This window comes from Aquarana catesbeiana, linkage group LG07 (genome assembly GCF_042186555.1).
Source record: "Aquarana catesbeiana isolate 2022-GZ linkage group LG07, ASM4218655v1, whole genome shotgun sequence".
Taxonomy (NCBI): Eukaryota; Metazoa; Chordata; class Amphibia; order Anura; family Ranidae; genus Aquarana; species Aquarana catesbeiana.
The window spans coordinates 15405529-15469332 of NC_133330.1; the positions used below are offsets into that span (position 1 = coordinate 15405529).

A 63804-nucleotide genomic window follows, 5' to 3' on the forward strand; every position below is an offset into this window, starting at 1 on the left:
AACAGTGCCCAAAATGGGGGAAGAGGAGAGGACACACCAGCCAGCCAGGGTGCCAGCCACCCATGGCCGTCTTTAAGGCAGGGCAAAAGGGGAAGCTGCCCTGGGCCCTGTCATTGTTGTGGGGCCCAAAGCAGCTGCCTCATACTTGCTAACTATCCTGGTTTAAATTCCTTTGTCCCTTGAAATTTTAGTCCCGTGCTGTGTCCCAATATCTCAGTGTGAATTGCTGCTACTAATGCTGTCCAACTCTGCCCTATTGTTGTGTACAGATGACTCACCTGCAGACCCTGTGTTTACCTGTAAATAACCGGCATTGATATGTAAATAGCCACAGACCAGCTGAATGCTGCCCACTGGGGAGATAAAGGATCATGCTTGAAAGTCCTGCCTGCAACTGTAGTCATTAAGCCTAATATCAGCCTGTTCTGCAAAGGTAAGCAAATTGGTGGTGGTGGTGGTGAGGGGGTAGTGCGGGGTGTGCAGAGGTAGGCAGAGAAGGAATTAAAGTTTGGGGTGCACAGGTGAGCAAGGAGGGGATGTATGGAGGTAAGGAAGGTGGGTGCAAAGATGAGCAGAGGAGGCAGGTAGAGTTAAAGGGGGGGGGGGGGATTGGAGTGGAGAGGATGGGGGAGGTTTGGGGTGCAGAGGTTAGCAGGGGTTTTAGGATGCAAAGGTGTACTGACAGGGAGGATAAAGATGTAGGTTACGTGTAGGGCAGCCCATTCATTTCAATGGGCTGCTCTATACACTAGAAATGCGCAAGAAAGTCCCCAACGCTTTTTCAAAATAACACGGTTCCACAGCACATGTCAGCAGATGGGTTAGAGTGTTATTAACAATTAATGGCACTGCATTGTATCTGCTAAAGGGCAGCATGTTTCTGTGATGTCAGGAAAGAGATTTTGTATGCATTCCCGAAACACAAATGTGAACGCAGGCTAAATGTCTCAGTCACATTGGTGGTCAGTGTGAATGTCTCCCTTACATTGGTGGTTACTGTGAAAGCTTCTATTACATTAGTGGTCAGTGTAAACCCCTATTACATTAGTGGTCAGTGTAAACCCCTATTACATTGGTTGTCAGTGCTGAAACTCTTCTTTATATTGGTAGTCAGTAAAAAAATCAGCATTGCCATTGATCACACCCTTCCCCTCCCTCCAACACTGCCACTGATCCCAAGAGTTCTAGGATCCCTAGGAGTTTTCTGTCTATTGATGGCCCCCTCACCACCGCAGTCCATGCTGTGCAGGCAGTGAGGAGATGATGTGCTGTAACCTCTAGCAACCAATCAGTGAGCAGTAATGATGTGCAGTAACCTCTAGGAACCAATCAGTGAGCAGTATTGATGATTAATCTCTAGCAACCAATCAACAAGTAGAAACCATGTGCTGTAACCTCTAGCAACTAACTAGTGAGCCGTAATGTGTGCTGTAACCTCTAGCAACCAGTCGGTAAGCAGTAATGATACACTGTAACCTCTGGCAACCAATCGCAATCGTTTATAAATGTATCAATAAACTGTATCAATAAACAAAGCAAGGTCCATAAAGACATGGTTGAGCGAGTTTGGGGTGGAGGAACTTGACTGGTCTGCACAGAGTCCTGACCTCAACCCGATAGAACACCTCTGGGATGAATTAGAGCGGAGACTGTGAGCCAGGCCTTCTCGTCCAACATCAGTGCCTGACCTCACAAATGCTCTTCTGGAAGAATGGTCAAACATTCCCATAGACACACTCCTAAACCTTGTGGACGGCCTTCCCAGAAGAGTTGAAGCTGTTATAGCTGCAAAGGGCGGAGCCAACTCAATATTGAACCCTCCAGACTAAGGCTTGATTCACACTAATGCATTTTTTGATGCATTTTGCAGAAATGCATGGAAATTTTTTAACATGGGTTTCTATGGAACATGTTCACATCAATGCATTTTTGTGCCTCTGCGTTTTTGGAAAGGGTCGGGAACTTTTTTTCATGCAAAATGCAGCGTTTTGCATGTAATAGAATTCAATGGACCCGCATCCAAAACGCAATTTTAATAGGTCGGGCACTGGGAACACTCCTCCCATTAAAAGGGCAGGCACAGGGAACACTCCTCCCACTGATAAGATGGGTACAGACAACTCACCTCCCATTAATAGGTCGGGCGCAGGGAACACTGCCACTGATAGGGCGGGCACAAAATACAATTCTCCCACTGATAGGTCGGGCACAGGGAACACTGCCACTGATAGGGCGGGCACAAAATACAATTCTCCCACTGATAGGTCGGGCACAGGGAACACTGCCACTGATAGGGCGGGCACAAAATACAATTCTCTCACTGATAGGTTGGGCACAGGGAACACTCCTCCCACTGATAGGGCGGGCACAAAAAAACAATCTTCCCACTGATAAGAGGGGTACAGACAACTCACCTCCCATTAATAGGGCGGGCACAGGGAACACTCCTCCCACTGATAAGAAGAGTACAGACAACTCACCTCCCATTAATAGGGCGGGCACAGGGAACACTCCTCCCACTGATAGGGCTTCACAGAAAACAATCCTCCCACTGATAGGGCGGGTACAAACAATTTCACCTCCCATTAATAGGGCGGGCACAGGGAACACTCCTCCCACCGATGGGGTTGGCACAGCTTCTTGGGATAACTTTTATCAGAAAGAAGCTCCCTGGCTGACAAAAACAATATTGGGGTCGTGGCTGAGAGCCAAAACCCTGGTTAACCACCTCAAAGCCATAACATAATGTACATTAGGGGGTCTTGAAGTGGTTGTTCACCTTTATGAGAGTGTTATATGTTACACCCATATTTAAGGTGTAACATGCCCCTTTACACCCACCTCCCGCTGCCAGCACTCTCTGCTCTCTGAGAGTGGACAGGGAATCTTCTCTGTCACTGTTTGAAAACCATGTGGCTGTGCGTTGCTCCGCCCACACAGCCTCAACATTCATTTACAGTTTCCTGTGAATGAATGAACTACAAGTACCATCGGCCACCGCGGTAGACAGCTTGTAGTTCTCAATGAACTGCGGGGGGCGCTGGTGAGCACTCTGGTAGTTCATTGATTCTTCCTGCAGTTCAGTAACCTCCCGTACAGGCAGATAGTTGACTGTGAGTCTGCAGGAGCCTGGAATTGTACCCGTGATCTGCTGATGCAATGTTTACAGCCTGCAGAGTGAATGTAAATGTTATTTGTTTTATCTGACCCTTATGGACCCTCTGAAACTCATCCATGGACCCCCAGGGTAAAAAAAACTCTACATTATAGGTTTTCTAAAGAGATGGCGGAGCATAAACTGCTTGCTTTCACACTGCCGCTGTGTGATTGAAATCTCAGAAGAAGGAGGAGAGAGGGGGAGGAGTCATTGCTTTAACTTAAAAAGCTATTAAACCCTTAAAAAAGAACTCAAGGTGTGGGTATTATTATATACAATATCTCACATAAGTAAGTACACCCCTCACGTCTTTGTAAATCTTTTCTTCTATCTTTTCATGTGACAACACTGAAGAAATGACACTTTGTCTACAATGTAAAGTAGTGAGTGTACAGCTTGTATAACAGTGTAAATTTGCTGTCCCCTCAAAATAACTCAACACACAGCCATTAATGTCTAAACCGCTGGCAACAAAAGTCAGTACACCCCTAAGTTGAACTTCCAGTGACCAGTATGAGAGAGTGAGAGCGATAACACCAAATTTAACACACCTGCTCCCCATTCACACCTGAGACCTTGTAACACATGACTCCGGGGAGGGAAAATGGCTGATTGGGCCCAATTTGGACATTTTCACTTAGGGGTGTACTGACTTTTGTTGCCAGCGGTTTAGACATTAATGGCTGTGTGTTGAGTTATTTTGAGGGGACAGCAAATTTACACTGTTATACAAGCTGTACACCAGGAGTGCCCAACCTTTTGAGGAGCGAGGGCCACTTTATCGACTTGGTAACCGGTTGCGGCCACAATGAGCGTAAAGGGGGGATGGCAGGTCTGTGTCCAATCTGCATATGTAGAGCAGACACGGATGTAACCGCTCTACCCTAAGGGCCCTCCGATCCACCCAGACAGAAGGGGACAGAACCCCTTCTGTTTTTTTTTAAGGAGATCGGATTGCAGATAGGCGGATGTAAACGGACTTGAGTCTCTATAGAGGTGAATGGAGAGTCCGTTTGAGTCCACCTGAAAAACAGACAGTCGGACCCGATCGGACCAATCATGTGAAAGGGGCCTACGGCTGCTTTCACACTGATGCACAGCGGTTTACCTGCTCCTCAACTGAGCTCAATCTTCACTTCTTCCTCAGGATTCCTGCAGCTGGCTGGTGGGTACTGCTGACAGGTGCTGGTACTGCTGTCGGGTACTGTTGGCTGGTACTAGTACTGCTGACTGGTTCTGCTGGCGGGTACTGTTAGCTGGTACTGCTGACTGGTACTGCTGGCTAGTACTGCTGGTGGGTACTGGTACTGCTGGCTGGTACTGGTACTGATGACTGGTACTGCTGGCTTGTACTGGTACTGATGACTGGTACTGCTGGCGGGTACTGGTACTGGTACTGCTGGCTTATACTGCTTGCTGGTACTGATGACTGATACAGATGGTGGGTACTGGTACTGCTGGCGGGTACTTCTGGCTGGTACTGGTACTTCTGCTTGGTACTGATACTGCTGGCTGGTACTGCCGGTGGGTACTGCTGACAGGTGCTGGTACTGCTGGCGGCTACTGCTGACTGGTACTGCTGGTGGGTACTGGTACTGCTGGCTGGTACTGATGACTGGTACTGCTGGTTTATACTGCTTGCTGGTACTGATGACTGGTACAGATGATGGGTACTGGTACTGATGACTAGTACTACTGGCTGGTACTGGTACTTCTGCTTGGTACTGGTACTGCTGGTTGGTACTGGTACTGTTGGTTGTTACTGATACTGGTGGCTGGTACTGATACTGGTGGTTGCTGTCCCAGATCGCGGGTTCCTGTGTCCCGACCCGCCATCCCCGACCATAAATGTGACAGAAGCATGCAGCTGCAGTAGAGAGCAGAGCCGATGCTTCCTGTCACAGGCGGAGTACATTTGGTATCACTCCGCCTGTGAAGGAGCAGGCGCTATACACGAAGCATCGGCTCTTCTTCCTCTAGCGGCGGCTCCGTTCTTCGCACTAATGCTCGGAGATGGCGGGTTGGGAACCCGCGATCTGGGCTTGCTGACCCGCCATCTCGGAGCAAGACATGGCGGGCCACATCGGAGAGTGCCACGAGCCCCATGTGTCCCACGGGCCAGCGCTTGGGCACCCCTGCTGTACACTCACTACATTACATTGAAGCAAAGTGTCATTTCTTCAGTGTTGTCACATGAAAAGATAGAAGAAAATATTTACAAAAATGTGAGGGGTGTACCTACTTTTGTAGGATAGGGTAGCTACATTGGACCAGCTTGTATTTACCATACCCTGTTTCCCCGAAAATAAGACCTAGCGTGATTGTCAGTGATGGCTGCAATATAAGTCCTACCCCCCAAATAAGCCCTACCCTGTTTCCCCGAAAATAAGCCCCTACAAGGACTTCAACTAGGGCTTATTTGGGGGGTAGGGCTTATATTGCAGCCATCGCCGACAATCACGCTAGGTCTTATTTTCGGGGAAACAGGGTACTTGTGGGATACCGCTGGAAGCTGAAAATCACTGTAGTAGACTTCAGTACTACACTGCTACTACAGTGATCTCCAGTAGCTTCAGGGTCCTGAGTGCTGAGTGGCTGGCTGAGTCTAAAGTTCCTTATTGCCCTGTTACCAACTCCTGTAGTATATCTGCAGTCTCTGACCATCTCCTGTAGTATGTCTGCAGTCTCTGACCATCTCCTGTACTATGTCTGCAGTCTCTGACCATCTCCTGTACTATGTCTGCAGTCTCTGACCATCTCCTGTACTATGTCTGCAGTCTCTGACCATCTCCTGTATCATGACTGCAGTCTCTGACCATCTCCTGTAATATGTCTGCAGTCTCTGACCATCTCCTGTAGGATGTCTGCAGTCTCTGACCATCTCCTGTACTATGTCTGCAGTCTCTGACCATCTCCTGTACTATGTCTGCAGTCTCTGATCATCTCCTGTATCATGACTTGCAGTCTCTGACCATCTCCTGTAATATGTCTGCAGTCTCTGACCATCTCCTGTAATATGTCTGCAGTCTCTGACCATCTCCTGTAGGATGTCTGCAGTCTCTGACCATCTCCTGTACTATGTCTGCAGTCTCTGATCATCTCCTGTTTTATGTCTGCAGTCTCTGATCATCTCCTGTTTTATGTCTGCAGTCTCTGACCATCTCCTGTATTATGTCTGCAGTCTCTGACCCTCTCCTGTATCATGTCCTCAGTCTCTGACCATCTCTTGTATCATGTCTGCAGTCTCTGATCATCTCCTGTATTATGTCTGCAGTCTCTGATCATCTCCTGTAATATGTCTGCAGTCTCTGACCATCCCATTAGTGGGAAGTGTGTTGTCTGTGCTAGCCCTGTCGATGGGAGGTGAGCTATCTGTATCCGCCCTATCAGTGGGAGGAGTGTTCTCTGTGCCCCGGCCCCATCAGTGGGAGGTGTGTCCTCTGTGCCCACCCTATTGGTGGGGTGTAGCGTTCCCTGTGCCCGCCCTATTAATGGGAGGCGAGTTGTCTGTGCCCCCCCCATCAGTGGGTGGAGTGTTTTCTGTGCCCCCCCCCATCGGTGGGAGGAATGTTCCCCTGTGCCCGCCATACAAATGGGAGGTGAGTTGTCTGTACCCCACCCTATCAGTGGGAGGAGTGTTCTCTGTGCCCATCCTATCAGTGATGAACATTTCTAGTGCTCCCCCCTGCTGCCCCTCATGTTTATTATGGATTGTCTCTGGATACTCTGACCTCATCATTTTTTATATAGGCAGAGAGGAGTTCATGGACCAGACAGAGATCTCATAGTTATATAATATATTAAAGGTCCGCGCTTAGGAGATAAAAGGTTGCAGCCTCCCCCTATTTAGTTCCCAATGGGACTAATGGAATGTATAGAGAGAAAAAAGGGGATATAGTGCTACCCTATTATGACACAATTAATGGCATAAATAATCAATGTATAACCCAGTGCATCTAAACACAATTTATTGTGCAAATCTATATAGGAATATTACATTCCTATAGAGGATATAAATTTGTGCGTAGGAGTGTTCAAACGTGAAGTACTAAACCAAATATGTAAAAATGTAAAATTATATCTAGCAGTGCACAACCCTAATTAAAAAAACACATATGTGTGAGGCATGTAAAAATTATATAAAAAAAGTGTAAAACTGTAAAAAAAAAATATATATCTATATATATATATATAGCAGTGCACAATCCTAATTATAAAACCACATAAGTGTGAGGCATAAGTAATCAATGTGTAACCCAATACATCTAGACATAACTAATGTGCAAATCTAAATGGGAATATCCAGATTTCTATGCAGGGAATATGAATAATTCGAGAGAATGATCTAAACATAAATACTAGACCAACTAAGTGAACGGTAATTAACAATACATGCCCCCCAATTGAAATACCACAGTATAAATAAGTGCATAAATGTCCAAAAAAAAAAATATATATGATGTCCTATCCCCTCTTATCCTGATAAGTTAGTGGTGGACAACCAGTATATCTTAGATCAAAAAGTCCATGCGACTAAGTGAAATAGTGTGCAAAAAACCATATCAATCATAAAAAATATATATTCATAATTCAGATCGGGATTTGAAGGGTGTCTTAATCCAGCATGTATGGTCCAGAGAGAGAGATTAAGGGATAAAACAGTGACTTCTGTGCTCATGGATACTGGTGACTTCAGGTGCTCCCCCCTGTGTGCCCCCACTCACCAGACGTAGTCACCCCTGCAGGGGTAATGAGCATAGAGTGTTTGGCTGTGGATGGATGGTCCGTTTGTCCCGGCTTGTGCTCCGCACCTCCGTGGACCCGCTCCACCACTTCAATTCAGGGCTCCCAGCCTACGTTCCAGCCCTGGGTACCTCCGTATCCTTAACCGCACCAGACACTGCTCTCATCCCAGGAAAAAGAGACAGGGGACTCCCGTAGTGTAATAAGCTCAGTTTATTTAAAACATAAATCCATAAAAACACCAACGAGCCCAGTACAGCACGGCCATGTACAAAATTAGGACCAGGAAGCCAATCCTTCGGCGTGCGTCCCAAGTTGCGTTCCAGGCCAGGCCTTCCGGGTGTGAAGTGTGAGCGTGACTCCGCCTTACGCGTTTCGTCATAGGGCAGTTTCAAAGACAGTTTTACACTTTTTTATATAATTTTTACATGCCTCACACATATGTGGTTTTTTAATTAGGGTTGTGCACTGCTATATATAATTTTACATTTTTACATATTTAGTTTAGTACTTCACGTTTGAACACTCCTACACACAAATTTATATCCTCTATAGGAATGTAATATTCCTATATAGATTTGCACAATAGATTGTGTTTAGATGCACTGGGTTATACATTGATTATTTATGCCATTAATTGTGTCATAATAGGGTAGCGCCATATCCCCTTTTTTCTCTCTAGAGATCTCATAGTACATCTGTCAGTGTGTCATGATCGATAACAATCCTCAATCTCTTTTTTTTTTTTTTTTTTATAAAAGAGATGATAAAAAAATGATAAAATGTCAGGAAGTGTTCATGTTATCAGGCTTCAGTTGTCGGATGACCTTCTGTACAATGAGGAGAATTTCTGACACCAAAACTGCCATCATTATGGATCTATGCAGCCAGAGGGCACCACCACGCACCACCCAGCAACACCGCCAGTTCCACGTACCGCAGTGCCACATACCGCAGTGCCACATACCGCAGTGCCACATACCGCAGTGCCACATACCGCAGTGCCACATACCGCAGTGCCACATACCGCAGTGCCATGTACCGCAGTGCCATGTACCGCAGTGCCACGTACCGCAGTGCCACGTACTGCAGAGCCACAGGCGATTCCACTAACCCACCATGCTGCTGCAAACTTCCTTCTCTTCGATTTGTCCTGAGAGATTTCCATGCCGGAGGAGACAAGAAAACCCTTCCACAGATTTCTGAATTGGGCCTTTTCTTTATATTCTTTTCCCAATATTTCACTAACAGGAATAATGTGGTGAAACCTGCATTCCCAGATAAATTCCACCAAACTTCTAAAATCTTTACATCCATTTTATTCACCAGTGATTTTGATCAGCCCCCTGCTAAGAGACGATTTAATTGTTATTCTTTTCTTTTATTACATAAACTTTCTATATGTACAATATCTGTGAGTTTTGTGTCATTGGCAGTTCAATCTCTGGTGAGATACTGCCACCTAGTGGCTGAGATTGATATTGCGCAGAATTAAAGTAGAACTAAAGGCAAAACTTTTTTTCATTTTGGATAATAGAGTAAAGGAGGGTTATAACCCTATCAGCAGTAGCGGCTGGTATGTTTTGTTTCTTATTTAGGGGGGGGGGTGGCCAACAACCACCCCAACCCACCCCAGAATCGATTGGTCAGCGCTAGGGATGCACCAAATGGGTTTTTTGGTGCCGAAACCGATACCGAAAATAAATCTTCCTTGATCCCGAAAACCAATACCGAAACAACACTGATACCGAAAGTGACTGTTTTAAAAAATATTTTTATACAGGAGATGGTCAGAGACTGGGGACATGGTACAGGAGATGGCCAGAGACTGCAGACATGATACAGGAGATGGTCAGAGACTGCAGACATAGTACAGGAGATGGTCAGAGACTGCAGACATAGTACAGGAGATGGTCAGAGACTGCAGACATAGTACAGGAGATGGTCAGAGACTGCAGACATAGTACAGGAGATGGTCAGAGACTGCAGACATAGTACAGGAGATGGTCAGAGACTGCAGAGATAGTACAGGAGATGGTCAGAGACTGCAGACATGATACAGGAGATGGTCAGAGACTGCAGACATAGTACAGGAGATGGTCAGAGACTGCAGAGATAGTACAGGAGATGGTCAGAGACTGCAGACATGATACAGGAGATGGTCAGAGACTGCAGACATGATACAGGAGATGGTCAGAGACTGCAGACATAATACAGGAGATGGTTAGAGACTGTGGACATAGTACAGGAGATGGTCAGAGACTGCAGAGATGGTACAGGAGATGGTCAGAGACTGCAGACATGATACAGGAGATGGTCAGAGACTGCAGACATAATACAGGAGATGGTCAGAGACTGTGGACATAATACAGGAGATGGTCAGAGACTGCAGACATAGTACAGGAGATGGTCAGAGACTGCAGACATAGTACAGGAAATGGTCAGAGACTGCAGAGATGGTACAGGAGATGGTCAGAGACTGCAGACATAGTACAGGAGATGGTCAGAGACTGCAGACATAGTACAGGAGATGGTCAGAGACTGCAGACATGATACAGGAGATGGTCAGAGACTGCAGACATAGTACAGGAGATGGTCAGAGACTGCAGACATAGTACAGGAGATGGTCAGAGACTGCAGAGATGGTACAGGAGATGGTCAGAGACTGCAGAGATGGTACAGGAGATGGTCAGAGACTGCAGACATAGTACAGGAGATGGTCAGAGACTGCAGACATAGTACAGGAGATGGTCAGAGACTGCAGACATGATACAGGAGATGGTCAGAGACTGCAGACATAGTACAGGAGATGGTCAGAGACTGCAGACATAGTACAGGAGATGGTCAGAGACTGCAGAGATGGTACAGGAGATGGTCAGAGACTGCAGACATAGTACAGGAGATGGTCAGAGACTGTGGACATGATACAAGAGATCAATGCAGCCTCACCAGTGCCTGTCAGATGCAGCCAGCCAGTGTCCCCAGTAGTGCAGCCTGTGTCCCCAGTAGTGCAGCCTGTGTCCCCAGTAGTGCAGCCTGTGTCCCAATTGCAGCCTGTGTCCCCAGTAGTGCAGCCAGTGTCCCCATTGCAGCCAATGTCCCCAGTAGTGCAGCCTGTGTCCCCATTGCAGCCTGTGTCCCCATTGCAGCCAATGTCCCCAGTAGTGCAGCCAGTGTTCCCATTGCAGCCTGTGTCCCCATTGCAGCCAATGTCCCCAGTAGTGCAGCCAGTGTCCCCATTGCAGCCTGTGTTCCCATTGCAGCCAATGTCCCCAGTAGTGCAGCCAGTGTCACCATTGCAGCCTGTGTCCCCATTGCCCCAAACAGGCGGCGGCTCTCCTCTCTTCTACGATATAGGAAGCCCCCCTGATAGGAGCCCCGCCCAGGCCCCGCCCCATTCAGTATCGGCAAAAATTCTCTTTCGGCAAAATTTGTTATATGTTATATTTGTTGATATGTTTCGGCGGCTGAAATTTCAGTGCATCCCTAGTCAGTCCGGCTCCCCGCTGTCAGTCAGTCAGTCGGGGGTCACCTGCACTACCCATCCCCCCCACGGGCAGTGTCGGTCTGTCATCCAGCCTCGCACTTACCCCATATAGGTTGCAGGTGGGCGGCGGTTTGCGGCTTCCATCAGGTCTTCTCCTCCTCTGCATCATGGCAGGTTGTACCGTGTGTCTCCTCCCTCCTCCTCCTAGGTGCCAATCCAATCGCCTGTGCTTTCAGCCAATAGGGTGATGGGTGAAAGGACCCACTTCCTGATTGGCCGGGAGGGGGACCAGTGTTTCAATAGCGAATATTCATTCGCTATTGTAACACAACTGGGTGGGCTCGGTTCACAGTGCTCTGCTTTGCACCCTGAGCCCACCCTATTTTGAAGTCTATTAGCGCATTTGGCTCTAATCTCGTGCTTCAAAAAAACTGGACACATGGGTGGGTGGTGGCGCCTGTGCGCAGAGGCGGCTCTCTAATTAGGCAAATTAGGCGGTCGCCTAAGGCCTCGCACTCACAGGGGCCTCGCGGCCGCCTAATTTGCCTGTTCTCAATCACTGAAGTTGACGCCGGCGGCTCCGCTTACCCCCACTGGAACTCTGTGGCTTAGGAGCTGACGGACAAATCAGATACTGCCCGCAGTCTGAGGAATAGCGGCCTCATCACGGAGTGTCCCAGTCCGTGGGGCCTCATGTGTAAGTTTTGCCTAAGGCCTCACAAAGCCTAGAGCCGCCTCTGCCTGTGCGCCCTTAATGCCTATCCTATCCTATCCTATCCTATAATGCCACCCCTGCCTATCAGGTTGTTTTTTGCCATCTGGGGAGTTTTTCCCTTCACTTCCTGTCCCATACCTAAAGCAGGAAGTGAGAGGAAATCCTTCGAAAGTAAGTTGTCACCAGAACTAGTGACCCCATTGGAAGATTTCCCCATCTATTCCTGTTTTGGTGGCTGACAACCCACAATTTGGGTTTTCTATCACTTTCACTCTCAGTGATAATGGTAAACAGGACCAATAGAGAGGGTAATCCCCCTAACGGGGGGTGGGGGGGGGAGAGCACAGACAGCAATAAAAACCTGGCAGAGGTTCTAATCCCTCTCCTTTCTATTCAAAACTTTTTTTTCTTTACTGCCTAGGTTGGGGGCCTACTAATTTACTGTTTTGTATATTGCCCTGCTCATGAGCAACTTCTTTTTTTTTTTTTTGAATTGGTGTAGACATACACTAGAAGTCTTCAGCTTATAAAGGCCATGTCTGGGCTTCTGCTGTGTTGCTGTCCCTTTAAGGAGGAAAGGGCTGCCTCCAGGTGAGCCTGCTTCCTCTTTATACACTGTTATTACAGAGGCGGACCATCCATTAGGGGCGCAGGGGTGCCGCCCCCCTAATCCATGCATCCGGCCCCCAATCTACATGCAGGGCGCCGGACGAATGGATTTCAATGGGTTTTTTTTTTTTTTTTAAGCACATGATAAGAGCCTGAGGCTCTAATTGGCTTAATAAAAGGGTGGGCTCAGGGCACAGAGCACTCCGCCCTGAGCCCACCCAGTTGTGTGACAATAGCAAATTAATATTCACTATTGTCTTCCTGATTCTCCTCCCAGCCAATCAGGAAGCGGGTCTTAAGACCTGATTGGTCAAGAGGAGAAGCGATTGTATTGGCCGCTGAGGGAAGGAGGAGGGAAGCCGTGGTGGAGGAAGCCGCTGTGAAGCCAGAGACGCAGGGTGAAGCCGCCGAAGAGGAAGCTTCCACTGAGAAGGAGGAAACGCAGGAAGGAGCCCGCGACCTAGATGGGGTAAGTGCAGGGCTGGTGGAGGGACAAGCAAGCATCAGTGGCGTCTCCAGCTTTCATATTTAGGGGGGGCACATGGGGGGACAGGGACAAAAGTAGGGGGGCAACTATAAAATGCATATATATATATATCCTGGGGCCCTTTACTACAATCCCACAACGGCCCTTTCACATGTTCTGCAGTGAGCTCCCTTCCTCCTGTATTGGGACCCCCCCAGGGTGGCAGAAAACAAGAGGTATATGTCACCAGCATACCAAGAAAATATAAAGATCCAAAGCAGTGGGAGAACTATCAGGGTTGCAAAGGTTGTCTTGCCTCCGGGCCCCGGTGTTCTGCCACTGTGGGGTTTCCCAGCCTCCTCTTGCTGTCCTGCCCCTGCTATTGACAGCGCTGGTCTGGCATCTCTTGGAATTTACAGGCTGGTTCTCCTGTCCTAAGGACGGCAGAAATCAGTCTGTTTTTTCAGTAACTGAGAGTCATGGTGGAGTCCTTCCTGCAACTCGCTCTTCTCCCTGCCAATGAGGATGCAGGGGAAGGAGCAGATCGGGCGGCTGTGGTTGTGTCAGCGCTCGCATTATGCAGTGTCAGCGAGCAGAGGGAGGGGGGAGGAATCACCCGCAGGAGCTGACTGGGGACTCTCTCCCTCTTAGACATTGATTTTTTGTAAAAAAAAAATAATTTTTTTTTTTATTGGGGGGGCACATGGTGGGGCACAGCATAATGTTGGGGGGGTCAGGGCCCCCTCTGGCCCCCCCCCTAGGGCCGCCATTGGCAAGCATCGAGTGGGGGGCGGTGTCATCAGGTTGTCTTGTTTGCTGCCCCCCCCCCAAAAAAAATATACAGCACCAGCCACCACTGTTGTTATATATCAGCCTTTCTGAACCGGGGTGCTGTCCAAGTTCATTAGGCGTGCCATCAATTGGTGGCGTAACACATGCATGCCACCACAAAATATACAGTATGTGTTCTGTGCAGGAGCGTGCTTCATTGTGCCCAGAGCCCATGCTACCACTAGGCAAACTAGGAAGCCGCCTAGGGTGCACTGCTACCTAGGGCGCCCGGCCACTGGTGTTCTTACTGTCTTCTCTCCACAGCAAGCAACTAAGTCTCAACATCAGCAGGCAGCCGCTGTTCCATTCGCACATAGTATCAGAGGCGCAGTGGCGGTGGAGGACTGTGTCTGTGTCCCGACTCCCAAATGAATGGAAGCAAGCAAACATTCATTGTTGGGCACCGGTAGGCTGCATGGATGAGCACTGGTGAGGCTGCATAGATGGGCACTGGTGAGGCTGCATTTGATGGGTGCTGGTGAGGCTACATTTCATGGGCACTTCATTAAAAAGATGGGGTATACATGGGCAGGGAAAAGGGGGTGGGGGTCAGGGGTGGAGCCAAGGGATGGGGGGGGTGGCAAATTTAGGTTTCCTCTAGGGTATCAAAAATCCTTGCACCAGCCCCGATCATACTTCCTTCCCTTCCACATCGGAAGATGTCCAGCAGTGCCATCAGCAAAGAGCTGGCAGAAACCAGTGGGACCCAGGTGCACCTATCTACTGTCTGGAGAAGTCTGACCAGAAGTGGTCTTTGTGGAAGAATTGCAGCCAAAAAGGCAAACCTCCGACATGGAAACAAGGCTAAGAGACTCAACTATGCAGGTAAACATAGAAACTGGGGTGCAGAAATATGGCAGCAGGTGCTCCTGGACTGATGAGTCAAAATGTGAAATATTTGGCTGTACCTGGAAGCAGTTTCTTGGTGAATGGCTGGGGAGCGCTACAATAATGAGTGTCTGCAGCCAACTGTGAAGCATGGTGGAGGTTCCTTGCAAGTTCAAGGTTGCATTTCTGCAAATGGAGTTGGAGATTTGGTCAGGATTAATGGTGTCCCCAATGCTGAGAAATACAGGCAGATACTTATCTATCATGCCATAACTCCAGGGAGACGTGTGATTGGCTCCCAAATGTATTCTGCAGCAGGACAACCACCCCAAACATACAGCTAATGTCATTAAGAACTATCTTCAGTGTAAAGAAGAACAAGGGGTTCTGGAAGTGATGGTTTGGCCCCCACAGAGCCCTGATCTCACCATCATGGAGTCTGTCTGGGATGACATGAAGAGACGGAAGGATTGGAGGCAGCCGACATCCACGGAAGATCTGTGCTCAGTTCTCCAAGATGTACAAAGAAAAACATAGAACAACCGACCTGCCGAGTTCCTTCAACAACTGTGTGCAAGTCTACCTAGAAGAAGACAAAGGGGGGTCACCGTAAAGATTGATTTGATTTGGATTTTTCTTCTGTTCATTTACTTTCTGTTTTGTTAATTGATAGAAAATAAACTATTTACACTTTTATTTCTGAAAGTATTCTTCATTATAGCATTAGCATCACACCTGCCTAAAACCTTTGCACAGTACTGTATATTATTTTATCCTCATGCATGTCATGAGTAGCAAAATTTATTTGGGATTTGATAACAACATTAAAAATACAGATACATTTAAAAAATATATATTAATATATATTTTTTTACTATTATGGGCCAGATCTCCTTTGTTAACCTCTTTCATGACCCCTCTATAGCCGAATGATGGCTACAACACAGTTTCACATTGCTGGGAGGGGGTCATATGACGTCCTGTGATCGCATTTCTTGTGCGCCCCCTGCTGTGCATATCTGCAGACATCTGTGATTGGTGTGTTCTTGAGACACAGCTGATCACAGATCATTGTAAATAGCCAATCCCAATGGCTCTTTGCCACATGATCAGCTGTGCCGGTTATCACCATTCCTCTCCTTACGCTGACAGAGCATGAGGAGAGCTGATAACTGGCAAATCCGCACAGGGGACATCTGCACTGACAATCAGTGCACTCATAATCAGTGCAGCTCCAACAGTGGTCACCAGAGCTGCCAATCAGCGCCTATCAGTTCTGCCTGTCAGTGGCACCTATCAGTGCCACTTAACAATGCCCATCAGTGCTGCCTCATCAGCACCCATCAGTGCCCATCAGTGCTGCCTCATCAGTGCACACCAGTGCAGCGTCATCAGCACCCATCAGTGAAGCCTCATCAGTGCACATCAATGCCGCCTCATCAGTGCAGCCTCATCAGCGCACATCAGTGAAGCCTCCTCAGCGCCCATCAATGTAGCCTCATCAGTGCTGCCTCATCAATGCAGCCTCATCAGCGCCCATCAGTGCAGCCTCATCGGTGCCCATCAGTGCAGCCTCATCAGTGCAGCCTCATCAGTGCCCATCAATGCAGCCTCATTAGTGCCCATCAGTGCAACCTCATCAGTGCCCATCAATGCAGCCTTATCAGTGTCCATCAGTGCAGCCTCATCAGTGCCCATCAGTACAGCCTCATCAGCGCCCATCAATGCAGCCTCATCAGCACTCATCAGTGCAGCCTCATCAATGCAGCCTTATCAGCGCCCATCAGTGCAGACTCATCGGTACTGCATCATCAGTGCACACCAGTGCAGCCCTATCAGCACTCATCAGTGCAGCCTCATCAATGCAGCCTCATCGGTGCCCATCAGTGCAGCCTCATCATCACTCATCAGTGCAGCCTCATCAATGCAGCCTTATCAGCGCCCATCAGTGCAGCCTCATGAGTGCACACCAGTGCAGCCTCATCAGTGCAGTCTCATCAATACAGCCTTATCAGCGCCCATCAGTACAGCCTCATTGGTGCCCATCAGTGCAGCCTCATCAGTGCAGCCTCATCAGTGCCCACCAATGCAGCCTCATTAGTGCCCATCAGTGCAGCCTCACCAGTGCCCATCAGTGCAGCCTCATCAGCGCCCATCAATGCAGCCTCATCAGCGCCCATCAGTGCAGCCTCATCAGTGCCCATCACTACAGCCTCATCAGCGTCCATCAATGCAGCCTCATCAGCACTCAACAGTGCAGCCTTATCAGCGCCCAACAGTGCAGCCTCATCGGTGCCCATCAGTGCTGCCTCAGTGCACACCAGTGCAGCCTCATCAGCATCCATCAGTGTATTGTCATCAGTACTCATCAGTGTACATTAGTGCAGACTCATCAGCGCACATCAGTGCAGCCTCATCAGCGCACATCAGTGCAGTCTCATCAGTGCCCATCAGTGCGGCCTCATCAATGCAGCCTCATCAGCGCTGATCAGTGCAGCCTCATCAGCACCCATCAGTACACATCACTGCTGCCTCATCAAGGCAGCCTCATCAGCGCCCATCAGTGCAGCCTCATCAGTGCAGCCTCATCAGTGCCCATCAATGCCTTCTCATCAGCGCCCATCCGTGCAGACTCATCAGCACTCATCAGTGCAGCCTCATCAATGCAGCCTTATCAGCGCCCATCAGTTGAGACTCATCGGTGCTGCCTCATCAATGCACACCAGTGCAGCCTCAGCAGCACTCATCAGTGCAGCCTCATCGGTGCCCATAAGTGCAACCTCATCAGCGCCCATCAGTGCAGCCTCATCGGCGCTCATCAGTGCAGCCTCATCAGTGCCCATCAGTGCAGCCTCATCAATGCAGCCTTATCAGCGCCCATCAGTGCAGCCTCATCGGTGCCCATCAGTGCTGCCTCATCAGCGCCCATAAGTGCAGCCTCATCAGTGCCCATCAGTGCAGCCTCATTAGTGCCCATCAATGCAGCCTCATTAGTGCCCATCAGTGCAGCCTCATCAGTACCCAGCAGTGCAGCCTCATCAGTGCCCATCAATCCAGCCTTATCAGTGCCCATCAGTGCAGCCTCATCAGTGCCCATCAATGCAGCCTCATCAGCGCCCATCAGTGCAGCCTCATCAGTGCCCATTAGTACAGCCTCATCAGCGCCCATTAATGCAGCCTCATCAGCACTCATCAGTGCAGCCTCATCAATGCAGCCTTATCAGCGCCCATCAGTGTAGCTTCATCGTTGCCCATCAGTGCACACCAGTGCAGCCTCATCAGCACCCATCAGTGCAGCCTCATCAGTGCAGCCTCATCATTACTCATCAGTGCAGCCTCATCAATGAAGCCTTATCAGCGCCCATCAGTGCAGCCTCATCGGTGCCCATCAGTGCAGCCTTATCAGCGCCCATCAGTGCAGCCTCATCGGTGCCCATCAGTGCTGCCTCATCAGCGCCCATCAGTGCAGCCTCATCAGTGCCTATCAGTGCAGCCTCATCAGCGCCCATCAATGCAGCCTCATCAGTGCCCATCAGTGCAGCCTCATCAGTGCCCATCAATGCAGCCTCATCAGCGCCCATCAGTGCAGCCTCATCAGCGCCCATTAATGCAGCCTCATCAGCACTCATCAGTGCAGCCTCATCAATGCAGCCTTATCAGCGCCCATCAGTGTAGCCTCATCGGTGCCCATCAGTACACACCAGTGCAGCCTCATCAGCACCCATCAGTGCAGCCTCATCAGTGCCGCCTCATCATTACTCATCAGTGCAGCCTCATCAATGAAGCCTTATCAGCGCCCATCAGTGCAGCCTCATCGGTGCCCATCAGTGCAGCCTTATCAGCGCCCATCAGTGCAGTCTCATCGGTGCCCATCAATGCAGCCTCATCAATGCCCATCAATGCAGCCTCATCAGCCCCCAGCAGTGCAGCCTCATCAGTGCAGCCTCATCACTGCCCATCAATGCAGCCTCATCAGCACCCATCAGTGCAGCCTCGTCAGTGCCCATTAGTACAGCCTCATCAGCGCCCATCAAAGCAGCCTCATCAGCACTCATCAGTGCAGCCTCATCAATGCAGCCTTATCAGCGCCCATCAGTGCAGCCTCATCGGTGCCCATCAGTGCTGCCTCAGTGCACACCAGTGCAGCCTCATCAGCACCCATCAGTATAGCCTCATCAGCACCCATCAGTGCAGCCTCATCAGTGTACATTAGTGCTGCCTCATCGACGCACATCAGTGCAGCCTCATCAGTGCCCATCAATTCAGCCTCATCAGTGCACATCAGTGCTGCCTCATCAATGCAGCCTCATCAGCGCAGCCTCAGTGCCCATCAGTGCAGCCTCATCAGTGTCCATCAATGCAGCCTCATTAGTGCCCATCAGTGCAGCCTCATCAGTGCCATCAATGCAGCCTCATCAGCGCCCATCAGTGCAGCCTCATCAGCGCCCATCAGTGCAGCTTTATCAGCGTACATCAGTCAAGGAGAAAAATTACTTATCTATAAAGTTTCATAACAGAAACTAAGAAAAACAGATTTTTTTCAAAATTTTCAGTGTTTTTTTGTTTGTTTAGAAGAAATTAAAAACCCCAGTGGTGATTAAATACCACGAAAAGAAAGCTCTGTCTGTCTCAAAAAAAGGATTAAAATTTCATATGAGTACAGAGTTACATGACTACGCAATTGTCATTCAAAGTGCGACGACGCTGAAAATTGGCCTGGGCAGGAAGGGGGTGAAAGTTGCCCGGTAGGCAAGTGAATAAAATAAAATGTGTTGCTATTTATTAACATTTATCCCTAAATGAAAGCCAAATTTGTCCATAAAAAAAAAAAGGTATAACTGACCTGGCGTTCCTTTGCGATTTTGTATACTCTCATTTACTCAGGCTCAGCCGCACACCTTAGCTGGGAACTCAGATAGTATGCAGTTAGGGGGCCACACTTTTTTGAGGTGCCTTGACACAGCAGCGTGGCATCCACATTTATTTGTAATGTACCAACTGAAACCTCTTTTTTTAATCCAAGTATTTCGTTTTTTGGTTGAAAGTGTGGTGGGGGCTTTTTTCTTTGTAAAGAACAATTTTGTTTTGCATGTCCTGCAGGGGGCAGTGTGCTCCCTCTACACACAGATCAGTGATTGTAATGACGCACACTGACAGACATAAAAGTAAAGTGTATCTAAAGACAAGACTTAATCTTGCTTGTGGGATAGAAGATGAGGGATTAGAACCTCTGTCAAGTTTTTACTGCTGTCTGTGTCCCCTGTTTGTACTGGAGACCAGGGCCACCTATAGGGGTACTGGCAGTACTCTCATACCGGACCCCTATATCCTCCCACCCCCTCTCTCTGCACCTCATCCCTCTCTGACTACAATTCTGAGGATCCCCCACTCCTGGTGGGAAAGGGGCATGTCCAGGCAGAGCTGGCAGTGCGGGACGTTTGGGGGATCAGCAGTGAGCTGAGCACAGGATACCATGGCAATCACTACAGAAGAGGCCCCCGGAGGTTATTCGGCACATCCCCTCCAAGTGAAGCATCACTCCAAATCCTGAAGATGGGAACAGCCAAGATATAAGTGGTTGGGGGGGGAGGCAGAATAAGGGGTGGCGTATGGGATATAGAGTGCAGAGTTGTAGGGAAGGGTTGACTGAGTGAGGTGTAATGGGGGTACAAGAAGAGTAATGGGGATGCAGGCGGTGCAAGGTGCTGGGTAAAGGGGGATGCAGAGTGAGGTGTAATGGGGGTACAAGAAGAGTAATGGAGGTTGCAGGTGGTGCAAGGTGTTGGGTAATGGGAGATGCAGAGAGAGGTGTAATGGGGGTACAAGAAGAGTAATGGAGGTTGCAGGTGGTGCAAGGTGTTGGGTAATGGGGGATGCAGAGAGAGGTGTAATGGGGGTACAGGAAGAGTAATGGGGGATGCAGGTGGTGCAAGGTGCTGGGTAATGGGGGATGCAGAGTGAGGTGTAATGGGGGTACAGGAAGAGTAATGGGGGATGCAGGCAGTGCAAGGTGCTGGGTAATGGGGGATGCAGTGTGAGGTGTAATGGGGGTACAGGAAGAGTAATGGGGGATGCAGGCAGTGCAAGGTGTTGGGTAATGGGGATGCAGAGTGAGGTGTACTGGGGGTACAGGAAGATTAATGGGGGAGTCAGGTGGTGCAAGGTGCTGGGTAGTGGGGGATGCAGAGTGAGGTGTAATGGGGGTACAGGAAGAGTAATGGGGGATGCAGGTGGTGCAAGGTGTTGGGTAATGGGGATGCAGAGTGAGGTGTACTGGGGGTACAGGAAGATTAATGGGGGAGTCAGGTGGTGCAAGGTGTTGGGTAATGGGGGATGCAGAGTGAGGTGTAATGGGGGTACAAGAAGAGTAATGGGGATGCAGGTGGTGCAAGGTGTTGGGTAATGGGGGATGCAGAGTGAGGTGTAATGGGGGTACAAGAAGAGTAATGGGGATGCAGGAGGTGCAAGGTGCTGGGTAGTGGGGGATGCAGAGTGAGGTGTAATGGGGGTACAGGAAGAGTAAAGGGGGATGCAGGTGGTGCAAGGTGCTGGGTACTGGAGGATGCAGAGTGAGGTGTAATGGGCTACAGGTAGAATAATGGGGGATGCGGAGTGAGATGTAATTGGATTACAGGAAGATTAATGAGGAATGCAGGTGGTGCTGGGTAATGGGGGTGCAGAGTGGGGTGTAGGGGGTGCACAATGTGGAGAATGCAAGGGGTATAGAGTGCTGGGGTATTTGGGATACAGGTAGGGTTGCCACCTGTATTGTTTTCTCCCGGACAGTCCGGTTTTTGAATTATGTGTTTGGGTTTACTTCTGCCCCAGACCCGGACACATCATTCACACAGACTACACAGAGAGTGACATGTCTCCCCTCTCCCTGACAGCAGCTTGGTTCAGCAGAGCAGAGTGTCAGTGTATCAAAGCTCCTCCCCTCCTCCTCTTTCTTTGTTCTGTACACACACAAGGAGGAGAAGGGGAGCAAGGGACACGCTGATATCAGGTCTGTAGAAAGTTTTTATTATGCTCTGTAGATGGAGGAGGGAGGGGGAGAGAGCGGCTGGAAAGGAGGACAAGGTATAAAATATGTGGGTTGATCGAGGGGTTAGGAGGATATGTGCTGGAGGGGCTTTGGCAGGAGGAAGATGTGGTAGAAGTGTGGATTAGATTTGAAATCTGACAACCTCTCCTTGCACTATCTCTCTACCTTCCCAAAGCACCCTTCCAGCACATATCCAACCCCCCCCACCCCTCCCCCCTTGCACTGGCCCTCTTCTCTCACAAAGCACCCCCCCAGCACATATTTGACACCCCCCCCCAAGCGCCCCCAGCACATATGGGCACAGGCTGCATATGATGGTCACAGTGGCTGCATATGATGGGCATAGGCTGCATATAATAAGCACAGAGTCTGCATATGATGGGCACAGAGACTGCATATGATGGGCACAGGCTGCATATGATGGGCATAGGCTGCATATGATGGGCACAGTGGCTGCATATGATGGGCACAATGGCTGCATGATGGGCACAGGCTGCATATGATGGGCACAGAGGCTGCATATGATGGGCATAGGCTGCATATGATGGGCACAGAGGCTGCATATGATGGGCATAGGCTGCATATGATGGGCACAGTGGCTGCATATGATGGGCACAGAGGCTGCATATGATGGGCACAGGCTGCATATGATGGGCATAGGCTGCATATGATGGGCACAGTGGCTGCATATGATGGGCACAATGGCTGCATGATGGGCACAGGCTGCATATGATGGGCACAGAGGCTGCATATGATGGGCATAGGCTGCATATGATGGGCACAGAGGCTGCATATGATGGGCATAGGCTGCATATGATGGGCACAGTGGCTGCATATGATGGGCACAGAGGCTGCATTTTATGGGCACAGTGGCTGCATTTGATGGGCACAAGTGGCTGCATTTGATGGGCACAAGTGGCTGCATTTTATGGGCACAGTGACTGCATTTGATGGGCACAAGTGGCTGCATTTGATGGGCACAAGTGGCTGCATTTTATGGGGCACAGTGAGGCTGCAATTGATGTTTTTTTTCAGAATTTTTCTGTTTGTTTGCGCCCAGCACCAGCCGCCACTGCCCCCCAGCACATATCTAACTCTCCCCACCCCCCCTGCTAGCACTAGCCCTCTCCCCGGGACATATCTGACCCCGCATTCCATGCAGAACACTCACAATTCAGTCATGCACACTGTTTGCTGCAGCGAGCTATGCGCCACATTACTACTCTCTTTCAGGCCACCAAAAGTGTCCCAGGTCTTTTACAATCTTATAGTGTACACCCTCCCAAAAAAATGCAGCCGCTAAAGTGTTCGGGTTCGGCTTGAAGAAAAGGTGGAAACCCTAGATACAGGGGATGTAAAGTGTTGTTGGGGTTTTGGAATGCAGATCCTGGGCAATGACTGAGCTGTGTGCACAGAGGGAGCTTGCGGGGCCCCCCAGCATCTGTGCCCGCAGCAGCCTTCTGATTCAAGCTTATAGGGAGACACGAGAGGGAGGTTAAAGAGGGAGAGGCAGAAGGGAGGGTAAAGTGTATGGGGAGAATTGGTGGGGGTGGGGTTAGGGGAATAGGGGGTTGAATGGAGGACACTTGGGGTGAAGGGGTGTGGTTAAAGAGCATGGGGAGACACCAGGGAGGGGGTGGGGGGGGGAAGAGGATAAAGAGTATGGGGAGACACTTGGGGGGGGGTAAAAATAAGGAGACACAAGAGAGGGAGCAGGGATAAATTGTATGGGAAGACACTGGGCGTAGAGAGGTTAAAATATATAGACACTGGGGAGATGTTAAAGTGTACGGGGAGACACCAAGGGAAAGGATGGAGGTTAAAGTGTATGGGGAAACACTGTGGGGGGGTGAAGGTTAAGGTGTATGAGAAGACACCGGGGGGGGGGGAATGGAGGATAATATACTTGGGGTGACACTGGGGAGAGGTGAAAATGTAGGGGAGATGCTGGCTGGTGGGCCTGTCAGGCTGTTGGGGCCCCAGGATTTCTAAAGGACCTCTGCTGGAGACCACTGGGACTGGAAGCACTGGAAAAATGTTGGGTTTCCACCAGAAGTTCAACCAACACAGACTTCTTCCTTTACATTACCACATAAACTTTTCTGTGTCACAACAACCAATCAGAAGTAATGTCACTGATGATGATGATGGCAGATAAGTTGCTGTGGTTTCCGGCAAACATTGCTGCTTTCTTCTGTATAAAGGAAATCTTATCAATGTGTTAATATTTTATAAGCCTCGTTCTCTGTATAGTGTGTAATTCTATATATACACGGGACAGACATATGTGTTCCTTACATGCCGTCTATGCTCTCCGCTTAGTAATTATGCACAGTGATTCTGCTTTATTGTTCCTCTCTCAGTAACGATTCCATTGTCTGATATTCTGATACAGTATATGGCCAAATGTCCGTGGACCCCTAACCATCACAAGAAACTTGTTGGCCCCATTGCAGAACTTTTTATTTTATTTATTACAGGTATTTATATAGTGCCGTCATATCATGTAGCAGTTTATACATATACATTATTCGTTCACATCAGTCCCTGCCCTCAAAGAGCTTACAATCTAAGGTCCCTAACTCACATTCATATACATACTAGGGCCATTTTAGACAGGAGCCAATTAACCTACCAGCATGTCTTTGGAGTGTGGAAGGAAACCAGAGTACCCAGAGGAAACCAATGCAGGTAGTGCCATGGTTGGGATTCAAACCAATGACCCCAGTGCTGCTAGGTGGAAGTGCTAACCACTTAGCCACTGTGCTGCTATGGCTATTAATATCAAGTTGCCCCCACCATGACTATTAATATTGAGTAATATAGATTTGCCTCCCTCCCATGGTCATTAATATCGTGTTGCCACCCCCCATGGCCATTAATATGAAGTTTTCCCCTCTCCAAGGCCATTCATTTGGAGTCCCTCCAAGGCCATTATTACGGAGTCCCTCCAAGGCCATTAATTTGGACTCCCTCCAAGGCCATTATTACGGACTCCCTCCAAGGCTATTATTACAGGGTCCCTCCAAGGCCATTAGTATGGAGTCCCTCCATAGCCATTATTATGGAGTTGCCCCCTATATGGCTATACCATCCTTCACTCTTCTGGGGATACTTTGCATGAGATTTTGGGGTGTCTGTGGGAATTTGTGCCCATTTGTGTGGTCAGGTACTGATCTTGAATGAGAAGACCTGGCTCAGCCAGGCCCCTTTGGTGCCTCATGTTGGGCACCAAAAAAAAAAAAAAAGACCTGGCTCACCATTCCAATTCATCCCAAAGGTGCTCAGTAGGGGTGAGGTCAGGGATATGTACACTCCAGTTCCTCCACACCAAACTGGCCACACCATGTCTTTATGGAGCTGGCTTTGTACACAGGGGCACAATCATGCTGGAACAGAAAAGGGTCTTCACCAAACTGTCACTACAAAGTTAGAGGAGCAAAATTGTCTACAATGTATTTGTATGATGGAGTATTACCAGGACCCTTCACTGGACACACCTGAACTCAATCTTTTGGAAAAGGGGTTCCTATACTTTTGGCCATATAATGACTTTCAGATTCTTGTTCCAATAATAACTTTGGGCATCCTTTAGATCTGGTGGGGATCCTACAGACAAATGATGATTCTTAGCTCTAACCTCACAAGTTGTTCCCCATTCGGCATTGTTAAGTGATTAGAATGTCAGCTCAGCAGGCTAGGATCCTACCTATGTCTAGTTGTACTTCTGTGTAATTAATCATTAATACGCCTGAGCTGGTAAATTTGCCCCTTATCTCGCTATTAGAAAAACATCAGAGATGTCAGGTCACTGGAACGAAGGACAGTCCAAATTTCAGAGAGGGGGATTATGGGAATGCCGCCCATCACAGGCTCGCCTGCCAAAGATGTAGAAACATGATGAGTGCTGAGGACAGGGAGACGCTTGTGAGCGACCTACATGCAGCACGTGCGCAGCCACATAATGGGGTAGTGTATCAGGGTGTCCTGGATTGTCCCATCGCTGGCTTTTCCTCTCTGCTCAGTGATGTATGAAAGACGCAGACAAAACACGACATTCAGGATAAATATGCTGTGGGATGATTTGTTATTCTGGGTCTACGTGGAGGCTTTGAGGTTTTGTAGGGATGGAATAAAGTTCTGTTCCAATGTTCAGCCTATAACAGCCCCAAAATCTTCCCTGTGACACCAGCCTTACAGATATTTAGATAAGTCTAGGGTTATGGTTAGGGTTAAACCTAAATGATTACTGGGTTATGGTTAGGGAGAGAGGGTTAGAGTTAGGATTAGAGGGTTAGAGTTAGGGCTAGATGGTTAGTACTGGGTCTACATGGGGTCTTTGATGTTCGAATTAAAGGGTTAGGGTTGGGCAGTGAGGATTAGAGTTAGGTTTAGAGGATTAGGGTTAGTATTAGGATGAGAGGACCAGAGTTTAGGTTAGAGGGTTAGGGTTAGAGGGTTAGGATTGGGGGTTAGAGTTTAGGTTAGCGGTTTAGTACTGGGTCTACATAAAGCCTTTGATGTTCTGTTCCAATATTCAGCCTATAACAACCCCAAAATCTTCTCCATGATACCAACCTTGCAGATATTTAGATAAGTCTAGGGTAGAGGGTTATGGTTAGGGTTTGGGTTAGAAATAAAGGGTTGGTAGGTTATGGTTAGAAAAAGAGGGTTAGAGTTAGGGCTAGAGTATTAGTACTGGGTCTACATGAAGTCTTTGATGTTCTGTTCCAATGTTTGGCCTATAACAGCCCCAAAATCTTCTCTGTTACACCAACCTTGCAGATATTTTGTTTCCATGTATAAAAATGTGCAATTCGCTCAGGTATAATAACTACAGTTACAGTGCTAATGAACCTCATATGAGAGAACACTGTGCAAACGTAGCTGAAAATTTCTGCCAACTGTAGAAGACCATAGAACAGGAACAGCATGAGATAAGAGTTTTCTTCTCCTCCGGCCTCCCACATGTTTCAGTTGAGGTGGACCTCTTGATTCTCACCCCATTGACACACACATTTCCAGTCAGGTTAATTCTCACTTGACTTTTAGGAATTCATTGGTATCATGTTTAAATTCCTTGTTTTTAGCCCTGAAGAAGAGAGTTCTAAGACCCTGAAATGTGGTGGCTTCGAACCAAGAACAGCAGACTTTATTACATCTGCCACCAACAGAATGGAAGACGACGTGCTTAGATTCCTCCTCGAAGTGTCAGGTGCCTCTTGGTGTCCTCCAGGTTCTGCCTCACATCCCAGCCACAGTGTTGAAGGTCCTGAAGGGACTGCGACCAAGTTCCTCCTAGCACACACTTTCTGGTGCCTCCTTGCCTGAAAGGAGATGCACAACTTGACTTTCACAAACTCCCACTAGTCATTTACCTTCCAGAAGAATCTGTTATTCGCTCCCCCCCCGGTGTACCTAGTGTACTCTCTCCCCACCTTCCCCAGTGTATTCTCCGCCCCCCCCGGTGTATTTTCTCCTCCCAGTGTATTCTCTCCCCCCCGGCATATTCTCTCCCCCCAGTGTATTCTCCCCCAAGTGTATCCCCCCCCCCCAGTGTATTCTCTCCCCCTGCTATATTCTGTTCCGCCAGTGTATTCTTTCCCCAACTTTCCCGTGTATTCTCTCCCACCGGTATATTCTCTCCCCCTGGTGTATTCTCTCCCCCCCAGTTTATTTTCTCTCCCTGGTATACTCTCTCCCCCCCAGTGTATTATCTCCCCCAGTGTATTCTCTCCCCCAGTGTATTCTCTCCCCACATTCTCCAGTGCATTCCCTACACCCAGTGTATTCTCTCCCCCCGGTGTATTCCCCCCCCCCCCAGTGTATTCTCTTCCCCTTGTGTACTCTCTCCGCCTAGTGTATTCTCTCCCCTGCTATATTCTGTTCCCCCAGTGTATTCTCTCCCCACATTCCCCAGTGCATTCCCTACTCCCAGGGTATTCTCTCCCCCCAATCTACTCTCCCCCCAGGTGTATTCTCTCCCCCCAATGTATTCTCTCCCTCCCGGGGTATTCTCTTTCCCCGGTGTATTCTCTCCCCCTGGTGTATTCTCTCCCCCCAGTATATTCTCTCCCCCAAGTATATTCTCTCCCCCAGTGTATTCTCTCCCCACATTCTCCAGTGTATTCTCTCCCCCGGGTGTATTCTCTCCCCCCAATCTACTCTCACCCCCAGTGTATTCTCCCCCCCGGTGTATTCTCTCCCCCCAGTGTATTCTCTCCCCCCCGGTGTATTCTCTCCCCCCGGTGTATTCTCTCCCCCCGGTGTATCCTCTCCCCCCAGAGTATTCTCTCCCCCCAGAGTATTCTCTCCCCCCAGGTGTATTCTCTCCCCCCGGTGTATTCTCCCCCCCCCCCGGTGTATTCTCTCCCCCCCGGTGTATTCTCTCCCCCCGGTGTATTCTCTCCCCCCCGGTGTATTCTCTCCCCTGGTATATTCTCTCCCCACCCCCCCAGTGTATTCTCTCCTCCCATGTATTCTCACCCCCCCCCCGTGTATTCTCTCTCCTGGTGTACTCTCTCCCATTGGTGTATTCTATGTTCTCTCCCCCTGGCGTGTGACCAGACACTCACAAACACGCTAACACGTTGGGTCAGTTCACATTTTATTGTCAAGTACAAAGATTTATTAAATTCTCTGCTATAAACAGTTCCCTTCTCCCAAAAATAAGTCATTTCTTTATAATTTAAACTACTTACACTACACCCCCCTCCCCAGCCAGGCTGTACATGGAGGCCGGAGGGGGGGGGGAAGACAATGATATTAATCTATGACAGTTTTAATACAAAGTAGGTAAAAATACAGTAAAAACAAACACCACAACAATCCCCCCACAATGAAGGGATCGGTCAGCGCCCACTAGGGGGGGAGGCGCGGAAGCATTGCTCTGCTCCGTGGAGGAGGGGACTAGAAAGACGCATTGTGTCGTAGGGCAGTCGGGGCAACGCATTTCGGGGGAAAATGGCAGATTAAAATGTAATACAGAGGAAAACTTTCTGAATTTGAAGGTGACATTGCTAATTAGTACCTGACAGCTGGCAGCAATATTACAATCTGTAACTGTTCAGCCAGTCTTGTGGTTCTCCTTAGCCATTAGGGAGACACCACTGTTCACCATTACAGCTTCCTGTGTCATCTACTGGACTAAGATTATCTTTCTTCACCCCGCCTATTCATTCACCAGTGAGCAGCTCTCACCCCTCACTATGCAGGGTTACAGGGATGCCAGGATCACAAGGCTGGCTGAGCAGAATTTCGATTTTTTTTTGTCTGGTGTTGAAAAAGACCCAGTTACCGTGCTAACTCAGGGCAGAAAAAGTACACTAATGCAAGGGTCACTGTAGAATAATTCCATTGACCTTTCCAGGGTAAAATGACAGGGTCTCTTTAAAGTCCACCCCTGACATATACTCACCATGGCAGAGCTCCCTCCTTCCTCTATTATAACCAATAGAACCTTGGACCTTCTGGGTGTCATGAGCACGTGATCTCCTTCTATGACGCAGTGCTCATGCCTAAGTCACATGACCAAAGGGGGCAATGGTGTCGCCCCCTTTGGTCATGTGACTTAGGCCTTAGCTTTCAGGAAAGCTCCAACATTGGCTTGGGAAGGAGCAAAGGGGAAATGCTTTGATGCTAGGTTTTTAATTGGGTGGGAAGAGAACCTGTCATTTGCCCTTAAAAGCAAACCCTTTATCACCTTAATGTATTTTTTCTGCTTCTTTTCATGTGAGTTGGGAAGAGGCGAAGAGCAACCAGCTGGAGTTTAGTTGCCCTATAATGTTGGTGTAAAAAGTTTACCTTCTATAAAACGTTATGTCTGACCTGCAGAGCTAGCAGTCGTTTTTATTTTAGTGTTTCCTGTTTTTTTTTTTTTATACAGTAATTCGCCTCCTTTGCCCAAGTCCGCCTGCTCAGCCCTTGTTTCACTTGGTACAATCCTGCGCAATTTCGTTTTATTACCAGTCTACTCCGCGTCGTGTTTTTACACCCGCATTGCTGACTGCAGTGGAAATATTCTGCATAAATTCCTGACATATTTCATAATTTCTGTAACTAGGGATCTCAGCTACGGTTTCCAGCCAGAATAACTTGATGGACTTGAACAACTGACCCCCCCCCCTCGCAGCTCCCAGATACTCAGGTTACAGAACGCAATCTCCGAGCGCAATGCTCTACAGATCACATGGGGCAGACGGGTTCAAGGCTTCCCATAACAGGTGCAGCTTGGCAGAATTGATCTCACAGCTTTCTTGTAGGGATCTTCTCTGAAGCTACAGATGTCCATCATGTTTTTTTGGCAAGGGTAGATGGGTCAGAGCTGCAGTGCAGAATTAGCAGAGGGGACAGTAATGACCGGTGTAGTGATATTGGAGGATCAAAATAAATAGGCAGCAGAGTTTCTAGGTGTGTTGGCAACTAGCAGTTACCATAAACCTTGACCATGTATCCACCAACCCCTCTTCAGAGTCTGGATCTTCTGTTCTTATCCCACCCCACTTGTAGCCCCTACAGAACACCATGACAAATTAGACCAGATATTGCCTCCTTATGACAGTGAATAGGACATAGTCCCACCCTTTGGCTGCTTACCCCTCTGCATCAAAGGATAGAACTGCCACAAGAAGGTAATCTACTGATCTGCATCCTAGAGAAGAGACAGCCACCTGTCTCATCTTTAGGGTGCAGGTTTGTAGATCACCTTCTTGTGGCAGTAAGGTATAAGGGATGGCTGGAGAGGTGGGGGAACACCTACAGACTTATGTTTGGTGGCCAGTCTGGCCAGGTCAAAGATTGCCTTACACCGTACTGCCACAAGAAGGTCATGTACTGACCTGCAGCCACCTGCCTCTTCTCTAGGGTGCAGGTCGGTAGATGACCTTCTTGTGGCAGTAAGGTGTGAGGTGATCTTTGACCTAGCCAGATTGGCCACCAAACATACTGTAAGTTTATAGGTTCTACTTGACCAACCACCCCTTAAAACGGCCCTTTTGAAGGCAAGAATCAATGGGTTGCATGTTCCTAGACAATACCAATTGGTTCTTCCCTTCAGAAGGGCTGTGCAGGTGACTGGCACATAGGCCCACCCTCTGGCTTTTTACCCCTCTGAATCAAAAGATGGAACCACTACAAGGAGGTCATCTACTGACCTGCATCCTGGAGAAGAGACCGTCACCTGCCTCTTCTCTAGGGTGCAGGTCAGTAGATGACCTTCTTGTGAAACTAAGGTGACCTTTGACCTGGCCAGATTGGCCACCAAACATACTGTAAGTCTGTAGTTGCTCCTCGACCTCTCCAGCCATCCCTTAAACAGCCCTTCTGAAGGAAATAATTAGTGCAGTGGTTCTCAACTCCGGTCCTCAGGGCCCACCAACAGGCCAGGTTTGCAAGATAACTGAAATACATCACAGGTGACATCATTTGCTGCTCAGTGATTGCAGTATTCTAGTCTGCATCTCCCCAAGGTAATACTTAAAATCTGTTCTGTTGGTGGGTCCTGAGGACTGGAGTTGAGAACCACTGAATTAGTGGGTTGCATGTTCCTAGGCAATACCAATTGGCTAGGAACATGCAACCAATTGATTCTTTCCTTCTGATGGGTCATACAGGTAAATGGGACCATAGGCCCATCCTCTGGCTGCTTACCCCTACTAATCAAAAGATGGAACTGCCACAAGGTCAGCTACTTACCCACATCCTAAAGATGAGACAGACACCTTCCTCTAGGGTGCAGGTTAGTAGATGACCTTGTGGCAGTAAGGTGACCTTCAACCTGGCTAGATTGACCATCAAACATAAGTCTGTAGGTGTTCCCCGACCCTCTCCAGCCACCCCTTCTGAAGGAAGAATCAATGGATTGGATGTTACTAGATAATTGGTATTGTCCACCGCCCCCAGATAAACTGATGCTGGGGTGTTTAACAAGTATTTACAGAAACATGTACATTTGGTCAATCCGTTTATTGAAAGCTCTTTCAGTAATCAGATCATGCCTGCATGTCTGACTTCCCTCTGTCCATAGCACTCAACGGCTACAAGCTTAAAAGGTCAGGCAGTTCTCAATCACACCCACATTTAACCCCATTTAATGCCCATTAAAGCATAGCCCAACTTTTAACCATAAAATATGTCCCAGGATCTCCAGAAGCCTAGGAGCAACATAACTTGATATTGTCCTCTAAGCAGATGTACCTGCGTCCCACCACTCCCGTCTGTTGTCAAGAATGTGATGGAGGACAGATGGGTCCAAAAACTCCATATGCGTATAGCCTTAAACAATTTAGGAATCATTTATCACATGTAGATCTGAGAACACCTGAAGACTAAAAAAAATACATAATAAAATTTATAATCTCTATATAAAGTTCATTCTGATGTGTATGAGCTACAGAAATCCATCTGTAGACCATTGGTAGTCAAGAAACATAGCCGAAACACTCTATGAAAACAACACTGGTAGCCAGTTTTCCTTCTGACACCAAATGGTTATGGTGTCATCGGAAGAAAAGCCACAAGTTACAAAGTTACAATTTATTAGCAGATTAGATACATTGACGATTGTCTACATCACATGACTCATTTCCAGTGTGTTATAGAGGAAGCTCTTTTAATTTGCCATCTCAGCTCTCACCCTCCGTATTTTACCTATATAGATAGAAAACCCTTCTGGAAGAACCCCCCCCTCCCCCAACTTTCTGTCTCTTCCAGCAAGGAAAGGGTTACTGAGTTTTGGCTAGCCGTGTTTACCACCCCAGTACTTGTCTCTACGATGTCACACCGCCCAGATTCTCCACCAGTTGCACGGTTACAGAAAACTTCTACAGAATGTAAAGTTCCTGATTGTTTTTCTTAATTTTAGCTGAGAGGTGCATATCACAGGCAGTCCCAGAGGAGGAATGAAGCACACAGGGCCCCCCTTCCCGGGAGGCCGTCACCAATCGCAGACGTGACTTGATTCAGTATGTGCCAGCCTTTGTCCGCCAAGCTGCAGCTTTATCAGGCCTTTCACTGAAGCTTTGCCTGTTTGTCCATCCTTCTTCCCGGATTTCCCTCCTCTTCTCCTCCTCTTTGTTTCTCTTCTAGAAGAAGCCCTCAGTGTTCTCCACAATCAAGTATGGTCCATCACTCTGGGGCGTTTGCCCTCTGCAATGGACTCCAGCTTGGAAGGGGCAACATTCATAACAACATCACTTAGACCTGTGATGGTGGAAATGGTCTTAAGTCATGGGAAAACAAATGTCTTTTAGGCATGGGGTTCCCCCTTCTTGACAGATTTTCTCTGAGAATAACTGTTCTTGTTCTTGGAACATTCTTGGCGATGTATCAAATTTTTGGTTGGCTGATGTTTTTTCAAGATACTTTGTGATTTTTTTTTCCTTTCAAAAACTTGAGTTGTCTCAAAAACAAGGGTAAGCTGAAAAAAAAACCCCAGAGGAGGTTGAAGGACCATATTGTTGTATGAGATATCTTAAAGGGTGCAATTAGAGAACTGAGTCAAGTCCTTCCATTTATGAATAGCATACTTCAAAAACTTGAGTTGTCCCTAAACGAGGGTAAGCTGGAAGATTCAATCAGACAACCCCCCCCCCCCACAAAAGGAGATATCTTAAAGGGTCCAATTAGGAATAGCTTATGTGCATTTAGCTAACAGTGTGAAAAATTCTAACTGCACCACCCTCCTCTATATACAAGTAGACAATGATGATAACCCAACCACCCGAACTATGTACAGCCCCTCGTCTCCTACGGGCTAATAGACCAATGAGAGGGACCAGACATCCGCGGAGTATGCCCCTTCCAGAGTCAGGCTGTGGGGATATGTACCATTCTAACTAGCAGCTGGATGAGAACCTTCGCCCACCTCAACAGTAGGTGACAAGGTCCCCAAATGATGACCCCCCCCCTCCCAATGAAGATAAATAGAAACATGTGACAGGTCTTCATCCTGACGTTCACTGAAGAGCCAGCAGCATTGTCAGTTTGCATTGTTAAGTCCTGGGGTGATGGGGGGGGAGACGGGGGGGGGAGGTTTGCGGTAGAAGGTTTCCAGCGGGATTAGTGGCTGCCGCTGCTTTTACTGCTTCCGGTCGCCCAATCGATGATGATGAAACTGAGACTCATGATCATGAAGAGAACGCCCAACCCGGCAAAGCAGGCAGCCTGAAAGTCAGAGGATACAGGACATGAGTTTACAGGACAAAGACACAAAGGTCCCCAAAATTTTGGTGACATTTCGCAATTTTGAGGAAGTCAATAGAGAAAGTTCCAAAATGTTATTAAAGTATTGGAGTCTTTTTTGCTTTTTTTGAATGGAACTTGTGAAAGATCATATACACTTGGGGTGTATTTATAAAAAAAATTCACAGAACGACTTGTGCCGATGAGGGAAAAAATTGGATCTTACTAGACTATTTTCTCTCCAGGTCAAATGTTATTCATTCATAAGGAATGAAGTGAATCAGAAAAATATTGTATTATGACCATTAGGTGGAGCTGATGGCCATAGTAAACAAATGCTTACTTACTAGGATTGTCAGCTCCATCTAGTGGTTGTAATGAGCTATTTTCCTAATTCAGTATAGGCAAATAACACTCGATCCTCCCCCCCCCCCCCACTCACACAGAGCGAATATACAGTACATAGAAAATACTGTATTAAGGCCACTAGGTGGAGTGGATGATCGTAGGTAATAAATACTTATTTAGTATGATTTTCAGCTCCATCTGCTGGCCATAATGCAGTATTTTCCTGATTCACTCTATAAGGAGCATTCAACCTGGAGAGAAAATAGCCTAATAACATTCGATTGTGCCCCCATATGCACAGAATAAACATGTATGGAAAATGCTTCATTATGGGCACTAGATGGAGCTCATAGGAAATAAATACCTAATTTACTATAGTTGTCAGCTCCATCTAGCAATGTACTAAATGAAGAACATTTAACCTGGAGAGGAAATTGCCTAACAACATTCGATTTTGCCCCCATTTGCACAGCACAAATATACATAGAAAATACTGCATTGTGGCCACTAGGTGGAGCTGATGATCGAAGGTAAAAAATACTTGTTAGGTATGATTGTCAGCTCCATCTGGTGGCCATATTGTAGTATTTTCCTGATTCACTCTATGAAGAACATTCAACCTGGAGAGAAAAAAAGCCTAATAACATTTGATTGTGCGCCCATGGGCAAAGAACGAATATACATAGAAAATATTTCATTATGGCCATTATATGGGGCTGATGATCATAGGAAATACATACCTATTTACTCTGATTGTCTGCTCCATCTAATGATTTACTCTATAAAGAACATTCAACCTGAACAGAAAGTTGCCTATTAACATTTGATTTTGCCCTCATTCGCACAGAACGAATATACGTAAAAAACACTGCATTATGGCCACTAGGTGGAGCTGATGATCATAGGTAATAAATACTTATTTAGTATGATTGTCAGCTCCATCTAGTGGCCATAATGCAGTATTTTCCTGATTCACCCTATGAAGAACATTCGACCTGGAGAGAAAATAGCCTAGTAACATTTGGTTGTGTGCACAGAGTGAACTTAGAAGAAAAAATACTTCATTATGGCCATTACAGTGCCTTGAAAAAGTATTCACACCCCTTGACATTTTCCACAATTTGTCATGTGATACCAAAAACGTAAATGTATTTTATTGGGATTTTATGTGATAGACCAACACAAAGTGGCACATAATTGTGAAGTGGAATGAAAATGATAAATGATTTTCAACATTTTTTACAAATAAATAGGTGAAAAGTGTGGGGGATACATTTCTATGGCGCCCCCCGGAGTCAATACTTTGTAGAACCGCCTTTCTCTCCAATTACAGCTGCAAGTCTTTTTGGGGATGTCTCTACCAGCTTTGCACATCTAGAGAGGACATTTTTGCCCATTCTTCTTCTTTGTAAAATATCTCAAGCTCTGTCAGATTGGATGGAGAGCGTCTGTGAACAGCAATTTTCATGCCTTGCCACAGATTCTCATTTGGATTTAGGTCTGGACTGTAATGCTGCATACACACGGTCGGAATTTCCGTCAAAAAAAGTTTGATGGGAGCTTTTGGTCGGATATTCCGCTTGTGTGTACAGGGAATGACTGGACCATTCTAACACATGAATATGCTTTGATCTAAACCATTCCATTGTAGCTCTGGCTGTATGTTTAGGGTTGTTGTCCTGCTGGAAGGTGAACCTCCGCCCCAGTCTCAGTTCTTTTGCAGACTCTAACAGGTTTTCTTCTAAGATTGTCCTGTATTTGTCTCCATCCATCTTCCCATCAACTCTGACCAGCTTCCCTGTCCCTGCTGAAGAAAAGCATCCCCACCACATGATGCTGCCACCACCATGTTTCACGGTGGGGATGGTGTGTTCAGGGTGATGCGCAGTGTTAGTTTTCCCCCACACATAGCGTTTTGCTTTTAGGACAAAAAGTTGAATTTTGGTCTCATGTGACCAGAGCACCTTCTTCCACATGTTTGCTGTGTCCTCCACATGGCTTCTCACAAACTACAAACAGGACTTCTTATGACTTTCTATCACCAATGTCTTTCTTCTTGTCACTCTTCCATAAAGGGCAGATTTGTGGAGAACATGACTTAGGTTACTTTCACATTGAGGCAATTTACAGGCGCTATAGCGCTAAAAATAGCGCCTGCAAAGCGCCTGAAAAGCGCCTCTACTCTCACTCCAATGTAAAAGCCCGAGTTCTTTCACACTGGAGCAGTGCGCTGGCAGGACGCTAAAAAGAGTCCTGCAAGCAGCATCTTTGAAGCGCTTTAGGAGCGCTGCTGCCCATTGAAATCAATGGGCAGCGCCGCCGAAGCGGCACTTTTAACCCTTTTTCGGCCGTTAGCAGGGGTTAAAAGCGTCACGCTAGTGGCCAAAAAGCGCCACAAAAACAACAGTAAAGCGCCACTAAAGATAGCGGCGCTTTACCGCCGATGCCCGCCCGCCATAGTGTGAAAGTGCCCTTATAGTTGTCCTGTGGACAGATTCTCCCACCTGAGCTGTGGATCTCTGCAGCTCCTCCAGAGTTACCATGGACCTCTTGGCTCTTCTCTGATGAATGCTCTCCTTGCCCGGCCGGTCAGTTTAGGTGGACGGCCATGTCTTGGTAGGTTTGCAGTTGTGCCATACTCTTTCCATTTTCTGATGATGGATTGAACAGAGCTCCGTGAGATGTTCAAAGCTTGGGAGATTTTTTTATATCCTAACCCTGCTTTATACTTCTCCACAACTTTATCCCTGACCTGTCTGGTGTGTTCCTTGGCCTTCATGATGCTGTTTGTTCACTAAGGTTCTCTAACAAACCTCTGAGAGCTGCACAGAACAGCTGTATTTATACTGAGATTAAATTACACACAGGTGGATTATTTACTAATTAGGTGACTTCTGAAGACAATTGGTTCCACTAGATTTTAGTTAGAAGTATCAGAGTAAAGGGGGCTGAATACAAATGCCCCCCCCCCCCCCAACACACACACACTTTTCACATATTTATTTGTAATAAATGTTGAAAACCATTTAACCATTTATCATTTTTCTTCCTCTTCACAATTATGTGTCACTTTGTGTTGGTCTATCACATAAAATCCCAATAAAATACATTTACGTTTTTGGTTGTAACGTGACAAAATGTGGAAAATTTCCAGGGGTATGAATACTTTTTCAAGGCACTGTAGATACACTTTAAAACAGAACTCCCAGCTCAGATCTTGGCTGGTCGGGATTTGATCCATTGTACAAAAAATCAAGAAATAGGACAAAAAATGACTTTAGAATAAACCTCCAGATGAGTTGATTTCGGCCTCTTACCAGTATCTTCGGTGGGGACTTCATGGGCTCCCTGTCTTTGGGCATGATACGGATATAGAAGATGGCAGGGAAGATGAAGATCAGACACGGAGCGGAGGTGGCACCTGGGGGGGGACACAAATAGCGGGAGACGGTGACGCAGAACAATCCCATGTTAATGCAAAGAGTCAATCGCAGCCCTGGAGGATTCTGGGAGCGCGGAGCCGGACATCGTGACTCTCTTCACAAACTAGAAGGAAAGTTTTTATTAATAACTCACCAATAATGCCGAATATTCCCAGGATGGTCGGGGCAAAAATAACCAAGAGGTTAATTAATGTCAGCAGCACCACGGCGATGATCACGTGGCGGATCCAGCTGAACTCCTTGTTCTGGAAGAGCATGTGCTGGATGGCACGCCGCACCTAACAGAGAAGAGAGAGGAGTCATGTGACCGCATCTAATGAGGAGCGTGAGCGAGCAACGAGGAGCGCAATTAGTGCACAATTCATTTACAGCAACAAAGTCTATAAATTCCTATTATATATATTTATAGATGTATATATAATAAAATTATAGTGAGTAATAAATGGAAGATAGTAGTAATAAAAATATAATACATAGATATTATAAAATGATATTATACTATTTTATACACATTGTACACTTATTTTAGATATATTACATATAAAACAAAATATAAACTAAAATGTACAAAAAAATATAAATAAAACTCTTTATATAAATAGGAAGGATGAAGGATTTTATATATACTGTATATGGTAAATATTTTTTCATTATATTTTAATATTTATTAATATATTAATGAAAATATACATATATATATATATTATAAATAATATTATAATATATGATTATTACAAATAATAGCTATATATATATATATATAAATTTATATTAAAAATATAATTAAAATTTATAGATAGATCTATCTCTCTCTCATATATATATATAGTAGTAATAACTTTAAATAAATAAATATAAATTAGTATTAAAATATAGTATCAATTATATATTTTTTAATATTGTAACAATATATAGTATGTATATAGGTATATATAGAATTCTTCATACATATAGCTATATGTCTATCTATCTATCTATATAGAGATGTATATATCTATATCTATCTATATCTATATCTATATATATATCTATAGATGTATATAGATATTGATATATAAATATAGATATCTATATATATATATAGATATAGATATATCTATATATATATATATATATATTTATATATATATATATTAAAATTAAATACAGTCATTAAAAAACATTTTAAAATAGTAGTAATAAAATTGTATTTACTGTATGTATGTGTATATATATATATATTTATATATATGTGTTTATCCCCTGATGAAGTCACGTGGTGTGACGTCACGCGTAGGGACGAGACAGGCTGCGCACACTACCAGAGGCATACGAGCTCGCCGCTCGTCGGATTGATACCGCTGTTTTTATAATTTTATGTGAGTACCTATAATTTTCTAAATAAAGAGATTTACCATTTACCAAACGGGATTACACTATTGGCTTTCTTTCTGCCGATTACCCCCTATATACCCCCCCCCCCCCTCCGCACCACACCTGAGGGAACCTCATCCTAGGATCCAGGACAGTGAGGGACGTGTTGGAGTCTATAGGCGGATGTCACAAAAGCTCTCCTGATATATGCTTTTGCCCTATTACCTTAAGGTAAGGGGCCATTACTTACCTGAGTGGTTTTGCACACCAAGAAAACACTTGATGTGGTTCACCTTAGCACTTTAATTGCAACGTGTGCATGCTAGGACGTTGCTGTCACAATTTTCAAAAGGACTTTTTTTATGAATTTTTTGTATGTTTCTTTTTTTCCTTGTCACTTCATTTTTTGAGATTCCAGCAAATTATCTATTTTGATGTCGTTTTGCACAGTATGCACTATATAAAAAAGAGTAACCTATTACTCCTCCATTTTTAAGGTTGCACATTGCACTTTTTGCCTGCACTGTACACTTTGCTGTTTTAATTGTAGATGCACGCTGTTTACATTCATTATGCACTTTATTTATGTTTAACCTACTAATGACAGTTACTTGTGTCTAGGTAGCCCCACTATCACGTTAATTTATTTTGGATCATGTGTATTTTACTTTAGGCGATTCAAGTGATGGTTTATTATTTAATTTAGACTATACATATGTCACTTTTCACCAGCTATCTAAGAGCTTTAACACTTAGACCCTCTTATTTTATTTTTTTGTTATATATATTGTTATATATATTTTTTTCTTCACGGATTTCCACTCTATTTGTGATACACGCATTTATTTATTATTTAAATCACACTTGTCTTCGTATTTGAGGATTAGCGCAGCACCACCCACTTATATAAATATATATATATATATATATATATATATATATATATATATTACAAATATACATATATATTATACAGTATATCAATACAGTAATCAATCATTTTAAAATAATAGTTATTAAAATAATTTAAGATAAATATATATTAATTATTAGAATATAATAAAAAATTATATTTTTATATATTAACCATGTATAGTATATATACTGTATATATGGAGTATGTATAATTTTTTGGTTATTTTAGTTTATATTTTGTAAGTGTACAATGTGTATTTGTATAATATACATAAATACTACTATTTTTCATTTATTAATGACTTTAATGACTTTATATAATAATTAATAATGACTTTATATATATTTGGATTATATAGACTCTGTTGCTGTAGAGACATTGTGCAGTGTGTGTACTAATTGCGCTCCTCGTTGTCTGCTCACGCTCCTCATTAGATGCTCAGTAATGAGGTGGTGTAACTCTTCCAGGTATTTAATACCCTTCAGAAAGACATGGATGAGCGAGTTTCGAGTGGAGGAACTTGACTGGCCTGCACAGACTCCTGACCTCAACCCAATAGAACACCTTTGGGATGAATTAGAGTGGAGACTGCAAGCCAGGCCTTCTCATCCAACATCAGTACCTGACCTCACTAATGCTCTTCTGGAAGAATGGTCAAACATTCCCATAGACACACTCCTAAACCTTGTGGACAGCCTTCCCAGAAGAGTTGAAGCTGTTATAGCTGCAAAGGGTGGGCCAACTCAATATAGAACCCTACAGACTGATGCCCCGTACACACGGTCGGACTTTGTTCGGACATTCCGACAACAAAATCCTAGGATTTTTTCTGACGGATGTTGGCTCAAACTTGCCTTGCATACACACGGTCACACAAAGTTGTCGGAAAATCCGATCGTTCTAAACGCGGTGACGTAAAACACGTACGTCGGGACTATAAACGGGGCAGTAGCCAATAGCTTTCAGCTATTTATTTATTCTGAGCATGCGTAGCACTTTGTCCGTCGGATTTGTGTACACACGATCGGAATTTCCGACAACGGATTTTGTTGTTGGAAAATTTTATATCCTGCTCTCAAACTTTGTGTGTCGGAAAATCCGATGGAAAATGTGTGATGGAGCCTACACACGGCCGGAATTTCCGACAACAAGGTCCTATCACACATTTTCCGTCGGAAAATCCGACCGTGTGTACGGGGCATAAGACTGGGATGTCATTAGATTTCATGTGCGTGTAAAGGCAGGCGTCCCAATACTTTTGACTATACAGTGTATGACCTTCATACATTTTCTATGTTTATTATTCTGCTTTACTGGATATGTTCAGTTTGTGTGTGTAAAGGCAGGCGTCTCAATACTTTTGGTAATATAGTGTATTCATACATGGTAGATGACTTACCGGGAATAGGACGATGGGTACGGTGAGGGTGACGGCAATGAGCACAGCCACCCGCACACACAGGATCAGGGTGTCGAAGGTGTCCACTTGGCTGTAGGTGTGGAGGAGCTCCGACTCTACGTGACCTGAGAAGAGACGACGCAACACGTGAGCCAGGCGAGCAGATGTGACACCCTCCTGCCAGACAAAACTGCCCGGACTGGGGGTGGAAGAAGGCCATTATTTGTAAGAATATAACAATAATTTGTCCCATTTATTAGCTATAAAAATCTGACATTCTACACTCTCGACGAAAATGAGCTGATCTTTCCGTCTATCATTTATTTATTTACAGTATGAAAGATCATATACACAATATACAGAGAATGAACATATATGGAAAATACTTCATTATGGCCATTAGATGGAGATGCTGATCATAGGAAATAAATATCTATTCACTACAATTGTCAGCTCCATATAGTAATTTACTAAATGAAGAACATTCAACCTGGAGAGAAAATAGCCTATTAACATTTGATTTTGCCCCATTTGCGCAGAATGAAGATACATGGAAAATACTGCATTAGGGCCACTAGATGGAGCTGATGGCCACAGGTAATAAACCTGTATTCACTATGATTCTCAGCTCCATCTGGTGGCCATAATGTGGTATTTAACCGATTAATTCTTTGAAGAACATTCGACCTGGAGAGAAAATTGCCTATTAATATTTGAATTTGCCCCCATTTTCACAGAATGATGATACATAGAAAATACTACATTAGGGTCATAAGTGATAAATATTTTTTTTAGTTCAGCTCTATCCATTGGCCATAATATGGTATTTTCCTGATTCGATCTAGAAGCGACTTTCAACCTGGAGAAAAAATAGCTTGATAACATTCAACTGTGCCTCCATATGCACAGAATGAACATATACGGAAAATGCTGCATCATGGCCATTAGATGGAGCTGATGATCATAGGAAATAAAAGCCTAATTATTGTACTATGATCGTAAGCGCCATCTAGTGATTTATTCTATAAAGAACATTCGACCTGAAGAGAAAATAGCCTAATAACATTCAATTGTGCCCCCATATGCACAGAATGAACATATATGGAAAATACTTCATTATGGCCATTAGATGGAGATGCTGATCATAGGAAATAAATGTACTATGATTGTCAGCTCCATCTAGCGATTTATTAAATGAAGAACATTTGAACTGGAGAGAAAATAGCCAATTAACATTTGATTTCGCCCCATTTGTACAGAATGGAGATACATGGAAAATACTGCATTAGGGCCACTGGATGGAGCTGATGGCCATAGGTAATAAACCTGTATTCACTATGATTCTCAGCTCCATCTGGTGGCCATAATGTGGTATTTTCCTGATTCGATCTAGAAGGGACATTCAGCCTGGAGAGAAAATAGCTTAATAACATTCAATTGTGCCTCCATATGCACAGAATGAACATATATGGAAAATACTTCATTATGGCCATTAGATGGAGATGATGATCATAGGAAATAAATGTACTATGATTGTCAGCTCCATCTAGCAATTTATTAAATGAAGAACATTTAGCCTGGAGAGAAAATTGCCTAAATCTTTATTCGCTATGATTGTCAGCTCCATCTGGTGGCCATAATGCAACATTTTCTTGATTCACTCTATGAAGAACATTTGACCCGGAGAGAAAATTGCTTAATAACATTTGAATAAAGAACATTCGACCTGTAGAGAAAATTGCCTAATAACATTTGAATTATCCCCCATTTGCACAGAATGATGATACATGGAAAATTCTGCATCAGGGTTACTAATTGGATCTGATGATCACAAGTAATAAATACTTATTTAGTATGATTGTAAGCTCCATCTATTACCCATAATGTGGAATTTGTGATCTAGGAAGAACATTTAACCTGGAGAGAAAATAGCTTAATAACATTCAACTGTGCCCCCATATGCACAGAATGAACAAATACTGCATTGTGGCCATTAGTTGATGATCATAGAAAATAAAAGCCTATTTACTATGATTGTCAATGCCATCTAGTGATTTATTCTATAAAGTACATTCAACCTGGAGAGAAAATAGCTTAATAACATTCAACTGTGCCCCCATATGCACAGAATGAACAAATACTGCATTATGGCCATTAGTTGATGATCATAGAAAATAAAAGCCTATTTACTATGATTGTCAGCGCCATCTAGTGATTTATTCTATAAAGAACATTTGACCTGAAGAGAATATAGCCTAATAACATTCAGTTGTGCCCCCATATGCACAGAATGAACATATATGGAAAATACTTCATTATGGCCATTGGATGGAGATGCTGATCATAGGAAATAAATGTACTATGATTGTCAGCTCCATCTAGCGATTTATTAAATGAAGAACATTTGACCTGGAGAGAAAATTGCCTAAATCTTTATTCACTATGATTGTCAGCTCCAGTACAATTTTTTCTTGATTCACTCTATGAAGAACATTTGACCTGGAGAGAAAATTGCCTAAAAACATTTGAATTTGCCCCATTTGCACAGAATGACGATACATGGAAAATTCTGCATGAGAGTTACTAGTTGGATCTGATGATCACAAGTAATAAATACTTATTTAGTATGATTGCCAGCTCCGTCTATTACCCATAATGTGGTATTTTCGATCTAGGAAGAACATTCAACCTGGAGAGAAAATAGGTTAATAACATTCAACTGTGCCCCCATATGCACAGAATGAACATATACGGAAAATACTGCATTATGGCCATTAGTTGATGATCATAGAAAATAAAAGCCTAAATATTTTCCTGATTCACTCTATGAAGAACATTCGACCTGGAGAGAAAATTGCCTAATAACATTGAAAATTGCCTAATAACATTTGAATTTGCCCCCATTTGCACAGTATGATGATACATGGAACATACTGCATGAGGGTCACCAGTTGGATTTGATGATCACAAGTAATAAATACTTATTTAGTATGATTGCCAGCTCCATCTATTACCCATAATGTGGTATTTTCGATCTAGGAAGAACATTCAACCTGGAGAGAAAATAGCTTAATAACATTCAACTGTGCCCCCATATGCACAGAATGAACATATACGGAAAATACTGCATTATGGCCATTAGTTGATGATCATAGAAAATAAAAGCCTATTTACTATGATGGTCAGCGCCATCTAGTGATTTATTCTAAAAAGAACATTCGACCTGGAGAGAAAATAGCTTAATAACATTCAACTGTGCCCCCATATGCACAGAATGAACAAATACTGCATTATGGCCATTAGTTGATGACCATAGAAAATAAAAGCCTATTTACTATGATGGTCAGCGCCATCTAGTGATTTATTCTAAAAAGAACATTCGACCTGGAGAGAAAATAGCTTAATAACATTCAACTGTGCCCCCATATGCACAGAATGAACAAATACTGCATTATGGCCATTAGTTGATGACCATAGAAAATAAAAGCCTATTTACTATGATGGTCAGCGCCATCTAGTGATTTATTCTATAAAGAACATTCGACCTGGAGAGAAAATAGCCCAATAACATTTGATTTTGCCCCCATTTGCACAGGATGAATGCACATGCACTCTTATGGGATGAATAGCTCTGTGAATGTGTTATCATTTTCTACATATTAATGGGAAGGATACATTTTCTATACATTGTTTCTTGTATGGTTTGAATGTGTTACAGTTAGGAAGTTGTGTGGATTATCTATAATAATCTACCATCTGGTTGCATTGGGTAAAACAGATATTAATGGGAATGGCTGCCTCTGCATCAGGTGAAATGATCAAAGATGGAGAGGAAACAATCCAGGGACATCGCCGGGAGGAAACTAACCGTCCGGATAAAAATAAATGGAGATAATGACTAAACGGTGCTATTAAAATGACGATAGGCAGGCCGGTGATCCCAGACACGTCTCCCGGGATGACATGACCCCACCCACCCTCCGGGCTCACGCTGCACAACGTACCATAGAAGGTGAGGTATCCGAAGAGGGCGGCCAGGAAATACATACAGTACATGACGGCAATGGAGATATTAGACACGCGCTGCATCTTCTGCTTTGAGGCGCTGCGGGCGGAGAGGATAACAACGATCAGCACAGACAGTACAATGAGAAAAAAAAATACCAACTGTCAAGTTCTGCATTGCACATGCCTTCTAAGGCAGCACGCCCTACAACCACAAGTCCCAGCATGCCCCCACTCTCAGATTAGCATAATCCAGGTACCACTGTTGAAGGATCACCGTTGACGGTGAAGGATCCCACTGAGCTGACTGTAAAGCAGCACCCGGGTCAAAGGTAACATCAGATGTGGGTAAATATTGTCTATGAATGTATGGAATGTGTTAGAGGTGCCAATAAAATATTACAAAGCAACTGGAATCTGATTTCAAGGCACACTTTATTTTGTATGCATCATGTCCAACACGTTCTGGGGGCTGCAGCTTCCTTCTTCAGGGCTGACATTAGAGAAATATTTATATCGACACAACAAACTGCCTATACTAACATTGTGGAGGTCCTCCGATATTTTCCTCCCAGCGCTCAGCTTTTTATAACATCAGCCCTGGGAGAGCTCCAAACACAGTTTAGACCCCGTCTACTGTCCCCCCCCCCCCCTCCTCCCATGCCATGTTTTCTACTGCAACATGTTTTCTACTGCCACTGCATACTGCTCACAGACCGCCCTGCCACTACATACTGCTCACTGACCACCCTGCCACTACATACTGCTCACAGACCGCCCTGCCACTACATACTGCTCACTGACCGCCCTGCCACTACATACTGCTCACAGACCGCCCTGCCACTGCATACTGCTCACAGACCGCCCTGCCACTACATACTGCTCACTGACCTCCCTGCCACTACATACTGCTCACAGACCGCCCTGCCACTACATACTGCTCACAGACCGCCCTGCCACTACATACTGCTCACAGACCGCCCTGCCACTACATACTGCTCACAGACCGCCCTGCCACTACATACTGCTCACTGACCGCCCTGCCACTACATACTGCTCACTGACCGCCCTGCCACTACATACTGCTCACTGACCGCCCTGCCACTATATACTGCTCACAGACCGCCCTGCCACTACATACTGCTCACAGACCGCCCTGCCACTACATACTGCTCACAGACTGCCCTGCCACTACATACTGCTCACAGACCGCCCTGCCACTACATACTGCTCACTGACCGCCCTGCCACTATATACTGCTCACTGACCACCCTGCCACTACATACTGTTCACTGATGGGCTTGCCGCTACTCACTGACTGCCCTGCCACTACATACTGCTCACTGACCAGCTTGCAATTACATACTGCTCACTGATCGCCCTACCACTACATACCATTCACTGACTGCCCTGCCACTACATACTATTCACTGACTGCTCTGCCATTACAGACTGTTCACCGATGGTCTTGCCATTACATACTGCTCACTGACCACCCTGCCACTACATACTGTTCACTGACTGCTCTGCCATTACAGACTGTTCACCAATGGTCTTGCCACTACATACTGTTCACTGACCACGATGCCACTACATACTGCTCACTCACTGCCCTGCCACTACATATTCTTCATTGACCGCCCTGCCACTACATATCATTCACTGACCGTCCTGCCACTACATACTGCTCACTGACTGCCCTGACACTATATACTGCTCACTGACAGGCTTGCCACTACATACTGTTCACTGAACGCCCTGCCACTACATACTGCTCACTGACTGCCCTGACACTACATACTTCTCACTGACCAGCTTGCCACTACATACTGTTCACTGACCGCCCTGCCACTACATACTGCTCACTGACCGCCCTGCCACTTCATACTGTTCACTGACCAGCTTGCCACTACATACTGTTCACTGACTGCCCTGCTACTACATACTGTTCAATAACTGCCCTGCCACTACATACTGTTCACTGACTGCCCTGCTACTACATACTGTTCACTGACTGCCCTGCCACTACATACTGCTCACTGACTGCTCTGCCACTACATACTGCTCACTGACTGCTCTGCCACTACATACTGCCCACTGAACGGCTTGCCACTACATACTGCTCACTGACCACCCTGCCACTACATACTGTTCACTGACCACCCTGCCACTATATACTGTTCACTGACCATCCTGCCACTACATACTGTTCACTGACCGCCCTGCCACTACATACTTTTCACTGACCGCCCTGCCACTACATACTGTTCACTGACCACCCTGCCACTACATACTGCTCACTGACCACCCTGCCACTACATACTGTTCACTGACCACCCTGCCACTACATACTGTTCACTGATCACCCTGCCACTACATACTGTTCACTGACCGCCCTGCCACTACATACTGTTCACTGACCACCCTGCCACTACATACTGTTCACTGACCGCCCTGCCACTACATTCTGTTCACTGACCGCCCTGCCACTACATACTGCTCACTGACTGCCCTGCCACTATAATTTGCTTACTGAACCCCATGCCACTACATACAAAAGATAACATGACACATGGGCCAAATAGGGGTAGTGAACCCAAATAAATGGAAATGAACAGAGGATCATATATAAGTGATAAGCAAAAACATATAGTGAATGTCCAAAAGAAAGCAAAGCTAACGATATTCAACAAATAGTTCATAAACTTCCTGTGGATAAATAAAACTTTCTTGTGACAAGCTTCATTTTTAGATATCCCCACAGTGAACTGGGATGTGTAGTTGAAGTGAAGGGAACCACCACCATACAAAAGGGAGGCTTACCGGAACGTTTGAACACACAAGAACATATGTTCTGCGAGTCAAACAAGCTTGTGTTGTATAAACAACCAATAAAGATGGACACTGGAACCGTCAATTGCCTGTCACAGGAAGGACTTTTTTTTTTTTTCATTTAAAGTAGACATCAGGCAGATGGTTTGGGGCTGACACTTGGTAGGAGCCGGAGCCAGCAGTATATGTCCAGACATCCGAGCATTGTCTTTTATGAGACAAACCCGTACAGACATCTTCACCTTGATGAGAGTCGGGAGTTTCCATTCCAGGCATTTGATGGTTCCAGTGTCCATCTTTATTGGTTGTTTATACAACACAAGCTTGTTTGACTCGCAGAACATATGTTCTTGTGTGTTCAAACGTTCCGGTAAGACTCCCTTTTGTATGGTGGTGGTTCCCTTCACTTCAACTACACATCCCGGTTCACTGTGGGGATATCTATAATGAAGCTTGTCACAAGAAAGTTTTATTTATCCACAGGAAGTTTATGAACTATTTGTTGAATATCGTTAGCTTTGCTTTCTTTTGGACATTCACTGTATGTTTTTGCTTATCACTTACAGTGGGGACGGAAAGTATTCAGACCCCCTTACATTTTTCACTCTTTGTTATATTGCAGCCATTTGCTAAAATCATTTAGGTTCATTTTTTTTCCTCATTAATGTACACACAGCACCCCATATTGTACACACAGCACCCCATATTGGACAGAAAAACACAGAATTGTTGACATTTTTGCAGATTTATTAAAAAAGAAAAACTGGGGTCTTTAAGGGGGTCTGAATACTTTCCGTCCCCACTGTATATATGATCCTCTGTTCAATTCCATTTTATGTGTTATTTGGGTTCACTGCCCCTTTTTGGCCTATGTGTCACGCTATCTTTTAAGCGCTACACTATTTGTTTTCCTCTGTTTTGCCATTTATCCAATTTGCTGTGTTATCTTTAAGGGCAGCGCTGAATTATTTGCTACCCCACTACATACTGATCACTCGCTGGACTCCGATTGGTCAAGTAAAGACACCCTGCTGCAATTTTGCCTGCCTGTTCATCCAAAAATGACACTGACAGCACTGATGAGACATCACATGTACAATTCCGCCCTGTGTGTGTATACTCACTCTTTCAGCTCAGTGTATATAGGAAGGACCTCCGGGTGACAGACAAAGGCAAACGCCATGATGGGAATAGTGTAGGCGGTCTGCAGAGAGAGGGAGGGGCACATCATCATACAAAACGTATACTGGACACACACACAGTATATAGGTATATAGGTATATATACTGTAGGTACAAGTAAGAAATACCACAATGTGTGTGTTGGCATGCACTGTAATCCAACATTTACATCGTCGTCCTTTTTGTCACATCATCTTCCTTTTGGTGACTACAGTGAATCATGCCTGAGTAATGTGTGTCTAAACTGCCACCTGTAGTTCCCATAGGAAGCCCATGTGACAGGGTGACAACACATCTGCAAAGTTGGGAGACAGGGACAGAGCGTTGTCACCCTGAAACAGGAAGTGCCTGAACAAGGATCTTCATGGCAGGAACACCAGGGATTTTTTAAATAAAAACTGAAGATTTATAAAGAATAAAAACAACGGACATTTTGAAGTTTTTATTACATTTTAGTGGTCAGGTCTACAGCTACTACTGGCAGCAATAAATGTTTTTTGTAGAGTTTTAGTCTTACTATTTAAAAGAAGTTTTGCAACTTAAGGCCTCATGCACACGAGACGCTGTTAAACTCGCGTTCAGAGGCAGTTGGACACTTTTTTCAACTGCCCCTGAACCCATTCAATGTTATCCTATGTGTCCATGTACACAATCTCGTTTTTTGGCGTTTTTTCTGCAGTTGCGTTTAACCTCGTTTTTTCCAGAAGCAAAAAAATGGGTTCAGACGCAAAAGTTTTCCACGTTTCAGACGCCAAAAGCGTCTGAAGCGTTTAGCCGCGTTTGCTTTTATAAGTGTTTTTACAACCCGACTTTGGGGCCCCATATCTCGGGGCCACTTGATGCTAGGAATTTGGTGTGCAAACACAGTGGACCTAGCACTACAACATATCCAAATTTGGGGTTCCTAGCATCAAGTGGCAAAGAGATATGGGGCCCCAAAGTCAGGTCGGAAAATGTCATTCTCTGCTGCAGAAGTGCTTGACATTTTGCGACCCAAATTTGGGGCCCCGTGTCTCGAGGCCACTTGGTGCTAGGAACCCCTAGAATTTGGATGAGTTGTAGTGCTAGTTTCACTGTGTCAGCACACCAAATTTGGGGTTCCTAGCACCAAATGGCCCCGAGATACGTGGCCCCAAATTTGGGTCGCTTCTAGATGCAAACGCAGTAAAACGCGGCTAAACGCGGCATGCAAACGCGGCAAAATGGGCGTTTCTAAACGCCGGTTTCAGCTTTTTAAAAACATGTGTTCAGCAGAGTTTGCACCGGCGTCTCGTGTGCATGAGGCCTTATATCCCGGGAAAGTTTGGGGCGGAAATTTCAAAAACAAAGTCAAAGTCTTCTTTGTAGAAATGTTGCGGTGCGGAGCGATGTCTCTGGTCGTTACATTTAATAAGCAGTGGAACGGATACATTGTGGAAGTCATGTGACCATACCTGGGAGTTCAGGGTGAACAATTTGGGGGTGCACTGTCCCACGTCTGACTCCACGGTGGCGTGCCCGTTCTGATATGCGTACCCGCTGGGCAGGGTGAAGTTTTCTATCATAGTCTGGTTGAGGCTGTCCATCGGCAGCGGGCACGGGATCTGAAACTTTTTATACATCACCTGAAAGTGAAACAGAGACGGTAGGTTGAATTGGGAATACCAAATATGAAGGTCACTTTTTTTCTGAACCACAAGTCCCAGCATGCTGTGGCCCTCCAAAAGAGGAACAGCATGGTTTTTAAATCTCAGGACCGTTGCACCAGGCTGCGCGGCCGGTGGATCCAGGGCCAGGGCCAACTTGAAGCTACTTAGGCAGGTGCCTTAGGATGCTAGGATGGGGGGGATCTGAATCCCCAAACACTTACTGGGGGGCAGAATACACCTTCCCATGTGTAGACAAAAATACTTGTACCCCGGCTGAAACTGTACCACCCATGGACAGGGCCGCTGATAGGGGGGGACCATCGGTCCTCTTGTAGGGGGCCCGAGCACACAGGGGGGCTTACACAGGGAGGGGGATTAGTGATAGACGACAATTGCAGAACTCTTCCTCCAGCAGCTGAAAGCTGGTCTCTCCCCCTCTCCCTGCTGCCAGCTTTTATCTGCTGAGAAACTCACTTATCCCCCTCCCAGCGCTGGCTCTAATGTTAGCTCTGCTCCTGAGTTTGTTATCTCTGTAACATTGTTTCTCTCCCTCTGTCTCTCTGATCCCGGAGTTCCAACTGCCCAGCCTGCATATTTTTTCACCTCATCTTCATTTTTATTTATTAACTCGGTTTTGTCTAGATTTAGCAGGAATTCTGTGAGTTATGTTGTATTTGTGTCTGCTAATAATGATTTTATTGTATTTTTTGCAAAATATAGCTTTAATATTTTCTTGGGCGGGGGGGGGGTCTCCAAGAAGATTGGACATAGAGGTGAGTGCAGTGGAGACCGAGGTCTGGGTGGGGGGAGGGTGTAGGGTGTTAGTTCACCGTTTCATTTTTATGAAAAGGTGATCTAACCCTTTAAACAGTTCAAAGCAAATCATAAAACAAGCTTGATGTAAATATCCAGCAAAGAAGGACAGGGAATCCAAATGCACAAAACTATTTGAAAGACTGAAAAAATTCCCCAGCGTGCTGGCCATCTTTTGTCAGCATTGAGCCTTTTCACACCACGGCTGAACGTTGCGCATATGTCCATTCTCGCCCTTCGCACCTAGGGAAGCTCACTCATTTCAATGGGCTGCCCTACATGCAGCAAAGAAAGCTTTTTTTTGAGCTTTGCATGTTTTTTAACCATGAGCCTTTTTGCACCCAAAATCTTGCGTCCTGCTTGCCTGGGGTGCAAGGGCAACGTGCGCATTTGTGCGTTTCGTGAACATGCAGAAAACCGGATGATTTTGCGCGCATCCACTAGTTACTCAAGTGTGAACACAGAGTGAGAATCATGACGTATTTTCAAGAATGATGTTAGTTATGGATACAATTCTATCATTGTGTAAATATTTACATATAGAATGTATGTTTATATATCCAGACAGGAAATGTTTAATAAAATATAAAACGTTTCCTTCTCTCTCTCCCTCTTTGTCTTTCTCTCTCCCTCTCTCCCTCTTTACCTCTCTCTCCCATTCTCTCAACCTCTATGTCTCCCCCCCTTTCTCTCTCTCTCTCCCATCCCCCCTCTCTCCCCCTCCTCTCTCTCTCTCCCATCCCCCCCTCTCTCCCTCCCTCCTTCTGTCTCTCTCCCTCCCTCTCTCTCTCCCTCCCCCTCTCCATCTCCCCCTTCTCCCTCCCTTGCCCTCCCTCTCTCCCCCTCCTCTCTCTCTCTCCATCTCCCACCTCTCTCCACTTCCTCTCCCCCCCCTCTCTCTCTCTCTCTCCCCTCTCTCTCTCCCATTCTCTCAACCCCTATGTCTCTCTCTCTCTCTCCCCCCTCTCTCCACTTCCTCTCCCCCTCTCTCCTTCCTTCTCTCTCTCCCCTTCCTTCTCTCTCTCCCCCCCCTCTCCCTCTCTCCCCATCTCCCCCCTCTCTCCACTTCTTCTCTCTCTCTCCCCCTCTCTCTCCATCTCCACCCCCCCTCTCTCTCTCTCCCTTTCTCTCCCCCCCCCTCTCCCCCTCTCTCCCTTTCTCTCAACCTCTATGTCTCTCTCTCTCTATCTCTCTCCCCCCCCCCACACTTTCTCTCTCTCCCCCTCCCTCTCTCACTCTCCCCCCTCTCTCTCCCTCCATCTCCCTCTCTCTCTCCCCCACCCTCTCTCCCCCTCTCTCTCCATCTCCACTCCCTCTCTCTCTCTCTCCCCCCTCTCTCTGCATCCCCCTCTCTCTCTCCCCCTCTCTCTTTCTGCCTCCCATACTCTATATACTATATAACAGTCACTTACTGAGCACAGAAAGAACACCATACAGCTTAGTGAAAATCCACTGGTGTAACCCAAATACCCTGTAAAGAGGAAATACAAACATTTAGAAGCTTGTCAGGAATTATGATAGTACAGTAACACTTCATATCCTACAGTGATGAGATCGCATACTATGAAACAGCTTTGTGGCAGTTGGATAAATGACTGTGTCCTCAGGCTGTGCTGGGCAACGTGCTGCGTCTGTGCTAGGCAATGGTCAGAGTCACTTTGTAGCAGCTACAAATCTCTCCACACATTTCTCTGGTGATTCTGTAGCTTTAAAATGCCATTAAAAATGTTGCTCTGTGACTGAGCCCCAAATCGCAGCAATGTCGTAACACAGATCATGATTGGCTGAAATCACCGTGACACAGACCATAATTGGCTGCAACCACCGTGACGCAAACCATAATTGGCTGCTATCACCATGACACAGACCAGGATTGCCTGCAATCGGCATGACAGTGACCATGACTGCAATTGTCATGACACAAACCATAATTGGCTGCAATCGCTGAGACATAGACCATGATTGGCTAGTCACTGTGACACAGACTATGATTGGCTGCAATAACCATGATACAGACCATGATTAGCTACAGTCGCTGTGACACAGACCATGATTGGCTGCAACCACTATGACACAGACCATGATTGGTTGCAATCACTGTTACACAGACCACAATTGGCTGCAGTTTCCATGACACAGACCATAATTGCCTGCAATCACCATGACACAGACCATTATTGCCTGCAATCACCATGACACAGACCATTATTGCCTGCAATCACCATGACACAGACCATTATTGCCTGCAATCACCATGACACAGACCATTATTGCCTGCAATCACCATGACACAGACCATTATTGCCTGCAATCACCATGACACAGACCATTATTGCCTGCAATCACCATGACATGAATGTGAAAAATCAAAAGTGCTAATTTTAAAGGCGTATATGCAAGTTATTGCCATAAAAAGTGTTTGGGGATGTGGGTCCTGCCCCAGGGGACATGTATCAATGCAAAAAAAAGTTTTAAAAACTGAAATTTTTTCGGGAGCAGTGATTTTAATAATGCTTAAAGTGAAACAATAAAAATGAAATATTCCTTTAAATATCGTGCCTGGGGGCTCTCTATGGTATGCTTGTAAAGTGGCGCAGTTTTCCCCTGTTTATAACAATACCACAGCAAAATGACATTTTTAAAGTTAAAAAAAGTAATTTAAAACTGCTCGGGGCTGTAATGTATTATCAGGTCTGGTATGGATATTAAGGGGAACCCCGCACCCAAATTTTATTTTCAAAAATGGCATGGGGGCCCCCAGGCACTGTATACTCTGAACAGCAGTATATATACTATACGGCTTGCCCTATATACTCTGCAGAAAATTGGGCCTTAGGTGTTGGTGGTACCAGAACGCTGTAAGCCCTCACAATTATGCTTGTTGGGCGCAGGAACGGGCCCTGCTATGAAATATTGTATCAAGAATTGTAATTATATTCCCTGTTAAACAGTGGCAGAAAAATTGGGCCTTTGGTGGTGGTGGTACCAGAACACTGTAAGCCCTCACAGTTAATCTTGTTGGTCGCAGGAACCGGCCTTGCTTTGAAATATTATATCAAGATTTGGAATTATATGCCCCTGTTAAAGAGGGGCAGAAAAATTGGGCCTTTGGTGGTGGTGGTGCCACAACACTGTTACCCTCACAGTTACGCTTGTTGGGCGCAGGAATGGGACCTGCTATGAAATATTATATCAAAAATTGTAATTACATACCCCCGTTAAACAGGGGCAGAAAAATTGCGCCTTGGGTGGTGGTGGTGCCACAACACTGTAACCCCTCACAGATACTCTTGTTGGGCGCAGGAACAGGCCCTGCGTTGAAATATTATGTCAAGATTTCTAATTACATGCCCCTGTTAAACAGGGGCAGAAAAATTGGGCCTTTGGTGGTGGTGGTACCAGAACACTGTAAGCCCTCACAGTTAATCTTGTTGGACGCAGGAACAGGCCCTGCTGTGAAATATTATATCAAGATTTGGAATAACATGCCCCTGTTAAACAGGGGCAAAAAAATTGGGCCTTGGGTGGTGGTGGTGCCCTAAACCAAAAATATTATTTGAAGCTAGCATCATCAAGACTGAGGATGAATAGTATAGTCACACAGCATAGACAGTCTTCAAGGGATCCCACATCCATAGAAAATTCAATCAGTTACATCAGCTTCAGGTGCTTGATAGCTGCTGATCCAACACTGATTCATTTTTATGAATGTGAGCCTATCAACAGTGTCTGTGGACATGCGCACTCTATTATCCATTACAACCCTCCAGCAGCACTGAAGGTGCGTTCAGAAGAACGCTGGATGCAGGACAGGCCAGTAGCTCAATTGCATATTGAGCAAGTTCTGGTCAGTGGTCCATCCGCAAAACCCAGTAACCCAGTGAATGCTCTGTTGGATAGGTCTCTAAGTCTGCTCTTAGAGAATATCCCTAGATATTCCTACACCATGTAATGCAGACGCTGGCGATGGTTGCTTAAAGTGATCAGACCTTGGCATTGAGGACTGAAAAAATGTTTAAAGGCATCTGTCAGTCGGCCACCTTCTCCACCACTCAGCAACACGTTGTCAAGCACCACGAAATTGTAACCTCCCAGGGTCTGGATTGCACAAACCTTTCTTCAAGGCCTCCTGAAGACGTTTCATCCTCTGCTCCCCCTGCAAAGGCAGGATGAGTTCTGCAACCTTACCCTTGTACCGTGGATCAAGAAGGGCTGGCAGCCAGTAATGATCCCTCTTCTTGATACCACGAATCTTAGGGTCCTTTCGCAGGCTTTGCAAGAATCAGGGAGGCCATGAAGCATAAGTTTGCAGAGGCATTTGATTCTGAGTCCTCTGGGTCACTAAGGATCACATGATCCGTAACAACCTGGGGACTGAAAACCATCCCTTGAAGACTGCTGCACGTTCCTGCAGACTTCCTCCACGTTCATGCTGACACAATTCTCCTCCTCTTTTTCATGCGTGTTTGGTGGGCCCGCAGGAATGCTATCTGGATAAAGGGGGCCTTGAGAGGTAAGGAAGTCCTCTGACCCTGTCCTGGTGCCATACTCGCACAGGAACTCATTGATGGCTGCTGCAGCATTGCCAATGTTGAGTTCCACCTGGTGGGCTTGTCACAAATGAGGCGGTTGGTGGGCAAGTTGCATTCCCTTTGAATGTCAGCCAGCCGAGCACTGGCTTTGTATGACCCGTGGAAATGACCACAGACTTTTCTGGCCTGCCTCAGGAGATCCTGTAAACCTGGGTACCTGCTCAAGAACGGCTGCACCACCAAATTCAGGACGCGTGTCAAACATGGAACATGGGTCAAGTGTCCCTGCCGGAGGGCGGAGAGAAGGTTGGTGCCATTATCTCATACAACCATTCCTGGCTGAAGCTGGCGTGGCGTCAACCACCTCTGAACCTGCCCCTGCAGAGCTGACAGAAACTCTGCCCCAGTGTGGCCCTGTCCCCTAAGCAGACCAACTCAAGTACTGCATGGCATCTTTTTGCCTGACTGCTTTCGTAGCCCCTTGAACGCTTAAGCACCGCTGGTTCATAGGACAAATCTGCAGAAGAGGCCGTAGAGGAAGAAGAAGAGGAGGGGTGGAGGAGAGAGCTGTGGCAGAATCACCACTAGAATTTTGGAGGTGTGGTGGCGGAACAAGCTCCAACAATATTGAACCCTGTCCTGCATCCTTCCCAGCTGCCAGCAGAGTTACCCAGTGCGCCGTGAAGGAAAGGTAACATCCCTGCCCATGCCTGCTGGACCATGAGTCAGCAGAAATATGCACCTTACTGCTGACTGCCCTGTCCAACGTGGCCAAAACATTGCCTTCCACATACCAGTAAAGAGCCGGAATGGCATTCTGTGAAAAGAAATGGCATTTTGGAACCTGCCACTGAGGTACAGCACATTCCACAAATTCACGAAAGGGGGCAGTCTACTAGCTAAAAAGGCAGCAGATGCAGTGCTAACAATTTGGCCAAGCTAGCATTCAGACGATGTGCATGTGGATGGGTGGGACCAAATTTCTTTTTACAGTTCAGCAACTGGGGTAGGGAAATTTGCCTGCTAAAATCAGATGGTGGTGTACTGCTAGCAGATTGGCTGCAAGTAATTGGGACATCTATTGCTATACCTTCATTCCTCTCAGTGCAGGTTTTTGAGAGGACTGGAGGTATATTGGGGTTGGAGATCCCAGATGAGGAGCAAGGAGAAGTCCGCCTTTTTCTTTGACGTGGGTCTTTCAAGTGCTGTTGCCAACGGACTGCATGGCAGGTCGACATATGTCTGGTCAAGCATGTGGTGCCCAAGCGGATGCTGTTCTGGCCACACTTGATCTGCTTCAGACATAGGTTGCAAACAGCAACAGTGCGATCTGATGCACACGTGTCGAAAAAGGCCCACACCAAGGAACTTTTCAAAATCAGTGGGGAGTCAGCAGCGCCTTGCACCTGCGGAGCTCTGCTGTGTGATGCAATAGGGTGGCTGCCCTTAAGCTGCCCCCTAGAGGACATCCTGCCTCGGAGTTGTGCCTCCTCCTCCTATCTTCTCTCAGGCACCCAAGTAGAGTCAGTGACCTCATCATCCCCTCCCTCCTCAAACTTGGCAGTATACTGCAGCTGGGGGAACATGACTGCCAGTTTCTTGTCCTTCTTGGGCCTCCCCTCTCTCTAGGCTCAGGTTACTCCCTTCCTCAACCTGGGAACCAACATCGGAGCCTTCAAATCGCTGCGCATCCTCCAGCAGCATGTACCCGACACTGTGGTTGAATAGATCTGGGGACTCCTCCGTGCATGATGGTGGGGCTAGGGAAGGAGTGACTGTGGACAAGCATCCGGTAGAATAGGCCGCATTGGAAGGCAAACTACTCTGAGCCTGGGTAACAAATTATGAGGAGGGCTTTGTTATCCACTCCATCAACTCTTCTGCATGTTCCGGTTCAATAACACAGCCAGCAGCAGAAAAAAAAAAAGGACAAGCGTGCCCCACGGCCACCTGCGGAGGATGCACCATGTCCACAACGAGCACTGTTGACTGTAGACACAGAGGCTGCTTGCCCTCTTTTAGTGGCCTGTGAGCGTCTGCCTCTCCTTGGTGGCCTTCCAGACATGATGTATATTTTGTTTTGCAACACCACACTGCACTATATTAGATATTGTGTACACCACCAGAAGTGTAGTAGAAACTCTACACACTGTATTAAATACTGTGTACACCACCAGAAAAGTAGTAGAAACTGTGCTATGGCTGCACTGTATTGTGTACTGTGTACAACACCAGAAGTGTAGTAGAAACTGTACACACTGTATTATATACTGTGCACACCGCCTGAAGTTTATTAGAAACTGTACTACGGCTGCCCTATATTTTAGACTGTGTACACCACCAGAAGTGTAGTAGACACTTATTAGATACTGTAGATACTGTATTAGATACTGTGTACACCGCCTGCACTGTATTAACAACTGTACTAAGGCTGCACTGTATTGTATACTGTGTACACCGCCTGAAGTGTAGTAGAAAATGTACACACTGTATTAGATACTGTGTACACCGCCTGCACTGTATTAGCAACTGTACTATGGATGCACTGTATTTTATACTGTGTACACCACCAGAAGTGTAGTAGACACTGTACACACTGTATTAGATACTGTTTACACCACCACAAAAGTAGTAGAAACTGTACTACGGCTGCACTATATTGTGCACTGTGTACACCTCCAGAAGTGTAGTAGAAACTCTACACACTGTATTAGATACTATGTACACCGCCTGCACTGTATTAGCAACTGTACTACGGATGAACTGTATTTTGTACTGTGTACACCACCAGAAGTGTAGTAGACACTGTACACACTGTATTAGATACTGTGTACACCGCCTGAAGTGTATTAGAAACAGTACACCACAAAATGCACTGTAGATATAGGCTACACTGGATGCAGAGTATATATATATATATACACACACACTAGACTGACTGTATATATATATATCAAATATACTGCTACTAATATTAACTGAATAACCTGCCCGCTTAATCTAAATCAAGCGATCTCTCCGTCCACACCAACAACACTACACAGGGCCACCATGTAGGCAGCCTTATTATAGCATGGGGCATGGACTTAGTCCCCTTGAGCCATGATTGGCCAAAGGCACCCTGCCTTTGGCCAATTAAGGCTCTCTTAGCAGATTGCTGGGATTGGCCAAAGCATGCAGTTCAGGTGCATGCTTTGGCCAATCATCATGCAGCAATGCACTGTGATCTCGCAGTGCACTATGGGGCGTTCCGCGGCGCTCAAATTTGCCACAAACGCCCCATAATGTTCGCTCTTCAGCGAACAGCCGAACACGGATGTTCGAGTCGAACGTATGTGGTGGCACACACATTGATAAATCCAGTCCTATCTTTAGAAGATGATGCTCTGCCTGCCATTCTCTCTATGTAGATAGCTCCATGCAGCTCGGTGGCTGTCACTTTGTATCTGCACTGAATCCTCTGGATCACGTCAGCAGCGATCCGTGTCCGTTGGGATTTTCGGCCTTTTTTGTATCCATCATATTAACGTAGAAGACAAATCTCCGCATTACTCACCAGCTGCTTCATCAATGCCAGCGGCAAGATGACGCCGATCGACACCATGATCACCAAGTAATTCCCGTTTAGGTACCAGTCCCTGGAAGGGGGACACACAAGGGTTAGTCAGAGGTCATAGACGGGCAGAGTACAGCACGATGGGGTCAGTATTGTGGAAATGTCATTTTTACCAATTTTGTCAAACTCTGCGCCCTTCTCCCCAGCAAAATCACCAACACGTGTTTAAAGTGGAACTCCGGACAGAACATTTTTTTGCTAGTTGTGGACAGAGTGGGGGAGGGTTAGATCATCCTTGAGGTGTTATTGCCATGTGTGACACCGTTCGGTTAGATTTCCCCTCACTTCCTCTCCTGGTAAAAGGGGAATGGTGAGGAAAATCTCCCAAATGAAGAAAGAGTGATGAGGCCTGACAAGAGGTTCTACCCCTTCTCCAATCCAATCTAAATATATAAGCTTGTACATTTTAACACTTCAGTTTCTGATGAACTACAAGCCCCAGCATGCTGTAGAGCATCCTGTGACTTGTGGTTCCTCAGGGGGCCCAGAAATCTGGGATGACCGGATCCAGGAGTGGGAGTGGGGTGTGGACAGGGCACAGGAAGTGTCAGAGGGGGGCGTTCTCCGGTGCACACCCCCCACGTGCTGCCAGCTCTGCTGTGTTTTTCCACTTCTCCCTCTCGGCTCTGTGCGGTATTTTTAGGAGCTGTGAGTTCATACGGGGCTGAAGGGCCGGCTGTATCTCTATTAGGAGATGTGGATATCCACAGGCGACAGAGACATGTACAGAGCAACAGTATGAGAGCGCTGAATGGAAAAGTATGGGGGGGGGGGGGGGTGATAGAGAGGGAAACTGGGGAAACTGGGGGTATAAGATGGGGGGGGGAGAGAATGGAGGGAGATTAAAATGGCAGGGGCAGAGATTAACAGGGTGTATAGAGAGAGGGGGGATGGATATAGAAACGAAGAATGGGAGATAAAGAGGCAAGGGGGAGAAATGACTAGAGAGAGAGAGAGAGAGAGAGAAAGGGGGGAAGTATGGGGGGGGGGGGGGGAGAATGGGGGTTTACAGACATAGAGAAAGGAAAGTGGAGGATAGAAGGAAAGTGAGGGGAAGAATAAAGGGGGGGAGGTATATAGAAATGTAGAAAGAGGAGGGAAGGTTTAGAGGGGGTGGGGTGTATATAGAAATGGAGAGAGGGGGGGGGGTTAGAGAGGATCATAATTGGGAGGGGGTGATGAAAAGAGAGTGTGGATTGGTGGGTGAGTAGAGATGTAGGGGGGGGGGTGAACAGAGTAGAGGAAAAGTGGGAGGGGGTGATGGAGATAGAGTGGGGGGGGGGTGTACAGTGGGGGGGATGGGGGGATTACAGATGGAGTTAGAGGAAGGCAGGAGGGAGAGCAGGGGAAAATTGGAAGGGAAGATGGATAGAGAGTAGTGATGGGGGGGCATTAGAGATGGAGAAAGAAGAAGGGGGAGATTAAAGCAGGAGCAAATTGGGAGGGAGTGATGGAGAGAGAGTGGGGATGGGGGGGAATTAGAGATGGAGAGAGAAGAAGGGGGAGATTAAAGCAGGAGCAAATTGGGAGGGGGTGATGGAAGAGAGAGTGGGGATGGGGGGGAATTAGAGATGGAGAGAGAAGAAGGGACAGATTAGAGCGGGGCAAATTGGTAGGGGAGATGGATAGAGAGTAGGGTTTTGGGGGGGGGGGGGCATTAGAGATGGAGAGAGAAGAAGGAGGAGATTAGAGAGGGGGCAAATTGAGAGGGGAGGTGGACAGAGAGTAGGGTTTGGGGTGGAGGGCATTAGAACTGGAGAGAGAAGAAGGGGGAAATTAGAGAGGGGGCAAATTGAGAGGGGAGATGGATAGAGAGTATAGGGATGGGGGGGCATTAAAGACGGAGAGAGAAGAAGGGGGAGATTAGAGCGGGGGCAAATTGAGAGGGGGGATGGATAGAGAGTAGGGTTTGGGGGGGGGAGGCATTAGAGATAGAGAGAGAAGAAGGAGGAGATTAGAGAGGGGGAAAATTGAGAGGGGACATGGATAGAGAGTATAGGGATGGGGGGGGGGCATTAAAGATGGAGAGAGAAGAAGGGGGATTAGAGCGGGGGCAAATTGGTAGGGAGATGGATAGAGAGTAGGGTTTGGGGGGGGGGGCATTAGAGATAGAGAGAGAAGAAGGAGGAGATTAGAGCGGGGGCAAATTGGTAGGGGAGATGGATAGAGAGTAGGGTTTGGGGGGCATTAGAGATGGAGAGAAGAAGGGGGAGATTAGAGCGGGGGCAAATTGGGAGGGGGTGATGGAGAGAGAGTAGGGATGGGGGGAATTAGGAGATAGAGAGAGAAGAAGGGGGATTACAGTGGGGGCAAATTGGGAGAGGGTGATGGAGATAGAATAGATGGGGGAATGGGGGCATAAAGAGGGAGATAGAGAAGGTAGAGGGCCAGCGTGTGTGTGGGGTATAGACATGGAGAGAGATAAGGGAGATAGAGAGGGGAAGGATGGGGGTTTATAGAGATGGAGAACGAAAACAGGGTATAGAGAAGGAAGAGAGGAAGAATGGGGGGGGGGGGCTTAAAGAAAAGAGGGAAAAGAGGAAGAGGAAGAAAAGAGGGATAATCTATTAATCTATGTAACTACAAAACAGAAGGAGCGGGTTGAGCGGTAACCCATAGCAACCAGATGTCCCCACTTCAGGTTTGATGAAGAAAGCCTGTGACTAGTTGCCGGGAGCTGAGCCGGTATGTTGCCTCTGCTGCAGTTTTTATACATAGACCCCCTTTGTAGGACTGGGAGGGAAGAGAGAGGACTGGGATGGAGAGATGACGCACGTCTGCAGAGCGAGGGAAGGAGAGGAACGGCTCACGGTTGGACAGGAGGCACAGGCGAGGTGGTGGTGGTGGGGGGGACAGGTCACCTCTGTGCGTCACTTCCAATAAGGGAGCCTTTCACAGCGGTGGACGTGCTGCAGGCTGTTTATTTTTGGGGAGGAAGCGAAGCCCGAGACAGGATGAGCGTTTATCGCTGCCAGGTTTCTGCGGCTCTCCGGCTTTACTGAAGGTGTCAGGAGATCCAGCGGAATATAACCAGACCGGGATCAGGTCATATACCGGCTCGATTCACAAAGATCGAACGCCGGGACAACCAGCTTTATTTTCAGCCGTCATGACTGTCAATTTCAAATCTGATTGGACTCATTGGGGGAGATTTACTAAAACTGGAGAGTGCAAAATCTGGTGCAGCTGTACATAGTAACCAATCAGCCTCCAGGTTGTATTGTCAAAGCCTAATTGAACGAACTCTACCAATAAATTTTGTAAGTTTAGTAAATTTAGGAAAAATAACGATCCTTATTCCCAAGCTCTAGCTTTGAGAATACGATTAATTAATACGATTAATCAGCAGCTTTGACCTATCGAGGTCCAAATTAAACAGTAACTCCCTCCCACAATGTTAAGATGTGTGTCTCTGCCCCTCCACAATTGTGAGGTTTGTGTCTATGCCCCTCCCACGATGGTGAGATTTGTGTCTCTACTCCTCCCACAATGGTAAGATGTGTGTCTCTGCCCCTCCCACAATAGTGAGATTTGAGTCTCTGCTCCTCCCACAATGGTAAGATGTGTGTCTCTGCCCCTCCCACAATGGTGAGGTTTGTGTCTCTACCCCTCCCACAATAGTGAGATTTGAGTCTCTGCTCCTCCCACAATGGTAAGATGTGTGTCTCTGCCCCTCC

At 46.3% G+C, this 63804-nt stretch overlaps 1 protein-coding gene across 1 annotated transcript; it reads right to left on the reverse strand.

Annotated features, from left to right (window-relative positions):
- Positions 1–31825: 31825 nt before the first annotated feature.
- Positions 31826–60158, reverse strand: SLC38A3 (solute carrier family 38 member 3). The gene is made up of 9 exons (XM_073591657.1): positions 60067–60158; positions 53392–53450; positions 50972–51142; positions 49482–49561; positions 45525–45625; positions 41521–41645; positions 37986–38130; positions 37727–37830; positions 31826–34043 (listed from the first exon to the last, which is right to left on the reverse strand). The coding sequence occupies exons 1-9, from the start codon at positions 60113–60115 to the stop codon at positions 33939–33941; spliced, it is 939 nt and encodes a 312-aa protein (XP_073447758.1). The 5' UTR covers positions 60116–60158; the 3' UTR covers positions 31826–33938.
- Between the last annotated feature and the right edge of the window lie 3646 nt (positions 60159–63804).

Bases quoted from the DNA above. Each gene is read 5' to 3' on its own strand.
- SLC38A3 (XM_073591657.1), bottom strand. From the start codon at position 60,115: ATGGTGTCGATCGGCGTCATCTTGCCGCTGGCATTGATGAAGCAGCTG. The intron at 49,562-50,971 runs GTATGGTCACAT...CTCTCTCTGCAG, and splicing joins TGTTCACCCTGAACTCCCAG to ACCGCCTACACTATTCCCAT. The intron at 34,044-37,726 runs GTAAGAGGCCGA...TCTGACTTTCAG, and splicing joins AGTCCCCACCGAAGATACTG to GCTGCCTGCTTTGCCGGGTT.